Source organism: Hippocampus guttulatus, chromosome 11 (assembly GCF_054856545.1).
Source record: "Hippocampus guttulatus isolate MCC_2025c chromosome 11, RoL_Hgut_1.0, whole genome shotgun sequence".
In the NCBI taxonomy this organism is placed as follows: Eukaryota; Metazoa; Chordata; class Actinopteri; order Syngnathiformes; family Syngnathidae; genus Hippocampus; species Hippocampus guttulatus.
This window is the reverse complement of record NC_141271.1, coordinates 15,308,696-15,379,006: the sequence shown is the minus strand read 5'-3', so window position 1 is coordinate 15,379,006 and position 70,311 is coordinate 15,308,696. Positions and strand designations below refer to the sequence as shown.

The 70,311-nt window shown below is 42.1% G+C and overlaps 5 protein-coding genes across 7 annotated transcripts; 3 read left to right on the top strand and 2 right to left on the bottom strand.

Moving 5' to 3' along the window:
- Positions 1-12,494: 12,494 nt before the first annotated feature.
- dcbld2 (discoidin, CUB and LCCL domain containing 2) lies at positions 12,495-24,656 on the top strand. The gene is made up of 15 exons (XM_086122945.1): positions 12,495-12,844; positions 14,085-14,309; positions 15,166-15,303; positions 16,243-16,294; positions 16,377-16,449; positions 20,006-20,139; positions 20,258-20,298; positions 20,389-20,604; positions 20,727-20,851; positions 21,132-21,279; positions 21,973-22,116; positions 22,199-22,292; positions 22,395-22,444; positions 22,521-22,649; positions 23,697-24,656. The coding sequence occupies exons 1-15, from the start codon at positions 12,739-12,741 to the stop codon at positions 24,047-24,049; spliced, it is 2,028 nt and encodes a 675-aa protein (XP_085979071.1). The 5' UTR covers positions 12,495-12,738; the 3' UTR covers positions 24,050-24,656.
- On the bottom strand, positions 20,344-28,026 carry cdc50c (Cdc50 family member C). Its single transcript, XM_086122947.1, has 8 exons — positions 27,576-28,026; positions 27,309-27,425; positions 26,688-26,795; positions 26,514-26,604; positions 26,156-26,302; positions 25,879-26,091; positions 23,014-25,622; positions 20,344-20,579 (listed from the first exon to the last, which is right to left on the bottom strand). The coding sequence occupies exons 1-7, from the start codon at positions 27,765-27,767 to the stop codon at positions 25,435-25,437; spliced, it is 1,056 nt and encodes a 351-aa protein (XP_085979073.1). The 5' UTR covers positions 27,768-28,026; the 3' UTR covers positions 20,344-20,579; positions 23,014-25,434.
- A 145-nt stretch (positions 28,027-28,171) lies between these two features.
- On the bottom strand, positions 28,172-48,704 carry cmss1 (cms1 ribosomal small subunit homolog). 3 transcript variants are annotated; one of them, XM_086122948.1, is made up of 10 exons: positions 48,619-48,704; positions 31,965-32,113; positions 31,164-31,229; positions 30,959-31,097; positions 30,803-30,862; positions 30,137-30,239; positions 29,981-30,041; positions 29,626-29,713; positions 29,454-29,542; positions 28,172-28,455 (listed from the first exon to the last, which is right to left on the bottom strand). In XM_086122948.1, exons 1-10 carry the CDS (start codon positions 48,665-48,667, stop codon positions 28,372-28,374), a joined length of 888 nt encoding a protein of 295 aa, XP_085979074.1. In that variant the 5' UTR covers positions 48,668-48,704; the 3' UTR covers positions 28,172-28,371. The 3 variants fall into 3 exon arrangements, with proteins under 3 accessions (XP_085979074.1, XP_085979075.1, XP_085979076.1); XM_086122949.1 differs by lacking the exon at positions 48,619-48,704 and adding an exon at positions 43,637-44,064; XM_086122950.1 differs by lacking the exon at positions 48,619-48,704 and adding an exon at positions 43,649-44,064.
- LOC147198301 (filamin A-interacting protein 1-like) lies at positions 37,848-38,742 on the top strand. The gene is made up of 3 exons (XM_086122951.1): positions 37,848-37,958; positions 38,065-38,238; positions 38,560-38,742. Exons 1-3 carry the CDS (start codon positions 37,848-37,850, stop codon positions 38,740-38,742), a joined length of 468 nt encoding a protein of 155 aa, XP_085979077.1.
- On the top strand, positions 44,270-47,194 carry LOC147198300 (filamin A-interacting protein 1-like). The gene has a single exon (XM_086122946.1). The coding sequence runs from the start codon at positions 44,517-44,519 to the stop codon at positions 46,839-46,841; it is 2,325 nt and encodes a 774-aa protein (XP_085979072.1). The 5' UTR covers positions 44,270-44,516; the 3' UTR covers positions 46,842-47,194.
- Positions 48,705-70,311: the final 21,607 nt, after the last annotated feature.

The following is a 70,311-nucleotide window of genomic DNA, read 5'->3' as shown; positions in this document are numbered from 1 at the left end:
TGAATAAATGGCCCCTCCAAGGGACACGGTAACTCAAATGTGGCCCACGAAAAATATGACTTTGACACCCCTGTTTATAGCCTGTTAACACGAGGCCTTTCGGTTATGGAGTGTCTCAGTCTGAACAGTATCGGGCACTATGTCAAAGAAGTACATACAGTAGCAGTCATAAACTCATTGTTTTTTTTCTTTAACATTTAATTGCCCTTTAACCCTTTCATGCACCCTGTATCCTGATAGCATGGTCAGCTGTCCACTGTAGTAACCGTTGTGCCTGAAAGGGTTAAGAATGTTAACATTTGACTTAAAGCATCCGCGAATTAACAAATTGTTATTGAATTTAAATTTGAGTTCACTCCATATGTTGAATTTCATCAAAAAATTCTCGTTTCACCAACAAATGACAATCGTCAGTCAGGCCGTGTCCGTCGTCAGGGGGGATAAAAAACAACATGGCTGCCCTCACACCTGTCAGAGTAAAAGTGTGAAGAGCGTAGTCAGGGGCAGCGTCACTAAAAATAAATCTTCCTTCCTCAGAGCGTCTTTGTGTCGACGAACACTTTTTCCACGGTACTTTCCTCGTTCTGTTTTTTGACACCTGTCATTGACCCGGCCACCCACCGTTGCGATTCATTGTGTGGTATTGACAGCAATGGGGCAGCGCACCTCCCTCATCATCTCATTTGTTGAAGTCCCACGAAACCAGCGTGTCGAGGATGAAATGGAAGTCAGTATGGGTGTGTGCGTGCGCGGTTTTAAAGTGACACACCGGTGCAAAAGGGTGGATGTCCTGTTCCGTCTGCAACAGCCAAGTGTCATGTTAGTCAGTTTACTGGCTTTTAGCGAAGCACTTTGCACTGTCAGCCTTCGCGTCGCACCATTTGCGACGCATCACTCATTCGGTCCACACTACATGTTGTTGGAAGTGTTTTTGTGCCAAACATTTTTCCCCCAGAATATGACAGGTTGTGATGTTTTAGACCACAAAGGCATTTTAGGCATTGTCAGATGTTCATTGTGACGACATCATGTTTTGACAAAACACTTCCTTTTTGTGTCTGTCATTGTTTTTTTTTCTGGGATTTTTATTGAATAACACATTTTTACCTTTTTTTTTTAAATGACCCCAAAAAATAAATAAATAAAAATGAACATATATAAATATAACATAATAAATGAAAAAAAAATTCTCGAGACTTATGCTTTCATTTTTCAGATAAAACATCAACAAATTGTTTTTCTTGGTTTTGTTTTTGGGGGATCCCTGTGATTGAAATACGTTACAGAGATAAATTTATTTTGTTGTTTTCAACCAAAACATTATAAAAATAAAGAATTGTGTTATTTTTTAACATTGTTGTTTATTACCATTGTTATTGTTACCAATTTACAGTGGTCAAATGCTTTTGACTAACTAGAAGCTATTTAATTTTGGGGGGGAAGAAAAGCTCACAAAATTCTGACACCTTCTTTTCATATTTACGAGAAACCCCACAAAAATGTATTTCGAGCATACAACATACTGTATGTAGATATGTTTTTTTGTTTTGTAACAAAACCTGAACATCACATGCAGTTGTTTTTTCCTTACATTAGAAAAAACAGCTAATAAAACGGTGACATAGATGCTTTTATATTTAACTCAACTCCTAAAATATTTTAATTAGAAAAGAATAATGCCCCCCAAATTTGAAAAGACTGGCTTTGACGTGAACCAAACCTGGGAAAAAAAAGCTCACAAAATTAATCGCATGTTTTCAACTTGTACAATAAATCTCCGGAGTCTTGAGCTTTAATGATCTCACACGATATGATGTGATGTCATCTCAGCATTTTCGCACAAATATTGGATTAAAACAGCCAAAGTTCATTCAAGAGTTATGAAATGTAAAATCAGGGAGCAAAGTAACAATCGTTGGGCGAAGGGACCGAATCTTGGCTGTAGCTAGCCATGGGACGGCTCATTAGTTGGTAAATGTAGGTGCACAACAGTAGTTGTGGTCCCAATGATGCTTCCTTAATGGAGCAGGAAGAGAATTGAAGCACAAGGACAAACGCACGCAGCTCATTACTTTCTGCCGATCGTGTACCTTTCACACCGCGACTCCAAGTGTGTGTGTTCTTGGGCTTCTTGGGCCTTTATTGCCTTTCTATGTGTTTGTATGGCAGGATGGGTGGTGCTACAATCACATTCTGGAGATGGAAACTACAAACAGGAACAAGGTTCACGATGAGAAATAAAATTGGAGCTTAGATGTACTAAATGAACGCGTCGTATAAAGGAAGCAGCATCCCAGCAACCGTCGATGCATTTGCATTTGCATTTTACAGACACAAAGTCAGAGACACAATCGCACCATCGTCGTAGCAACAAAATCCGTAATTGGAAGCGCGTCGCCAATTTCAGATGACTTTACGACTTCAGACTTTGTCCCACGCTTCCGCAGTCCTCGCTTAGTTTCCCCCCGTTCGCAGTGAGGCAATGTTGGAATTTGCAGTGCAAACGGGAGTAAACACGACAAGGTGGCCTGCGGGGACAAAGCGCTTTGGAATTTCGCCGATGCAGGAAAGACGCCTCAATTGCATGCAAATTCTTCAGACTGTTCACTGCGCAAACTGCCCTCAACCTGGGCTAACATTGATGATGATGTCACCTCCTGCGTGTAGTAAGTAATGGCATAGCGGGTACATATTTGGGGATTCCGATTCTTGCGAAGTGAAACGTGTCACGTCGCCAGCAGGGCACATGTAGACAAACAACCCTTCACATTCGCATTCACATGTGGAGAAGATGCATGCAAGCACCGGAACCAAACATCGCACAGGATTAGCCTGCTAAGCTAACAATTTGAACCTTCACCTTTAGAACTTCCAGGAGTGTGTCAATGAAACTTCTCGCGACATTGAAATATTCTCCCCCGAAATCTTCACATGGAGACAAAGCCATAACAAATACCACTGGTGTTCAAAAGAATGCAAACCATTCGCGTTGCTCTCTTAAAAAGAAAGTATTTCAGCTTTCGTATAAAATGATCGCGACTTCTTTGTTTCATTGTACACATGATTTGACAATCTTCAATTTACTGCAATTTCGATTGTCATATTTACTCAAAAGAGAAGGAGGTTTTTTTTCCTCGCCGTACCCATTGTGAAAAGAGCACCAATCAACACCCCACAATGATTTTTTTTCCCCGCGAAGAAAATCTGAATTCTCTTTACACTCTGCCTTTCAACAAGCCTGTGTGTGTGTGTGTGTGTGTGTGTGCGTGTGCGTGTGCGTGTGCGTGTGTGTGTGTGTGTGTGTGTGTGTAATCAGCTTGGGACGATATACACTTTTACTATTCTGAACTTTTCCCCCCACCAGCCGCAACAGCGGCCGTCTCTCTCTGACCCCGGGTCACTCTGAACCAACCCGTAGAAACAATGGATGGCACTAAAAGGAAGGATATGCCAAAGCATGACCGGGATAACCAGCGCTTCAGAGTGGGAGTCATCCTCTTTTCCAGACTTTTTGAGAAATGCAAAGTACCAGACCGTAATCCATGAACATTCCAGGATTGGGTCAAAATTGTAGATTGATATACCATTGGAAATTAGAACTGTTCATAAATCTCGACTTTGACTATGGGTCCCCGATATATTTTTTAAAGGCATTAATATTTTGTCCGGCCACGACTTATTTGTAAATACAAAGTAGGATGAGAAAAGTAGGCTTGCCGTGATTATGACTTCAAAATGGCCACAACTGGACCCTGCAACGGACTGGTTCAAATTCCATTTCTTTTGCTTTTTCATGTGTTGAAGTTTGACTCGTTCCACTTGCCAACTTGAACAATAAACATAACTTCAAGGGCGCCTTGTGTCATTGCAAAATGCCCCCCAACCCCACTCCTCGACCCTCTCCCACCGAAAAAACCTGAGGTGTGTTAATGAGTTTTTAACACAAACAACCCCATTATTCTCAAATGGGGATCCCCTTCCCTCTTTTTCTTGGCCCATGTGCTCACGGTAAGGATGAGAAGTCGTCCCATGACCTTTGAGACATTTTGCCATTTTAAAAGCAATATATACACGCAATCAAACTGACGTGAAGGCCAATGAAAATGACTGATTTGGAATTGTTTCACGTAATAAGTGCAATCCTTCATGATCGGCCACTTACTGTAAGTCAACAGCAAACATGGCCTCGAAATGAGTAGTAGTGAGCTCGTCGCTGCCCGCGTTTGCTTTAGGCAAGGCTTCGCACGGCGGCGTCGCCGATGACATGCACACAAGCTTACACATGCCTCTCGCTCTCTCCGTTCACACGTAGCCAATACCCACAATGCTTTGTCTCGATCAACATTGGGAAAACATTCCAGTCTCGCGCCCGCTGACCGGTGACATCACCGCTAATATCGTTTTTGGAGGGAGGAGGTGGGGAGGGGCTTTCTCGAGGTGTGCTATATTATTTTGGTGCATGTCATTCAAGAAGTGGTGTGCGAAAAAAAAGGCTGGCGGGGTGAGTGGGGGGGCTGCGCTGTCCTGGGCGCCACCGGGCATCCACTGTGCTTTGCACGACACTCATGTCAGTGTTATTGCACAACATGATTTATTTGAGTGTCTTCGGGTCCAGGTAGCATCGGTTTCACACACAGCACATAATCCGAAACCCGTCACGCGTCTGTCCAGAACCGCAAATCCACGCTTCCCATCCCCATTCAACTTGTCAACATGGCACCTTCACATGCTGAGACACACTGTCTGTCGACACCTGACATGTTGAACCGCCGCTTGATTTTAGGCATTCGTGTGGGAGAAAAACATGTTGATGTGACACATGTAAGAGGAGTCATGCAAAAGTCAGGAATCTATATCCATGTTCATGCAACTCACATTATGTCCACCAGCCTTATAGTAATGCTAAATCAAGCACATTTGGTGTTGGACAAAAGTCACCATTAGCTTTGGGGAAACGTGGATATGGCGAGCATCATTAGCTAAAAAAATAATGCTAGCTTGACGGATTAAAAACTGGTCTAACAGTAGTCATAAAAAGTGAATACACGCGATGTTTTGTAGTACTGTGTGGAAGTGCATTTAATGACTGCCGGTATACGTCACTTACAGGTGAACAAAGATACACTATTTGTAGTGAATAAAAAATACATTTTTAACCAATTTGGTGAAACTCTGGCATACTTGATGCTCTCTCACATACATATACCTGTATATATATATATATATATATATATATATATATATATATATATATATATATATATATATATATATATATATATATATATATATATATACCTGTATATATATATATATATATACACACACTTAAATATACGTATACGTGTTGAAAATCATGACTGTAGTACAGTACAGTACATGATTTTATTATTTATACCACAGGTGTCAAACACTAGGCTGGGGGGGGGGGGGGGGGTCAGATCCGGCCCGCGACATCATTTAAAGTGGCCCGCCAAAGCAAAATCATGCGCGTCGACTTCCGTGACCCTTGCTAAAGTCTAGACCAAAAATTCCAACCGTCATATGTAATAAAGAACGTCAAGATATAGCAAGCATTTTAGTGACGCTTTTTACATTAATTTGAACTATTGTTTAACAAACCATTCTATTTCTGATTTCTTAACTGGTTATCAATCAATTTGTTGTGTATATGTAAAAAAGATTGTGAGATTATTCAACATTTATTTGGTTTGACAGTCATAATGTGGCCCTCTGGAGCTGTCACTACAAGGTGGCCCGTGACAAAAAATGAGTTTGACAGCCCTGCAGTCCACATCCTAGACTAAATATGCTCCTCTACAATTTTTTTTGTCCTACTGCTGACTTGTTTGAAATGGAAATTTACTGGAGCATGCTCTTGCATGAGATCAGTTATTAATGTCTTGGTCAAGCAGCATGCATCTTATCGTAATGGATGGATTTTATACACTGTGTTCCAAGTAATTATCAATTGTATGTTGGTGGCTCGTGTTTACAACAACAGCAGTCAGAGGACTTTGGAACCTGCATTCCTTGATCTGCACCATGCAACCTCTCTACTTCTCGCAAGCATTGAAACAAGCAGCAGCATCAGGCCTTATTTTATTTATATATATTTTTTAGTACTAGCCACCATGTCACCAGTTGTTTTTCGTACCTTTGTGCCAGCTTTTGCATTTTGATGTGAGGTGAGAGCTGGTGTCTATCAGTCCACCCTGTGATTTAGTATCGACCGTGTAAACCCAAAATGCTCAAGTGATGAGCCTGTTAGGCAACACTGTGGGGAAAAGCCATGCCTTTCAAGTCGCCACATGAGCTCCTCTCCAGAACTCATTCCAATTGACTACTAGTCCCTCTTCTTCCGCTCCTCGAGTACAGACATCGTTTCACTGGGTTAAAGGGTAAAACGTACCGGGTCATAAATGCAGGTGCTTGCAGAACGGCATTGTGGGATGGCTATTCTGCAGGCTAGTGTGAGTAATGCGCGGAATGCTCACAGGAGTCACTGTTGACCCGACACAAACAGCCTGGCATGCAAGGACGCATGCAGCATATGGTCAGCAAGAGAAAAAAAAATCTTTTCTGGTGGGATATATCCCAGCCACAAGCTTTAAGTGGATATATTTTGATGGTTCCTACATGTAAATGTGTGTAGGCAAAAGGAAGATCCTCGATGAAGTTGAAAATTTGAGTGACAGAGGACGTTTACAAGTACAAAATTTCCTGGTTGTCTGAAAAGGCAGCAATATTCTGAATCCCATTTTAGGAAACCATAGAATAGTGTCAGACACTATGGTGCTCTGGGAAATGTCGTGAAACAAACATTTCTACAAACATTTTTAATAAAATATTTTTTCTAACGGACGTGACTGAACTGCCATTTTGAATGAAATTTTCCATGTAAACAGATTACGAAAATGTAATGCAAAATTGGATTTAATCCGAATCTGGTCCAGATTGCACCTTTGGCAATAGTGCAAACCGAACATGGGGGGGGGGGGGGGGGGGTGTCACGTGTTCTCATGATTATTTTATTAAAATCTCATCACATTAGACTTAAATGAGCTTTTCTAATGTATAATATTATTTCTTATTGTTCTATCGGATTCAACAGAAGCTCTGTCCGAATGGTTCAACCTCACTTCGATGCCAGTTTGCTCCCAACACATTCTACGACCTCACTTCCCGTTCTCTTGTTAGTGTTTCCACAGTCAATGAACCATTAGGCTGTTCCTACTTACACTTGATGGTGTGTGAAGCACCTTTGGAAACGTTGTTATTCTTTTTTAAATAGTTGGATAAATAGAGGCTGCTTACTTACAATGAGCTCACCCCATACTCAGAAAGCAGCATCATGTGTTTATTTTTTCATTGCACACAAAAGCAATCGTTATATGTGGACTCTGTGACAGAAGTACCGGCAATGCTTGTAAACCGGTCAGTGTTATTTCATGTCAAACTAACAGCACGACAGTTTAGATATACTGTACATGAAATTAAGGCAGCTCTTAACAAGTTTGTTTCATAGCTCAATTACCATGTTTGCATTCACTACTGGAACTGGTAAAAAATATTTGTGTTCACTCCCATTGCGTTTTAGCAGTGAATGTTTTCAGTATGACGGTGGAGGAAGATAAGACTTCCTCAATCCACCCAAATTTGTTGTCCTTCAGAAATAAAGTGTAGAGTACACTATGTACTCCGAATGTTCATGGGCACATTTCGGGGTGCATATCCCGAAGTCATCGTTGAACTAAAGAAGGTATAGAACACAGCCCTGTGGTACTCCATATTGTGTTTGATCTAGGTAAATGCAAGCGTCAATTAAAAAGTGCTGTGGTGTTTTTGCCGTAGAAAAATAAGGAAAATAAGTAAATGTAGCCTCACTTAAATTAATCCTAACAGGATAGGAATGGGTACTGAGCCCTGGTACAAAACTGGCCCCGGCATTAAACTATTAAAGACTGGATTATCGATAAGATCCACTGTTAATGGCCCTCTTAACAGTCTTGGAGAAATTACTAATATTATTTATTTATGCCATAAGAACATTATTTTGCACATTCAACTTCTCCGATCTTGTTTCTAATTTGCAACAAAATTAAGACAGTCATTTAAGAAGTATTTGCATTCTCTTCCCATGGAAAATAGTCTAAAGTTGTGGCGTCGTCCGTTTAGAATGACGTCTTTAAACATTTCCATCCTGCGCCGCATGCCGAATGAACGAACGGATTGATGAGTTCATGAATCCTCTTGCCAGACACATGGATCTTCTCTCCTTTTGTCTTTGAAAAATAAATGCATCGATCCTCGCTGTGTACATTTGAGGCTCATGCAGAAAAAAGGAAAATACACAGCATCTGGACGAGGAATGTTCGCAGATCGCTGAGTAATGGATGCTGGCCGCTCGAGACTGAGCCGCGAGAAAGCAAGAAGGGGGAAGGACCTTGGATCGAAAATTGTAAGGAAGGACAGAAGATGAGGCCACACTTGGAGGTCTGAAGCCCTCCAACAAGATCAGGAAATAATAGAAATACAAATAATCAGTTCCAAGGTCCTGACCACGTGGTTTGAAAACAAGTCTGGGAAACTGAAGCAAATCTCGCTGTCTGTGAAGACTGAAATCGTCTCTCGGTTTTGAAAGGGCATCTCCTAGAAATCAGCGGCACTGGCAGTTGCCTCTGGCGCGTAACATTTGCTGACTGAATGTTTTCAGAGATGAAGGGTAAGGCTGCAGTTGTTTGTTTCATGCCTTACAAAAGAACTTTTTCTTCATATACACATTTTTGGAATTGACGTGTTTATACTGTATTACACGTTCATGTTTTTACATCTATAAATGTTCATACTGCAGCGTAGTTGGCGGCCATTTTATTGGAAATGGTTTCAACGAACTACCGTTAGAATGTACAGATTCGTTATGTCCCTTGAGATACGTTGTAATGAGGTTTGACCTCAACTCTCAACTCAACTCAGCTTTAAACTCCATAAGCATCACATCAGATGCACGTTTGTTACTGTTTGACTGCATTGTCCATGTCAAATAAACATTTATTATGATTCTTATTGTTGTTGTTATTACAAAACATTCTATTAAAAAAGAAAAATGAAACATTAGTAATAGAAGAGAAAGAAAAGTAGCGTGGAGCCCAGACAGCAAACTGCTGACACGGTGGGAGTCTGTCTGGGAATTATTTAGTCTTCCTGTAAAAAGAGATTATTATTCCTCCTCTGCCAACCTGTGGGGGAACATGCCCCCTTTATAGAGCTTTTGTAAATTGTATATTTGTGCAAGTGCACAGGAAGCTGAGTGTGTGCTGTAGGTACACGTGCCGGCCCAGACCACCGGCCTTGACGCCCCGCCGGGCCGTGGAACCGGATAGCGTAGCTCATCACGTCAGGGAAGAGAGGAAAAATGAGGATGGTCGAAGAGGTAGCACGCCAGCATGGTAGACAGGTGGTAAACATCGGCCATGATGGATGGAGGAGGACGCATAGCTCGCACGCAGTCATATGTACACTGAGACGCGGATACACAAACAGACGTTCTGCTCCAGGAACCAGCAAGGCCTTCTTGATTACCGGTACCTTTTCGCATCGCAAATAAATACTGTAATCGTCTGAGCTGCATGTGCGTGCTGCGAGCATCACCCGGAGGGTTTCTTCAACATCCACTGTCTTTAACTAACTGCTCATGTGTGTGTTTTCTCTCTGACTGGGGCACATGGAGTACAGTCACCCCCCCCCCCTTTAAATTTTTATTATTCTGTACTTATTTTTCAAACTATTATTGAATTAACCATTAACCACTACTTTTTTTTGTTTTACATGTTGCAGCACTCCGAATGTGTGTAAATAAAGTAAATTGAAGAAAAGCACCGTCAACCGTCTATAATATTTATAATTTTGATATATTTAATGAGTTTTCCCCAAGTGTCTTCGCAAATGGTGAACCTGGTGCAAGTTGGTGCCCTTTAGAGCTCCCTCTGGTGGAAACATGTGCTTATGCACATGTACTGCAACACGGATGCTGACATGTGACCGTCACTTAAAAACGGCAACTCCCATTTGATTACTGTACTTCTATTTTATCACAATATATTTTTCCAGTAATTTATCATTTTGATATTCACATTAAATAATAACGTATGAGATTTTTTTTAAGATCAATTCTTAATACAAATGGCTCTTGAAAAAAGCTCGATCAAATGGCACCTTCGTGGATATTGCATCTTTTTCAATAGTTGAATTCCAATTGTAACGATTGTCTTTTTTATGTTGGGACATCAACCTGTCACGTGATGTGGAACTAAATGCCTCCTTCTTACAAACCGTCATCTTCCGAACAGGCCGCACTCTCATCAAGTCATTGATTTGGGTGAACATGTATTAAGTGACCCACTAGTGCAGCAATTACTTTGGACCACCTGCTGCTGTTTTAAATATTTCATGTTACTGCGTCATGATGCATACACAATTTAGCAAATTCATTTGATACTATCCCGATTACTGCTTTTCATTGTTTTTTATTGTCATCATTTTAGTAGATAAGGGTTTACATTGAAATTGTGCCGTTTATGTTTATTGTATTGTATTGTATTTAAATATCTGCAGCAGTTCTATATTCTGACCACTACATGTCGCCCTTTGCTTCATCTTCCAATGCATAAAGTCTAGGGGGAAAAAAGTACAGTATTGCAGTACATCATACAACAACTAACTCCAGATATTATATTACACACACACACACACACACACACACACACACACACACACACACACACACACACACACACACACACACACACAAACGCGCACACACACACACTTAATTAACTTCACATGACGCGAGCCACCCAGTTATCAGTATGGACAGTATCAGTGTGACAAAAACGATTTTTTTTGTTCTTATTTTTATGTACCGGTACTTTATAAATGTACTTAACATATACTGTATATTTTGTTATAAATATGAAATAACATTTTCTAAATTTATAGATTACTTTGTATGTGTATTTTAAATATTATAAAATACAATAAATAATACGTAAGCAATTTAATTACATTACAATTTGTTTTAATGTGTCATGATAAAATGTTTTTATTATTTTAATGACAAAAACAATAGCATGTAGCATTTGCAGTTAGCATGTCTGCCTCACAGAGATTCAGAAGCTTGAATCTGGGCTGCGGCCTTCCTGTGTGGAGTTTTGTATGTTCTCCTCATGCATAAATCTAAATTGTCCATATGTATTTTTTCATGTTTATGATTTTGTGTGTGTGTGTGCTTTTAATGACTGCTAATTTCATTTAGCATGAACTTTTAGTGTGCCAGCAGTTTAATGGAATCCAACCTGGAATATGTCATCAAGAAATAAAAATAATAAACAGGCCATCCTCCCGATGAGTCATGATGCTGAGGAAACACGATTTTGATGGAACGCCTCCATAACACCATAGTGACCGAAACTGCTCGCTCCAGTGACTCTCCAAAACAAATGTTTAGACCGTAACTGCTTTCTTTCACTTGATTTTGTGGTGCTTCAGAAGAGAAAACAAATCACAGAGTCAATGTGGACACGGCAAAACAATAAGGAAGTTGTAATACAGTATATATTTCGCCATGATAGGCTGATGTGACGTTTTGGTGGCGTGATATTGTGATATCCCATCACCGTTGAGACAACATGTCACACGCATGCGCAGAACAGGCAGACACACACAGTCAAACTAAATTTAAAAAACACCCAGCGTGGTGAAATAAAAACGACGTGGGACAAGATTATTGCGGTGTGTGGGGACCGAGAGGTAAACAACACCGCTGGCTTCCTTTCCCTCTCACAATGTTTCTGTCAGGAAGTGCTGTTGACACCCTCGGCATACCTGCTCGACGTCTGTTGCTCAGTACACCAGTAGTTTCTTTCGTTTTCAGGACATTCCAAATTGTTTTATCAGCTATGTCCAATGTTTGTGCACTAGCTCGGATCTATTATCCACTCTTTTTTTCAAATACAAAATGGTTTGCTTTTCTTCCATACACAGCTCTCTGGTCTTCACGTTTGCTTAACAGCAAGTGCGGTTTTCACATGTGAAACCAAAAGCCGAACACAAGCACTATCTAACAACCATCTCAAGCCAACACCTGAGCAACAAGAAAGACACTTCAGTCATATGTTCCACTACTATTGCTCACTTGAACAATGGGTGGCTTTAAATAAAAGGCGCCATGTCCCGAGTTGTTTGACACACCTAAATGTAAATACCAGAAACTAAAAGCTGGGATTCTAAACTTTTATCTCAAACACATTAGTGTTCCGTACACAACAGCAACAAAAAACAAAAAAAAGGAATTGACCTTGCTGTTCCAATACATTTGGAGGAGACTGTATTTCCCCTTAGGCCAAATAAGTCCAAGGTGGATTTGCCCTTTGGACTTGCGGGGGTGTCAAATGTGTGCGAGCGAGTTCCAGGGGGTGGAGCTTGAATGGAGGAAGTCGCCCTTTAGATTGGTTGTGGTGTGTGTGTGTGCTAACTAACTGACCTCCATAGTGAGTGTCGCGAATCACTGGATCATCACAGCAGGACAGAATAACATCCACGGGGGTGGGGTGGACGAGCCACGCTCGGTTCCGCTCGCGTGGACCTGAACGTCGACCCGCTTGGTGCACTTCGATCGGAGCGGTGTGCTGCCGGTGGTCCCGAAGCGAGCAGTATGCATTTGGACTGCAGGCTGCTACTATGGAAGGAGCGGTAATGGTGGGCAGGGGGCCGACAGGGGCCGGGGTTCTCGTCCTGTCGATCCTCGTCATCATCCTCACCGCGGAAGGCTGCAGGGCGCAAAAAGGTGGGTGCCAAAAGTCTGCGATCAGTGCTGTGAACGCTGGCGCGAGATGGGGAGGGGGAACATGCATACTAACACAATGTGTTACAAATGCAATGAAAAGTTGAGCTGTGTCCTAACATGGCCATTTTCGTACGCGGAATTCCGTTTGATTTTTCACCGCCTGCCGCCGCCCGTCGCCATACATTCCTTGCGCTAAAAACCAGGAGAACCGGTTTTGTTCACGTGATATGCTTTCGATACGCGGACGGTTTGGGGGCTCACACGACCGCCGATATAAAGCAAAGTGTCAAAGCAAGAGTACACGATGCAGATTCGTACTCCCTGCCTGTATTAAAATGTGAAATGGAGGAAGGTTCTTTTAAAATCCTTCAAGTTTTAACGGAGCATGGCTGCTGTCTCGCCAATACGAGACAGCAGCACATGTCGGGCATGTTGTGGCCTTTCCCCTCGCACCAATCACGCCAGTTCCTCATGTTTGCACGCTTTTATGGTGTGTTGGGGAATCGAATGGTGTATTTAAATACGCGAGAAGCTACTTTAGGCACAGGTGTGCGAAATGAGTAAAGTTTTAAAAGTAAAACTCAGGTGGGGGTGAAGTTAGGGGATGGGGGAGCTTGACTGTAAACACGTGGACAATTTTGACATAACTTTTAATTACAGCTGAAAATACATGCAATTCAGTCAATATCTATCTAATATATAATGGAATTATACCGAATGTAATGGCATAAGGGGACGGTTAATTTAAAAGTGATGTGTTGTGGTTAGTTATTAGGAAGGTAACATGAGCTGCTGGTGAACATTGCTGTGAGTCAGAGCAGGGAAAGAGGCTTTTGTTTTTGTCCTGTTCAGCTGGATAATGTCCACCGGGAAGCTCTTGCATAACGCAGATAAACACACTTCAGCTCCCCCTTTTAAAAAGAAAAAAAAATCTTTCAGGTCACAAGTTGACTTAAGTTGCACTTTTTGATGTATCGCTTACGATTAGCTAGTTTTTTGCAGCTGCAAAAAGGATTACAGTGGATCCTCGGAGGTTGAAAACAAGCCTTTTGACTTCAAATTTTCCCATAGGAAATAAAGGGAATAGATAAAGCCTGGTCCTCGGGCTAAGCAATGTTGCAAACAGTGTAAGATTAAAGTTAAATTAAAACACCCAGTCAATTTATCGCCAAACTAAGGTCTGGCCCGAACAACTACACAAAAGTCACCTTCTGTTTGTGGTGGTGTTGTTTTTGTGCAGGTGATGGCTGCGGCCCCACAGTGCTGGGCCCCAGTAGCGGGACGCTGTCGTCTCTGGGCTACCCGGGGCCATACCCCAACAACACCGTGTGCGAGTGGGAGATCAGCGTGCCCCCTGGCAACAGGGTCCGCTTCCGTTTCGCCGGGCTGGACATCGACGACAGCGACTGCCAGGTCAACTACCTCCGCCTGTACAACGGCATCGGACCTGCCAGGAGCGAGATCGGTAAGCGCAATGTCGATGCAGTTTGTGCGACTACTTGCGATAACGCCAAAATATAAAACCACCTGTCAACCTGTTGATGTTTACTTAATAGAGGCCGTTTGCCATACGTGGAAGTCTCATGGGATTGACTGGCTTATAGAGTGTCATAAAAATGTATATGTAAAAAAAAAAAAAAAAGGCATCCAAGAGAGGAACTGTTGTCATGTGTTAAGTAAAATTTGGAAAAGTTTACTTTAATCTCTGATTAATAAAGTAGTAAAAATGTGTTGACCCGTGTTATTTGACGTAACTATTTGTACTACTGGTGCAGCTAAATACATCAACTTTTTGATTTGTTTCTTTATAAATTGACTAATTGATAACTCCCTCATAGTTACGAAACAATTGTGCAACCTTTCCTCATTAAAACGAAAAATGACTCAAACTAGCTGCCGGGGAGCGCACAAAAGAAACATTTGTTAGATTTTTACAAAACACACATCATATTTGCATCTTGTACTGTGATAGTGTCAAGCTCGAAAGATTTTAAAGTAGCGCTAAAAGGGCCATAGCATGCTAGCTCAAGATGCTATGAACGCAGTTAGCTTACAAGTGTTTATCACAAGACACTATTCATACAAGCCATTCTATTCTATATGTTTTACCAATTAAATTCTGATCCTGGTGTGTTCGGTGTTCCGGTCACACTTGTCTAGTGCTTCAAGCAGTCACTTTAGATAGCAACCAAAATTTGCCTCTCAGATGTTAAATGTCCAGAGAAGGCAATTGAATGTAGTTATGTTACTGCATAATATGCAGTCTTAAAGTGTTTTATTAAATTAGTTTTCTAACCAACCTGACTTTTGTCATGCTCCAGCGAAGTACTGCGGCTTGAACGTGAATGTGAACATGCTAATAGAGTCCACCGGCAACCAGGTTACTGTTCAGTTCATGAGTGGGAGCCACCACACTGGACGTGGATTCTACCTGTCCTACTCCACCACAGAACACACAGGTAACAAGCTTTGACTTTTTGTCATGCGTACAGATCACGTGGATACAATTTTTTTGCATTCAAATTTAATTTTCTACTCAGCCGGCGTTGCCGTCACTTGCGCTTTTTCATGCCACAGAAAGAGGAAGTGGTGGTGTCTGTTAAGTCAAGTCACGGCAGTTAGCTCTTCCAAATAGCGTTTTATTTTTATTTTTAGAGTGAATTCTTGTTCTGCAAATCATTGCCAATATCTCTCGCTTACAAAGGTGACCCACGCGGCCACTGGCCGGCATATATGTCACCATAGCGACCGTTCGTGGTCGGTAGTTGGGGGAGTATAGTGTTAGTCACTTTGACTCGGTGGCTTTTTTTACCAGATACATTTTACGCCACAGGATTTCTGGAGAATTCCGGTTAAGCTGTGTTGACTCATGAATTTGTTAAAATTTGGGTTGCCAAACTGTTAAAACTTCAACATGTCTCTCATTTTTAAAATTTGGAATATTTTCAATCCTGCGTATGTGACATTCTCTGGTGTATTAAGTCTCACATCTCCAATTTAGGCATAGTAACGAACAAGATGACCTAAAGATGTGTGATTAAAACATTACAAATGAATATAAAAACATTCAATCAGAAACCAATTAATCGGTCAGTTGCTCTTCAAGAAATTGCATTCAGATTGTGAACGGGTATGTGGAAAACCTGTGAAATATGGACCGTATAAAAAAGAAAGAATTTTAATCTCTCTCCCTCTATATTGTTATTACTGTATATTATTATTATTGCTTCTTAGCCACATTGGTGTTTTAGCCAAATAACTAGCAAGTCAGGTTGTAGTACTGTATTGCCACTGGTACAATCACAATTGTGTTCAAGCCACTAATTGCTTGTCAGACAACATCACACTAATTGTTGTTAATTCATGACATAAACCTGTTCTGACATTGTTTACTTTAGATCTCATCACCTGCCTGCACAAAGGCAGTGATTTTCCCGAGGCGGAGTTTAGGTAAGTTCCTTGACGTTTGCGTAATGGCGACATTTGTTTTTTTTTTTCTCCAACATTCATTTCCATTCTCTCTCTTCCCAAGTAAATACTGTCCAGCCGGATGCTTGACTTCGACCCAGGAGGTATCCGGAACAACACCAAATGGATACAGAGAGGTGAGTAAAACCTGATTCGAAGCCGTATTAGGAATCGGGTCATGTTTTCTCAATAGGAGGTAATGGCAATAGAAATCTTATTCTGTCACGGTGGCCATCATATATGATAGCGCATGCCCAAGAACCTAAGACTGCTGGAACCTTTTTTAAAATTGAGTCCCGGGGAAATCTATCAGGGGCAAATAAAGACCCTTAAATGGTTTCGTACTTTGAAGAGGTCCAAGAAGCTTTGGGGAAGGATATGCAGCCGTGAACAGATTGGAACTTTTTAGTCTAAAACAAAGACCTAGAACTAAAGGTTTGGGGAACGGTAGGTGGAAATGCGACTATAAAATCCTTATTCGCTGTAAAAAGACACAGTCAACCTCTATTTAACCCTGTGAGGGACAGCGGTTACTACAGTGGATAGGTTATCATGTTATCAGGTTACGGGTTATCATTATTGGGGCATGAAAGTGTTCAACAATACAACTAAAAGAATATGCAACGATTCATCCTTCGATGGCGTCGATGTGGGTTCTATTGAAGTTGAAAGGGAGACTTGCTGAAGGCAAGTCAACTTCACGCATTATGGTAATACTTTTTAACGCTTCTTAACTGTCATACAAATGTAATAAGAAGTTAACCACACTAAATGTTATTGTAAACACCCCACTTTGGATATATATATATATATATATATATATATATATATTTTTTAACTTGGCGGCTGCAGTCATGTCAACACCCGCTGAAGGTACCAGACTGTATATGTCTCCATATTGGATGCTAAGCTCACTTGGATGACACACTGTTTGCTGCAAATTCTATTCCTATTCCTAAGGTAGTACTCAAATTGATCTGATATCGAGCGCCTCTTGAAATGCTGGCAGTTTGTCTCTTGTTGTTACAAAGTGGTTGTTGCTCCCACGCTAATTAGCTTTCTCTCTGTTCGGATGGCACTGAACTACTTCAATTTGGCCCGCTATCTAGTTAGTCGGCACGCTAACGGAATAAACGGCAACCGATGCGATTCACTTGCAGTCAGCACCTGACACCTGGCTGGTCGGGACATGTTGATACATGTTCTCTCGTGTCTGCGAAGTCACGTTAGAGGAGTAACCGTCGCTATCTGACTTGGGAAGCAAGCTCACTGTATTGAACAATGACTCACAAATTAAATTAGCAGTTCTAAATTACATTCTATCAATATCTTTCTTTCATGAACTAAGTAACTTTATGAACCTTGTTGAATGCTCAGAAAATGAATACGCTCAAGAAATGAATAGAAAACTCTAAATTTGATGACCACATCATAGCACACATCACAGCAACTCCTGCATTCTAAATACGCCGCAATGCTTAGTAGATACTACTGCCAAAATTGAGTATGAATTCTGAGAAATGTCACCGACTCAAAATTCAAAAGAAAGAAATTCATTGAGGACGACAATGTTGGTTACGACATCATAGCATATCATAGCAACACCAAGATAACATACAAGCGAGCACAGTTTTTGATATACGAGAGAACGTGTTGCCATCTTTGAAGGTACAAATTAGGGTTATTGTTTTCCCTTCACTGAGCCTCATTGCAATTTGACCTCGTGGTCCTTTTAAGGCACGTTTGAGGTTTTGCCTCGTCAACTGGCCTCTTCTTTTTGGTATCTGAGTCCGCGGGGGCGCAATGATGTCATCACTGCATGATTCGACCGAGGGAGGAGGTTTGCTGCCGGGCGACGGGAGGATGACGGACGGAGGAGGTGGTGGGCTGGGCTATGAGGGAATGGGGCGTCCCTCAGGAACAGAGGAGGGGTCCGGGTCAGAGGGGTGAAACGGAGGTGAGATAATACTTTGGCCCAGAAGAAAAGAGCTCCTAATCCAGTGCAGCTGCAGCGTGTTCTCAGAGAGTGACTCAGTGCAGCTGACATGCCGGACAACACCTCACTGTGTCTGCATGTCATATATAGGGTATGTAAGAGTGTGCGTGCGTGCACATCCCAGCAGCATCATATTATCGTGAGTATGGAGGAATGACACATTGACACTGCGTCGGCGGCAGGGTTGAAGCTCTCCATTTCACTTTCAAGGTCTACATTTATATTGAATTCACTACGGTGCAGTTTTTCAATTTTCCATTGTCAACAGATTTAAAAATTACTATTAAGGTGCCATACTTTTAATAGCTTGTGTACAACTAGTTCGGTCTCTGGAGTGCCCGGCCACCCGATCAGGTGTGAAATTAAACATCTGTCAATTTTCTGTAACACTTGTCCTGATTAGGAACCCATTTTTGCTAATTTTGGGTGTGATTTGGGAAACATCACGGACTTGTCGTAAGCTAATCGCGAAGCAGATATCGACAAACATTCACGCTCACATCCGCACCTGGGGACAATTCAGTCTTCGATAAAACATGTCTGGTGCATGCGTCACATGCACGACACTAATTGACAATGTATAATCTGATGAAGTGATGCTTCCACCACTGAAAATAATACTGCATGACATGTTTTTTACGGTTTGGGTTGTGTTACAGTTGGAATTTGGAAGTGTTCTTTTAATCGCAACATATTGCTGTGTGCTTGGCTCGCGAATGGTGTCGCACTTAAATCAGTACAGTGCAATTGTGTGGTGTTGCTAAGATGTCACACACTGTTTATATAGCTAACGCAGTTCTGGCCATCCCGCCTACACAAACCAGGGCTTGGTGGAAACATAGCCCGAGTGGTTTGCTCGGAAGTGGAGTGTGTGTGTGTGTGTTCATACGAAATTCGAAGCAGTCATTGGAGGAGTGTTGATTGCCTGCAGCGTGCCTGTGAATAAATACATGCATGTCAACACCATCGTCACTCGGCATGTTGCCCCACAACTCGTTAGTGCCAAATTCCTCTGGTAGACCTTTTCCAGTCATTTAGGGAAAAAAAAATCCCAGCTGTTTGCGGGAAGGCTCTCTTTTGTGTTGAGTGTAGCACATTTAGATTGGAATGCAGCCGGCAGCGTGATTCACTACCTGAGACACTCGCGCGGATCTGGCCAAATAGAGGTGACATCACGGCAACTCATGGGCATCCCATCTGCCGTAGCGCGAACGATAGCATGTACATCTTGATTTTTTGATCTGAAAATCTTTTACATTTTCTCATCAAAGATTTATTTTACACATGTTCATTTTTATGTATTATATAAAATTGAGATTGTTAAATGTGATATTATTTCTCATAATTTTACTATCACTTTATGCATTTTAACAATAAAAAAAAAAGTATGTTCACAATATATAGCCTATACTTTAAATAAAGTGATCAATGGCCAAAACCCTTGCAATTAAAAAAAAAATTCTAATCAGTTTAGATTGAAAGCTGCAATGTCTATGGAGAAGCAGTTTTTTTTGAGCAGTGTAAATGTAAACTAGAAAATGCCATTTAAAATCAAATGTCCGTGTATTCAGGTTGCAGGTACTGCATTTCTTCAATTGATTTCATATTCTACGATACTGCAGAGGGTATGAGGTTGATGGTGTGGGAATCCCTGACGTGTGACTAACAACCTTTAAAAAAAAATTCCACCCATCTAGTCATCTCCACTATGTTTGGCCGCCGTCCACGCTGGCGTGGTGTCCAACGCCGTTGGGGGCAGAATCCATGTGGTGAGCAGTAAAGGCATCCCACACTACAAGGGCACACTGGCCAACAACGTCACGTCCACTGGGTAAGAAAAAAAAAAGAACTGCTCATGGACAAATGTATTAGGAAGCCTGGGCAAACAGAAAATAGAAGAAAATGTTGATTTGTCACCTTCCCCTAATGTACTTTTTACTGCCCCGTAGAGGAACCCTGTCAAACAGTCTCTTCACCTTCAGGACAAATGGTAGGTGTCACGTCACTTCAACAAGTGTAAAAGGACACACCAAAAGGCATGTGGTTGACTTTTTTTTTTTTTTTAAATGACTGCTGAAAGGCTGCTATGGAACCTTGGGATTGGAGTCCGGCGGCGTGGCGGATATTCAGATCTCCGCCTCGTCCGTGTGGGAGTGGAACGACGTGGCGGGCCAGCTCAGCGTGTGGGCGCCGTCAGGAGCTCGGCTAAAAAAGGCGGGCCTTCCCTGGGCGCCCTCCCAGAATGACCAGCACCAGTGGTTACAGGTGGACCTGAAACGACAGAAGAGAATCACAGGTATTGACCAGGTTACCAATATATTAGGTGCACCACTTAGATGTTGTCATAAATCCTGTGAAAGCAATCATTTTTTTCAATAAAATTATTCTCCTTATTATGATTATTTTTGTTCCATGAAGGCATCACCAGCACAGGCTCTACGCTGAGGGAGTACCCATACTACGTGGCAGCATACCGAGTCCTCTACAGTCACGACGGCCAGCGGTGGCTCTGCTACAAAGAAGCAAACTCCACACAAGACATGGTAACGCAAGCGGCGAATCAGTTTATTAATCACGTCGCCGGCATCCATGCTGGGCGAATTGATAGGAAAAAATATGACTCTTCGGATGGCTGAGGGGTCGCATATGTTGCGGTGTTTCCATAGCAACAGGTATTGACTCAGGGTTTCCAAGGAAATTAGTGGTTTGTGTAGAGTGCTCGGATGGGCACGTTGCTTTAATAATGGATGGATATGGATTAAGTGGCCTGTTTTGGGAATGCCACCATTGGGATTCTGGCGACTTTTTTTGTTGTGGTTTCAGGTTTTCCAAGGCAACATCAACTACCTGGACGAGGTGAGGAATAATTTCATACCCCCCATCGAGGCACGCTACGTGAGGATAAATCCAACCTGGTGGCAGCAGAGGATCGCTATCAAGCTGGAGCTGCTTGGATGCCAAGTGTCTACAGGTGAGAGCGCAATGCTCATTGGTTGGTTGTTTGATTTTGATGCCAGTTCCGATTCACGTGTCTACGGTTCTCTTTTGAAAAGGTTTCTCTCCGGAGTGCAGACACGTATTAATTTGCCAGTTTTTTTGCTGTTCAAAGTTGGATGGTCTCCACTTTAATGCGGTTCCGTCTGTGAAAAGTGGTCTTGATCACCCCAAGCAATTAATTCCGGTGTTAAACGCGCTAGCCGTGTCAGTCCTTTGCATCTATCCTGGCTTCTTTGGCTTTCCTCGTCATCCCTTTTGTGAGAACAAGACTTGTCATACCAGAAGTATAGTTCATTTGCCCCGCGGTGGTGATGATTACTAACTTAGGAGGGACACCATAGCAGTAAGCAGCCAAACATTGTTGCTAGCTAGCTGGCGCGGCGTAAGTAGCACAGAGCTACTCAAGCCTCAACCTCCGACTGGCATGTTGTTTCACGTGTGTTCGCGCCAGCAAAGCTCTTAAGACAGTCAAGCTGGTTGATTCTCATCTTTGCAATTCAGTATGCTTTGATGAGGCCAAAATGCTAATTTTAACCTGTAAACTGCAATGTGAAACCCCTTATTTTGAGCCTCAGGGTTGGATATTTTGGGACACTTGATCAAACTTTTACAAACGGAACCGTAACGCCTGTATATAAGGTAGCTAAAGTGGTGTTGTTCTCCACAGCGAGGCGGGGTATGGCGCCCAGGATGTTTCCGCCTCCCGGTTTCACCCCTCGCCAAGCAGCCACGAAACGTCCACGTACATTCGGCAAGACCACACCACCTCCAGACATCAGAAACACCACCATGCCGCCTCTCACTGGCAAAGGTTTGTTTAATAAAAATTACCAAATTTAAAGCAAATGGTTGGTCTGGGGATGGGTTCATTCTTATTCTATTTGTTTGCTCAGAAGTGGCGCTGGCTGCCGTTCTGGTGCCTGTCTTGGTCATGGTGTTGACAGTACTGATCTTGCTGGTGGTTTGCGCTTGGCACTGGAGGAGTCGGTATGTATTTGCTCATCATGACTTGACAACCCCCCCCCCCCCCCCTTAAAAAAAAAACCCAGCAGCAACATTGCTTTTATGACTCGACATCTCCGTTTACAGGAAGCAGAGCTCCGAAGGAGCATATGACCTTCCTCACTGGAATCGAACCGGTGTGTCATTGTTTTTTCTTTTTCGCGTCCCCCTTTGACAACTTCCCTTTTGGAATTAGTCACATTTTCCTTGTAGATTGGTGGAAAAGTATGAAACAGCTGCTGCCGTCCAAAATGGTGGACGCGGAGGTCCGCTACACCAGCAGCGAGGTGGGCCGGCTCACGACGAGGGGCGCCGTTCCTAGACTGTACGCTGAACCTGCAGGTACAATTTGTGATGCCGGATATAAGCTGCCGCTTGCTGTACTGACCATTAGATTTAAAGCATCGCTAAGGGTAATTCTTGCTCCCAGATCTTCTTTCCCCATTGAAATAAATGGAAAATGTCATTAATCCATTCCAGCCCAACATTGTGCTCTTTCTGGTGTGTGTGCGCCTCGATCATCAGGGTCCAATATAATACAGACATAATACACACAAAGAAGAGGTTCACAACTAACTCTGATACAAAATATGTCAGATTTTTTTAGGCGGATGCAGAATGATATATTTGGCAGAATAAAATTCCTATAAAAGAGTAAACCTCTAATTAAAATGATAATATATAGGCATAAATGTTTTTTACTTACATTTCCCTCAAGCATCTTCATTACTCCTTACTGAAAAACAAAATCACAAGAAATTGTTCATCATACCTAACTGCAAAGTGCAACACAACCTATTTACACCACTCAAGTCAACCAATGAAATATAATAAATTCTAACCACTCGTTTTTTGTTTATTCAAATTGTATCCAACAGCCATTCTGATATGTACTTTTGTAAAGCAAATGACAGATGCTTGAAGACCTTTATTCCAGTAACATTCTACAAAGTGACTAACTTGTTGGAAAGTCAATTTTTTGTTGTTTCAGGCAAGACTGCTTAAAACACCCCAAAAACATTTCAATATTAACAGGCTCCTCCCAAAACATCTGAACAGCATTTGAGGTGTCCTGGCTGGGACACCACTGTTCTTGCCCACTTGAATACAGTATTGTTGCAAAATTCTTTCATGTGAAAGGGGTCTTGTTGAGAGTGACACAGTACTAGTGGTGGACAAGCTGGTAGTAAAGAAACCCGCCAGCAGGTTGCAGCATTCTGCATTTGTCTTTTTTGGTAACAGTTGAGACCCCTTTTAAATATGGTTATAATGTGCTGTCCAGTTAAAAAACAACAACATCTTCACACTAAATATTGACATCTGTGGAGATGCTTACTACAACAGTGTTGATGTTCTTGTCATATATTTACATCACGTGTATCTGTACAGAATACGCACAGCCCCTGGTGAGCGGCGTAACAACGTTGGGTGCCCGGTCCACCTTTAAACCAGACGAGGGTCCTGACCCGGGTTACAGCGACCCCGACCTGTACGACGCCCCCATCTCCCCGGACGTCTACCATGCATACGCCGAGCCCTTGCCCGCCTCCGGGACCGAGTACGCCACCCCCATTGTGGTGGACATGGGCTGCCACCCGTCGGGGGCCGCGCCCACCACTTTGCAGCTGGCACGGACAGACGGCAGCCAGTCGGCCTATGACACACCCAAAACCGCCACTGGACACGACCCCACCTACCAGGTGCCCCAGTGCGGTGCCACCAGGGTCGAAGGGGGCGCGTGATTAGCCAACGACCTGAGCTTTGTATCATGTACACATGGCGAGTTGGACCCGCTTGCGATGGCGCCATTCCAGTCGGAACACTGAAAGCGCAGAAATGAATGTTTGTTTGCGCGCCACATGCGGATCACAAGACGAGCGCGCCGACTACTGTTTTTCAAAATCTGTGATTCTTGCTCTTGTGAAACTGTGATTTCTCCCCCTCTGTTACAAAGGTGATGATGGGAAAACAAAGAATTCCTCCTTAGCTTCATTGTCCACGGTACGTGTCGTCTTAGAAAGTGTGACTTGAACTTGTGTTACTGCTCGTGTGATTCCGTCGCCGCAAACCTCGTAGAATTCCCAAGTGATTTTTTTACTGATATTTATTTTTGAATCCTGCTGATGAGAAGCCCACCCGCTGCCCACCCCACGCTGCTTGCGCAGACCAAATGTTGCCTATTCTTGTGTTTGTGTCGTTCCTCAGCAGAATAAACGTTTCAAAGTCTTAATGTGAGAAATAAAGCAAACTTAATAGAGGTATAGCATTACTCTGTTTTTGTTTATTTTGGGAAGTGATTATCAGCCCATTGATTGTCTGGTGGCAGTAATTAAAGATTCACTTTCATTACGTTGACTTATTACGTGATTTTTTTAAATGTTTTTTTTTTGCTCCTCAGAAATTTAAAACATTTATCTTGACCATATTGCTTTTAAAAAAAAAAATTTTTTTATGAGATTCGGCCGACAAGCACGTGTCAGACTTGATTTTGGATATACAGTGAAGTTATGTGCAGAGTAACACATTTATTAGTGAATAAGGCCAAATGAGGGTAAACGGGAAAAATAGGTTTTAAAATTATTTACTGCCATTGACGGCACAAGATCATTTCCTGAATGACAACTTCAATGTTTTCTACTGCAAGTTCATATCACAATCTACATGGTGCGTTCAATCTGCCAATAACGTTGTATGTTCCAGCCTTCAAGTGCCAAAAGATGTCAGGCAACAACAAAATAAATACATTTGATATCTTTTAGTATAAAATGAAAAGTAAACATGTACACATTTTGACATTAAATTAGTTTCTATTCACGTTAATGTAACGTTATGTCAACCTACGCAATCTATTCAGTGCCAATCCTTGTATTGACCAATATTTTCTGGTCTTAATTTCATTTGTTTTTTGTTTTACATCATCCCTGCTCGTGATGGACAAACGAAGCTTCGAATTTGGTTCATGAACCAATTGTATTTTTTTCACTCCTCTTGATGGAGACTTGCTATTTCTTAAACCCCTTTCTTTAAGCCAACATTGCCATCTAGGGGAGCAAATTTTTTTTACAATTGGTTCATGAAACAAATCTGAAGCTTCATTTTCCCATCACTCGTCCCTGCTACGTATTTATTACTCATCCATGTTTTTCCCGTCCTTCCCAAACTTCCACCACACAACGGTGAGGCCGATGGCCGCCAGCAGAACCAGGCAGCTGGTGATCAGGTAAGCAATGGGCAGGAACTTATTGGGGCCACCGAACCAGTTCAGCGTGGTCAGGACCACCTGCTTTCTGCCTCGGAAATACTGCACAGGGAAGTCTGGAGGGAAAAGTCAAGAGTCAAGGCAGCAAATAAAGGTAAAAGGTTCATGTGGAAAGTTTCAATGGATTGTTAAAAAAAAAAAACAGGTTGATTTATTAAGTGCCTGCTCACCCACCAAGTGTGAAATTAAACAACCCATGTAAACATTTTGTCTTGCCTATTTCTGAAAATGTGAGCGGGACATTTATTAAGAGACCTGAAAACGTTATAAAAATGTGATAAAAATAGATAATGTCTTCTCCAAGAAAGATACTGTAGGTGATCTCCACGCTGTAGTTGCCTTTCGGGAGGCCACTTTCAAAAGGTTTGTTGGTGCGTTGCAAAATGCCGTAGAGCTTCTTAAAATTGGGGAAGGCAGCCTCCCGCATCCACACTATGAGGTCCTCGTTGATGAAGCCATTGTTGATGGCGTCGTGCGTCTGCAGTTCGTACACGGGCTTATGCCAGTAGGGAGGCGGCGCCGTGCCTGTCGGGTTCACACACTAGTTAGCCACCATCATGTGCAATTGCACACAAAAAAAAAAGACTACCTTGGAAGACTTCAGCCAAGGTGAGGTTGTCCATCTGTGGGTTGCGGTACTTAATGTTTTTATCCGTGTACCAGCTGATGCCTTTGCGCCATAAAGGCACCGGGTCATCTGAACTACCAGAGCCCAGATATTGGAACTTGAATGAATCTGTGAGGAAGTAAGGGATGTCATAAATTAAAACAAACACATAGTGACCAATGCTGTACCATATGCCGCTTCACCAAGACATTACTATGGATCACATGTTGCATACGTAATGGGCATCCAGTTAGTAACCCCCCCACACACACACGCGCACGCCCTATCCCATCTATAATTCCTCAAAGGACATTGGTGATATCCAATGGTGTGTGTTTACCATTAAAGAGGCTGTTGGCCACAGCACCACAGGGAGCGATAGGCAGCCCTTTGTCATTGGTGGCGAATGGCTTGCAGTATGAGCTGGGTGTCTGTATCAGCGCAATAAAGATGAACTCATTCACACGAGGTCAACTTGTATTTTAAAAACAAGGCGCAATATTGTGCAAAACACCTTCAAATTGGTCTTCCTGCCAACCATCTGCGCGTCGTCCCTGGAGTCCATGTATCTCCGCAGGTTCTGGTGGAAGTTTTGGAGGCCATAGTAGAAGAAGACGTCCCCCTTACAAAGTAGAAGACTAAACTTCAGTTTGGCTTCAACTCCATTTCGAAAGCATCAAAGATGTTTGTGGCCAAGTGCACAGCCAAACTGGTCCACCACCGATACAAAGCAGAGACCACCTACCATGCGCTACAAACATAACATACAAGTGATGTGAAATAGTATTTGCCCCCTTCCTGATTCCTGTGTCCTTTGCATATTTATCACATCCAAAGGTCTCAGTTCATCAAAACAATTTTGTCACACAGAGACTACCCAGGGAAACACAAAATGAAAATTCTAAATGCCTATTTAATTTATTAAGGCGGAGGAGGCATTTTTAAATTTTGTGATTCCTGCTATTCTTTTCAGCCGCAATTAGTGAGGGATTCTAACGGTCTCTTTTGGCCATTCGAGTTAATGGTTTACATCATTTACGACATCGGCAAAGTACGACAGATGAGATAAAAGAAAGTGAGCTGGACTAAGACTGCGTCGAGCGCTCAAGGAGACGACTTCCTTGGTCCACCTTACCTTCAGGGGTCTGTCCACATGAAAGTACAGTTTACAAGTGCAGATCAACGCTGCGTTGCTCACATTCTTTCGCAAGTCGTGACAACGTGCACACGCGCCACTGTCTGTGTAGTCCATCTAAGATGACAAGAAAGATTGATGAAGAGAACACACACCATGAACTTTGCCCTTTTCCTTCCTCGACGCTCACGCTTTTCAGGCACGTGAAAACATTGAGCTCGCCACCATCCAGTTTTATCAATCGAAAACAATACGAGAGAGACTTACCCGGATTTCCTGTACACTCTGAACAGTAAGCAGAAGCCAAATTCCTAGAAGCAAGCAGATGACAGCCATGAAGTAGAAGAAAGGCAGCACGGTGTTAGCCGTCAGCATGGGCGACCAGGCGGGCAGACGCTGCTGCTTGAAGGCCGAGTTGTCGGGCCTCCGGGCCAGGGGTCCGCTCTTTCCTTTGGCCATGGCGGCGACGGCGCGGGGAACTTTGCTTCAGTTTTTTTGTCAAAGGGGCTTAGCTCGCTTCCTGTTCCAGTTCCTGTGGTATCACTACGCAAAGACGCACAGACATCTGATGACAGGCCTCTCGCTGTGGCGAGAGACGGTGGAGCTCTGTTAATAATTAACCACAAACAACCGCCTCTTCCTGATTTCTACTGCTCTGGCCTTTTTGGCTTTTGTTTTGGACAACACAGAGTCAATTTGTCCTGATTGTAATTCCTCATGTGGGCATTTATTTGGAGTTCCATTTCTGTTTGTACACACCAGAGATGTTGCCATTATAAGTATTTGTCGCAAATCAATGACATGAGGATCTCGGCAGGAGACACTCTGCTTTTAAAATCGTTGCAAACAAACAATATCATCACTTTCATTTGCCGGTCAATTTATTGAAAACATCCCGTCAAGATATTTTGTCGAACAAACAGCGTTGCACATTTTTACACCCCACCTGACAATAGTAAAAAGCATCGTGTGGGCAGACAAGGCGCAAGATGCCGCAGCACAAAGCTTTGAACCAGTGAGCTTGTGTAAATCATTAGCTAAGAGTTAAGTTGACAATCTTGAGTTAAAACAGTCCAATTTTGACTTTATCTGCTTTGCATCTGTCGAGGACCCAGTTTTCCAGCAGCTTAAAAACATCCAGTTTGATCTGAAAGAAAAGCAGAAACACATTTGAAAGAAAAGCAGAAACACTTGGAAAAGATGTAAACATGTCTGAATCAAAAGTTCAAGAAATTAGACTATTACTTGTTAGTACAAAGCTGCATTCCAGACAATTTGGCAGGATTTCCTTGGTCGGACTTGGGAAATGTTCTTGAGAGCGGCAATCGATTAAAGGTTTCGCCATCAGTCCATCCATTTTTTTTTTTTTTGTGCTTGTCCCGTTTATGGTCATGGCTGAGCTGGAGCCGATCCCAGCTGACTTGGGGCAAGAGGCGGGGTGCACCGCGGACTGACCGCCAACACTCATATTCACAACTATGGATAGCTCAGAGCCGGGCGATGGACTATATAAACAGTAGCTCATTATAATTTTTCGGGCAAAGGTGTCTTTGCTTGTTTCGAGCTACCGAGACACACTCTGGAGGGAAAAAAAACAACCTTATTCTTTAAATATGGGTTTGCGTAATAGCTATCGTAAATAGTTTCGAGCTGTTGCTTTTCAAGGCAGAAATGTCATCCAAAATTGTGACTTTTTAAAGACATTGGGATAGTTCCACTCGTCATCTCTGTGGTTTTGCCGGCGATTCAACTCTACGTTTTATTTGAACACATGTACCAGTGAGCCAAAGAAGATGTGACGTTTATATCAGCAATCAGGAATGGTTGTCTGGTTGTCTGTCTCTCGCCGCAAATTTCCTGTTTGACTTTAGACTTCATGGTGACTGTGGGCGGGCCGAATATGGCCCCCATGCTGTATTTTCCCGTAGTTTGGCTTTGAGCTCTTCAAAAAAATGTGTGGATCTATCAATACATTGAACTATCACACAAAAATGACTAATGATAATAAATAAGTAATCAAATCATAAGAGAAAAATAACACAAGACTCCCAAAAGCATTAGTTCAATCTGCTCTAAAAGTCCACAGAACAATGTCATGTGGTGTAGTGTAGTGTCATTTTGCGGCAACAGGGGGCGGTAGCTCACCTCAGGAATGTCGATCATCCTCCTGCACTTCTGGTCTCTCCAGTTCCAGTCCAGAACCAGAAAGCGCAATGCCTGCAAGCTTAATCCATCTCGAGAGGGAGAGAGAAGATTAATTACAATAATGGTGAATATTCATTTCAAAAATGATCAAAGGTGCGACATGTGCAGTTACCTCTTTGAATAAGGGCGCTGATCCTACAAGGTGTACCCACTCCTATGTGAACGACTCCCTTCTGCAGCAGCTTCATCTGCTCCTCAATCTTCACATAAACACCAAAATGCACACGCACGACTGTTACTTCTCACACTGAAATCATTCTAGAACAAGGGTGGGAAACCTATGGCCCATGGGCCACACACAGCCCGCTACAGTATTGGACTTGCAAGCAATTCTAAAACAAGAAAAGGACTGATAAACGATAACGACATTTAACCTATAAATGTTGGCTGCTGAAATGAAAATGGTTCCCACCCCTGTTCCAGAACATTCGCTGGCACTGAAGCGAAAGCCAGTCTTTGTGTACAACCTTGATGTGTTTTGCAAAAAGCTTTACAGCCTTGGCTTCACCCCTGAATGTTGTCAGTTGCCTGGGAGAGAAATAAAAACAAATTAAGCGGTGCTGTGATTCATCATACTTAAGAGCTGGCTCCATTATGGGAGTCCGACAAATGAAACAACTTACTTTATGAGCTCGATGGCACGGAGGGCAGAGCTGCAGACGATAAGCAGAACCACCGATTTTTTTTCTGTGTGCTGTCGCTGAACTTTTGCCCATTTGGGACTAACTGATCAAAAAAAAGAATCAAACAATATATTCAGGGACACAAGCCACGGCGTGAATAGCAAAGTGGGAAAAAGGGAATAATTGAGGTTCATCCTCTCTCATGCTTAAAAATAAGTGCTTTCAAATAATTTCATTAAAATAATCTGGGAAGAAAAATAAACACCTCCCTCAAATAGACCACTTCATTTTACCAACAAGAAACGAACATCTTATGTATTGATACTTCACAAAGTGACAGAGATTTAACTGCTGAACCAATTACTAATACAGCAAAGATGTAGACAGTTATAGATTAAAAAATAATAATACTAATTAAAAGAAAAAAGTCTTCCCACATGCTGTAAACAAGTTCCCTCCACAGTAATAAAGATGTCACATTATGTCGCGCATGAACATTTGTTTGAATATAGAACTCATTTTTTACTCGACATATATTGGAATATAAAAGTTTATTATGATTTCAAAAATGCGTATAACTGAAGGCCTCCGCTCTAATCGATCACATGGACAATATTTGGGGAAACGACGATGACCATGAGAAATGTCATGACAATTCACGCTCACTTTGCTTCAGATAGGATGAGAGGCTATGCGTCAGGTCATTGCAGGTCAGGAAACACGAGTCTGGAACAATGCGGGGGGGGGGGGGGGGGGGGGGGAGATAATCAGGCGGCAAAGGAACGAAATTTGACGTTGGAATGCGGATTTGTGAGGACTCACCGTGCAGCTTGAGCTCCTCCTGCTCGATCACCGAACGCTTGTCTGAGAAGTAAAGTGTGAGGGAGTTCTGAAGGTCTGCCGGACAGCCTGGTTTTGGCTCGGAGGCGGCCAACACATCTGTAATGGTCTTCTTCCTCCTCTGGAAATACAGTTGAAAGATGACGAGCCACTGACGGCGGACATGAGCCATCCTGGTTGGGCCTACCTTTCTGTTTTTGGCTGAATCGCTCGATGTGTCCTTCTTGTTCTTCTGCTTTGGAAACTTTGACGCCTGAGACAACACAGGAGTGATGCACGTGACAGCTAATATGGAACATTTTCTTACTCAATTGCAGAAAGATTTGGAAATCCCCCCCAATTTTTAAAAATCTGATTTATGATACACACATTTTTGGGTCGTTGGGCTTTCGCTAAAATGAAGGCAGATGAAGCATAAATTAAAATGACAAAAAGATTGTTTACGGCACACTTGGTGTTGTTAACTTCCGAAACATTTCGACTTGCAGTCTAAGCAATCATCGCGACAGGTTTCCTCACTGAATGCCACCAAACAAGTGTGGCGTATACTTAGATCAGAGTACGACAATAATGCAAAGAAATCTGAAATCATGACACAAGTGGACTCAATTTCTTAAGCACTGAACAGACACGATATACATCAACAAACTATAGATATAAAATAAAGCATACCGAGCGTGAGGCAGCCCCTCCTCCGCCAAAATTGCAGGTTTTGCGATTTGAAAATGTCATAATCTACACACACCAATTTGATTTCGATTAAATGTCCTCCCCCAAAAGAAAGAGTTTGTGAAGCGGCGTAAGAACACGTCGTCACACGGTACAAGAAGGCAAACTACGTGGCCACCGCTCTTGCCATTTTTCCATGTGATGGTTTTATGTTTATGGCCTAAAAGTGTTTTTCAGTGCAGGCTCCTCTACCAATAGAGACCAAACCAAAAGCACTCCATGTCGCTCCAAGCGTTTAAAACCTTTTACGTTGGAATACCTCTTCATTCTTTTTCTTCTTCTTTGCTGTCACCGTGTTTTCCATTAGCTTCGTCCTCTTCTCTGCTTTCTTTGGTACATTTGACTTTCCTTTTATTGGCTTGTTCTGGCTTTTCTTTTTTTCGGCCTCCGCCTCCGCCTCGGACCCATCTATCATAGACAGATATTTTTAAAAAAAGGGGTGGGGGGTGGGCAAAAGGTGTGAAATTTAAATCTGGATCAATAAGTTATATGCAACAACATGATGAATCTCCATCAGAGGGTGAACATTAAAAACATCTGTCATGGTGACACAGTGCAACTCTACAGTCACAACAGAAAACATATTGTTGAAGAAATCCCGCTCAACCAAAAACTGCGCTTTATTAATCTTGTAAATGCCAATTCTTATCACATTGTGCAAAAGAGATCGAAGAAGACATGAATGAAAGAACAGTGGGAGAGAAGAAGTCAAGCCTCATGCAGAATTCAGATCACACTCATTCTGACCACAATTATAACCAGGCAAAAAAACCCCCATCCATGTCTCTTAATTGGAAGTCAGACAAACACAATTCCATGAATAACAACAACAACAATGAAAACAACAGGAAACAGAACTTATTGTGAGGCACAAACGTAGTCCAGTCATCTCACCTCACCTCCCAAGTACTCGCCGAAATCTTGGTATCATTAACACTTAATATTGAAAAGTTGGAATCAATAAAAATTTGATGTTGGCGACAATTTTCTGTTCCACTCCATTTCGTGTTAAACCGATGCCTCCCTGGCAACATCAATCTAAAGAGAGTATGACTGCCTCTTGCAGAATTCTTGTTTGGGATCTCGTTCAATTGTGCAAGTGTACCGAATGGTGTGGCTGGGCGAGTGAATATAAACAATCAACGCACATCTGACTCCCATCTTTGTCCTCGTATTTCTCCATCCCACCCCTAATGGATTCGTACCATCTCATCCATCATCATCACCGCCTGCTTGTGTGTGTTTTTTTTCCTTCTTCGCCGGGCCTCATTACTGTCAGAGGGAAAATGACAAAAGATGAGCACAGGATTGTAGTTCACAATCACTTTTGGCTTCCCTGGTTGCTTTCCGTTGAGACGCAGCTCCACCCCTTTTCCACTCCTTTACAGCCAGACTGCTTGAGTGTCATTAGTTCAGAAGTGCACTACATCAAGTGAACTGACACCCCCCTCCCCCCCTGATTCCCAATCCTGTTCCATTGACGGAGAAAGCCAACTATTTCCCTTACGACAGCGAGGTTGACGTGAGGACATTCAGATGCCAGACCCTTAGGAGCGTGAAGGATCACCAATAAAACCAATGTAATATAGATTGGCAACAAATGGTACGCCTGCCGTGCACGTAAGTCTTTTTTCCTTGATCGTATTGCATTTAAAAAAAAGCATTATTATGGGATTAATTATTTCGTGACATTCTGCTTGCATTTCTGGTCATTGTTGTGCATTGACATTTAGGAGTTGAAGCTAAAAAATAATAAAAAGTCCGAACAAATGTGTAGGTTTCAAATTTTGTGTTCCTGGAGAAAATTTGGGAAACAAAAGCACATTTATGTTAAAATTTCAACAATTGAAACCATTGTGTGAATCAAAATTGAGACTTCAAACTAGGCAGGGGTGTCAAACTCATTGCAGTTATAGTTTCCTTCGGAGAGCCATGACGACGGTGAACACAAATGTCTGATGCCTCGTATTACATATACACACAAAAAACTGATTAATAACCAGTTTTGAAATCAGATGCCGGTGAAAACTGTTTGAATTACATTTTAAAGGGGGATTCGTAACAAAAAAAAAGTTAAAAAGTCAATTCCCACTTTTGATATTTTACCTCAACCAATCGATGCACATAATTTCCTTTCGTGGGCCACATAAAATGATGTTGCGGACCAGAGTTCGACACCCAGGCCTTGACTTTAACACCTGTGATCTAGTGCATTTAACAACATTTCCTTGATCGGCAATCCACAAATTAACGATCGATTATTTGAAAATTTGGAGGGGGGGGGGATGCCCTTTGTTGACACCGGTGAAGATGAATGAGTAACGGATGTTATTTATATCCGTATCATCCGTTATTTATTCACCTGTTCCGCAATGCTTTTAATACCTTTTAATCTCTTTTACCCATTTTGCTTTTTGTTCATTTAAATGTGCTTTTTCTAAATTATGTATGCTTGTTTTAAGTGCACATTTTTATCCTGTGCTTTAAGCTCTTGTAAAGTGTCTTTGAGTGTGATGAAAAGCGCTTTCAAATAAAATGTATTATTATTATTATGATTATTTATGGAAAAATATTTAGTCTAGAGGCGCAATTTCCCAAAAATGAATAACTGAGAATGCTGACAATTGGCCATTGTGACAGCGATCAATGTGAGATCACTGCAGTTATCTACAGCCACGCCTACTTAGGTTCTATCAAAAATTCACCTGGAACGTGAACGATTACACATCTAAAACTACTACAGGAAATTAAAGCGCAACCCCCCCAAGAACAAGACGCTCGGTCTCCAACAACCCAAGCCATGGGGTCAGATAACAGAAAATCAATGGGAGGAGTGGAAGACGGCAAGATCGAAAAAGGCTCATGCCTCGTCATTTTTAACCGGCCAGTCAATAATGGCAACTGGTTTTAATGGGCAGTCAATGGCGCCAAATGGATACAATGACAATCGACTGTTTGCAGGAAATGAGCTTTTTCTGGCGGGAGGAGTGCGGGTATTCCAGACAAATTGCTTTCAGGCTTCAAGTGGTTTCATTGTACCTGCGCAATTAGTGGTGATTACATGGGTTAGCACGTTGTAAGAGCAATAAGTACACACTCCACGTCATCATCCATTAACCATTACTGACGCGACGAATAATGCTTGCAGGCTTTGCGCTGTGCATTCCACATTCAGAGACTTTATACCAAGACTCTGCTAAAACGGACCAGCTGTCATGGCGACCACCACAACATTATATCTCTTCCAAGGCATTAGGGGAAAGCACTGAGAATTCTGGGAATACAGATGGCTGCTGATGACAAACAATGACAGATTTAACACTGCAAGTTGCTTCTGTTGCAAATGTTTGTTTGACATACGGAAGGCATAGGAGGGATCGTCAAGACCCTTTTCAATAATAAATGGCGACTTTGGTTTGTTCACCATCCGCATTAAAGCACTGGTATTCTGTCGCTGCTGTTGCTTGTCTTGCGAGATGATTCGTGAAGGGATGCACTGACAAAGATTTGGGGTTATACTTGGTTTGTATGAAGAAAAATAAACAAAAACAAAGATTATTGCTGTTGACTTAGCCATATTGCACTGCAGCCAGGACAGAGGCTTGTGTTAATGGTTTCCGTATATTGCCGTTACCGCATTTTCCGCACTATAAAGCAATTCGGAGTATAAGGCACACGTTGGCCTATTTTAAAACTGTTCTCATATATAGGGCACACCACATTATAAGGTGCATAGAACAGAAGGTACAATGGTGGCTGCGGTTACGTTATGCATCCACTAGATGGCGCTATGCTAAAGAGAATACAATACAATAGAGCTTTATTTAACAGGCGCTTTCACAACTGCTGCAGCTTTAACAAAGCGCTTTACAGAACATTTAAAATACTACGCCCAAGAAATCTAAATATTTATCCATATATAAGGTGCATCGGAAAATACGGCGCATTGTCGGCTTTTGACGAAACTGAATGCTTTTGTATGGCCTCAGGCCAGTTCAAATTTTGATCATTTTTAGAGGTCCCTTGCATTCATAATCCATTTCCCCACTGTTTAAAACATAAGGCAGGTCAAAATGAGACTTGGTAAATGTCCGGCATCTATACGCTTTGTCAATTGTGTGCAATCGCCGTTTGAAACTGGAAAGGGAACAAGTTGGGTATTTTTGGACAGTTAAAATATAAAGGCCCCCAAATGTTTTAAAAAAAAAAAAAATCCAATTTTATCGTACCATCTGAACAGCTCAGTTGAGAAAAGACTTTGGTATTGTTTGATTTCATATATATTTGTTATTAGTTTGTTTGAGCAACCATACTTGAGATAATTTAAGGACCTACTTTGTATTTGAAGAAACTCCCATTAAAGTTCATCCCAGGCTTTTTATCTCCTGATGAACTAATCTTTATTTGCACATGGTACATTGCTGTCACTTGAGGGTTTAGCAATCATATGAATCACACTTCCAACAGTGATGCAATTATTGTGGAATCTAGCATCTTATTAGTGAGTGCAGGGAATGTGTGTGTGTGTGTGTGTGTGCGGAGAGAGAAAGACACAAAATAGCAAACAGTAGAATTTCACAACCGTCTGTCAAAGCACTCTTATTGGGGGTGGATGGGACTCCTCAGAGGACAGTTTACATCAGAGCCCAAAAATGTTGAGCATATTTATTACATTATGGAACAGCCAAGCAGCCATTGTTTGCCTTTCCAACTCCATGCCTGCCATGTGATTTATGGACCTAGGCAAATACAATCATGCCTAGACCTACGGCAGGCAAAAAACAAACAAACAGAAAACAACAAAAACAACCCACAAAAATCCTCATCTGGTTTTATTTGTTTTGCAAGAGTCAACTAGAAACCTTTTAAGAAATTCTGATTTCGTCTGAATGATTATGACAAAAGGAAAAATCCGCTACTACAAACCAATGTGAGATCCTCCATCTTTTCTGACTGGTCGCATGAACGTGAACAGGAAGAGGGTATGGTTCAGGGACTAGAGATAGAAAAAGCGCTAAACACAACTTTAATGATATGGACAAAGTGGTACAGCTGTTAAAATACACAAATAAATAAATAAATAGGGTGCGATCTTGAGCAAATTATCTTCATTTACGGTACACAGTGAAAAGACAACATTTCACTGACAAATGCCATATAGCGGATGCCAAAGACGTTTGTGGCAACGTAAGTGGGCGCCATCTTTGTGGAAATTTTCTGAAAGTCATCGAATGAGCACTTCAAATGCTGCTAAAATCTTCCACCCGCCGTTTTTTGATCTCATTTTCTATAGGCCATACCACACAAACACATTCCCCCAAAACACATTTTTCCCAACCCACACAGACCAAATCAGTTGGTTGGTCCCTTCTTGGTTTATTTGTGAACACAATGCAGATTCAATCATTGGCTAATTGGATCGACCCACAATTAGGTTAACCAAACCAGAGTTAATTTGAGAGATAGTTGGAATCCACTTGGATCTCGGTTCAGCCCATTTTGCGCTAAACCCGTCCAATCGATCCAACTAGTACACCCACCCACCCCCCCCCCCCCCCCCCCCCACACACACACACACACACAACTGGGTTTGCACCTGACCAGAGAGAGTTCACAAAAACAAAAACGATAACAGGGTTTCTCGTCACATTAGGAGGTGGAGAGAAAACATACTGATTGATAACCTGAGATCCCAAACCCTGAGATGGAGCCATATTAAGCAAAATTATGGTTCTTTTAGTCCAAGCAATTAATTTTAGTCCAGACGTCATCTGCTTGGAACTGTAGATCATTAGGTATGTGATGGCCAGAAAATACGTTTTCTCTGGGACCATCTTTCATTGTATTATCTGCAAAACTGATAACGCAGTTTCTATGCAAGTGTTGTGCCAAGAGCACTGCTGATGCTGTTTCATCAGGTTCTTGGACTTACTGTAAGTAAAAATGTTACAAAAACAAAACTAAACAACAGATTTCTAGTTCCCATTTAAATTATTTATCAACTCCTCTCTTCATTCTAGAACTGCATCCCATTTGTGAAAGTCGTCTGCGCATTCACTGGAATCAAGTGAAAACACGACTTTGGAGTCTTGCATTAGCCCAATCCCTAACATCTCCAAAACATCCCAATATCCCAGTTGCCATGAAAAACAGGCGGGACAAGAGACGTGAGCGCGAGAGAAGACGTTTGAGAGGAGACCTTTCCCGTGATGACATGTTGTTCCTACTCAGTGTTCTGGAGGGAGAGCTTCAGGTGGGGTAAAACTTTTGGATTTCGTCAAATGTAGACCACGACTCCGGAGCTCCAGAAGGCTCACAGAAACTGTGTAACCTTGTTTTTGTGCTGCTCATTACGCCAGGCGAGGGAGGAAGTCATTGCCGTGCTGAAAACAGAGAGGACGGACTGGGCTCTACTGAAGGCCCACTACGGTTTTTGTGGACTGCACGGGGCGCTGCGGTCCCTGCGTGGAGACTCACTGCGATGGCAACAACAGGACCATTTCGAGGATGTGTGCAAAACAGCGAATGCCGAGGTACTAATAATAAGAAACCAGACACCATAGGGAGTCTGTAATCAAATGTAATGAGGTGAACATAGTGCCATCTGACAAAAGCGGATTAATTACTGCTGCTTCACTGCACGTTGAGTAATTCTGTGCTGCCGGTGAAGTAATTATACCGTAATGATTTTGCAACCCTGATGGATTGTTTTGGTTTCACTTGATTGAGAGTACTTTCCAACCACAATCTCACTGAGAAGATTGAAAACAAATCCCCAAACCAACCCGAAATCGATTTGTATTCCAATCCTGATGTGTGAACTGTATCGTGCTTGGCTTTGATTCTTTTTGCAGCTTATTAATTTCATAGGGGTCCAGAAAAGGTCAAACAAGAGGATGGAGGATCAGCTTCTTGAGGTATCAAATGCTCACAAAGATGCCGTTAGGAGAAATGAGGAGCAGCAGAGAAGCCACCGGGATTTCTTTCAAAAGTATACGTGCGTTACGGCGCTACTGGAGGAGGACCGAGAGCGGTAAGTCGGTGCATCACATTTTGTGGGGGGTTGCATAAAACAAATGATTTTCCTCAAACTCTGGATAATAACCCATGACATTATGTTAAGGTAAATGAATGGCAATAATAATCAATTGATTTCGCTTGAGGAATTTGATTGTGTGGGAATTGATTGTCGATTCAACACATCATGAAGCAACTGAGACAAAATAGGGCGCGCTCCTGACTGCAGCCAGCACTGTATCAGTCATTGTTGTCAACAACACTTCTACATTTACGCAGACCTTTGCTAAGGCACAATACTGGCATGGAAACCAAAAAATAATTCAGAACAGGATCCTCGCACCGTATTAAAAATAGTTATAAAACAACAGTAAATGAATGAGTTACTTTTCCCCAATGGACATCGAACCTGCTGGACAGATCACATTATGACGACACGTCACGTGTTTTTTTTTTCCCCTTCCCGGTTTTGTTAACAGTTGGACCTTGGTAGCTGTCTTGTAGTACAGCACTGCTTTAAAATAAAAAGGGGGGGGGGACAGACACACACACACACACAAAGAAATAACAGCGGCATAACATTGTTGCACAGTACTGTATACCGTAAGAAAAACAGCTACAGACTGCAGCCCAAATGAATGTGACGTACTTGCATTCTTGAGCTGAGTAAATATCCATCCAGTCCCTCTTGGAATGAAAGATGTACAGTGATTTAAGTGTTTCAGCACACCGTAGAAAAAAAAACAAAAAACATCTGGACTTTCTGACATACACGTGAACCCTTTTAGCCCCAAGTTCATCCATAACACTCAGTTCAGCTTCCTCCATTTGGACAGTCCACTGCAGTCCGGACTTGGTCGGAGCCTATCGTACGTCCAAGTTCGACTTGCGCTTGTAAACAGCTCAACATGTAATTACACATTCCATGTACGGTTGGCACCTGCCTGCCGCTTGGTCAGCCAGTACCTCTTCTGAAGCAAATGGAATAAAAATTGATGGTGGCTAGAACGTTTCCCTTTCCAAATGGCGACGACGTTCAGATGTGGCATGTGGCTATGGCGAGGTCCGTTGGCAGGGCAAGACCGGCGGGTATGGCTACGTCTGGTGCAGCTATGCTATTTGAGACCCATTCTGTCTTTCGTAGCACCAGAGTCCACTCTGTAATCTAATTATGGAGACTGTTTGGAAGAATAGCCTACATTTGTTGGTAAGAGTGCCAACCTTTAAAGTGAGCCGCCACAGAAGCACATGGCAATTTCAGACCAAAAATAATCGCGCCACATAAAACACTTTGCTCATTACAAATACAAAGCGGCCGAGATAGCCTAAACAAACAAAAAATAATTACTCTGCTTTCATCGAAGGCTACAGAAATAAGAGAATAATTGCCGCTGATGGGCTGAACTCAGAGGATTTGGACAATTTTAGGTTAAAAAACAGCTTTAAACGATTACTCAAGTTTAATAAAATAGTTGTCGATTAATTTGACAATCGATTAGTAGAGTCATTTTGACACCTCTAGCCGATGATGGACCCCCCACCGCCCAAATGGTGGAACAACACTTTAACTTATGACCAGTATATGTTGACGAAGAGGATATTGATGATTAATTTCCCACCTATCTGACTCTGCACGTGAAAAGAACAAATACATCCTGAAAATGCATTGACATGTGATAAAATTTGTAAATACGTAACAAAGGGTGACTGCCTGTATCCACTTTCTTGCTTTTGTAACCGATTGCACAAGCCTCTTCCAAATATGCAGCACCACTGCTGCCAGTGTCAGTGATTAAATAAAAAAGGAGATTGGGCAATACATTAATAGCGCCAGATGTTAGGAATCGGGTGCATTTAAAGTCGCACAAAGAGTACGAAGTTGGGGGACATTAATTCACTGAGATTGCAAGGTGGACTGACTGTCTTGAATTCATTTTCAAAATCTGTTCTGTGCTAGTTTGTGCGCAGACCTGTTCTCACATCAACCCTGACAAAAATCTTTCAATCTACGCCTGTTTCTTCTCAAAGGGCTTCTTCGAAACAAAGAAACAATCATCACAGCTTTTGTTTTTGCCTTTTCTGAAGTTCTACAAGCACCCATGTGCAAAACAGATGACCCATGCTAGACGCAAAACTACACCGTGACTTCCAGTTTTTACGTATCATCTATTACGCCGCACTGTGATCCCCGTTGCATGTCATGTGCGCGTCGCGATGAAACAACGCGGTTGTTCCGGCCTCTTGCCATTAGATTACACACGTTTCAGATGGTCTGTCACTGGGTGACGCCTTCTCGACATTAAACACTCTCATGTGTGCGCGACTCACAAAAGTCATTCTGGGGTGTACTTCGTGGGTTAGGGTTTTCATCTTTTTTTTTTCTTGATACTCATGGATTCTGGATGTTAAAGGGGAAAAATCTGTAAGAAGGATTTTATATATATTTTTTGGGGGGGGGGGTTCTTGTTTGGTGCTTTGTTAAATTCACCAGCATTACAGCAGAGGTAACAATTTGAGGAGACAGCACATACATTTGGCTGTGCCTCATTTTTGAAAAGCAGATGCTAAAAAAAGCAGCATTTTGGTGAAATTACAACCTTGGATGAAAATAGGACGTTCGGTCGTCCTGGTACATGGGGCCGTATTACATATCGTTCAATGCTTGAAGGCTTTCTTGGAAAGGTCTTTGCGGGATGGACTCATGCTTGTAATTGAGGACGAGGGTTGCAGATGTCAGCGCTGCGATGGGAACGAGGACTTTGTGAACTCTGCAGCAAGAGTCAGAGGCGTGGATCAGAAGGTGGAGGACGCTTACCTTTCACAGCATGAGCAATGTTTAACCTCCAGCCTTTATTTTCCCGAGGGGGGGGGGTGATTGAGGCGGAAGATTCGAGTGAGTTAAAAACGAAATACCGCATACCGGTAATGTGCATTCCTTAAGTGAAGAAGGGGAAAATGAACGATTTTTTTTTTTTTATGGATGGAGCTCAACATTCCATAAACTAACATCATGTTGCCTCTTTTAAACAGCAAACTAGCTCAGTGTGAAACAAAAACACTTCGACTGGGCAGAGCCAAGGGCTGCACTCCCATTTTGCATTGACTATTTCAAAACGCAATTAATCAACAACCAATTACACACAAAGAACAGAGTTCTTTGTGTGTAATTGATTGCTGCAAAAACATACAACTAAACAAGAGTGAGGTTTTATTTTAGAAACGTTCTGCTTGCCATGCCGAGTCATCTATGGAGCACATTCAATGTCAAGCTTAAATTGCTACATTTTTATTTTCGCAGCTGGTTGAGAATGGATTTAATGGCAAACATTCACAGGTGAAAGAGTGGCTGTCGCACATTTTTCACCCCTTTGAAGTGGCATTGGAAGTTGTTCCCCAGCTTGTTCATCTGTTACTATTAGGAGTGTTCGGTGACTTAGCAAAACCAAAATTTCCGTTTCTGGTTGTCTTCAGACGTGACCAATACAGGAAATTATGAAAGCATCACTGGTTATCATCAATTCCCTCTGCGCGTAAACACACAGATGCACCAAACGCTCGACGAACAACAGGACGCCCATGACGCCGCCAAGCGAAATTGCGGTTGAACATTTTATCATTTCATCCAATAAAAAGCTTAGACTGGATGAAATAGAGATGTATTATGGGGTTTGGGGAAGAGAGAGAGAGAGAAAACATATGGATATAATTGTGAACCAATGAAGTGATGATGTCATCTCACAGTCAGGTTATCAGGCCCCAAGCAAAAATGGCTAGGGCATTAAAAAAAAGAAAAGAAAAAAAAAGTGCCTCTTAAAACATGTGAGAAACACATACACTTAGATGAACTACAGCTTTTGGACATGCCAACACATTCTGTCCTTCCCATTAGCCTCTTTGGCATGGCTACACAATGAGCTCATGTGGAATGGGCTCAACTCCAGTAAAAACACACTAGCGCGAACGCACACAAGAACACAGATCAACACACACACACACACACACACACACACACACACACACACACACACACACACACACACACACACACACACACACACACACACACACACACACACACACACACACACACACACACACACGGTCATATTTCCATCACTTCAGACGACATTACAAACTTTCCTGGAGACTTAACACTAACTATAACCACGACATGCCATTGCCACAAATCTCAACCCGACAATTTTTCGCCAAAATGATAGCGTGCACAGTGTGTTAACAGATTTATGGTCCCACAGCAGGAGGAAGACCTGACACTGAAACTGACACACACACACACACACACACACACACACACACACACACACACACACACACACACACACACACACACACACACACACACACACACACACACACACACACACACACACAAACCAGTCTAGGCTATAACCATATAAGGATTGGCCGATGATGTAATGGGTGCCACTGGCTGAGAGAAAGAGTCCATGCGCAGAGCACTTCTCATAATGTTTGGTTTTGTGCGTGGAATGTCCACATCAGTGGGATCTTCGGGAAGAGAGAAGTGAAAGAGTTGAGGCCAACTAATCTCTGAGGATTTGTAAGGAAAGGGACACATGACGGCAGGTAGGACTATGTGAAAGATGTGATTTAAGGAATGTGCGCTTGCGCTTTAAAAGTTGGATTGTCACAACGAGGAGAGCTGCGGCTGATTGAACAGACTTTTTTCCATTTTTTCCATTCCATTCCATTGCAGACCACAAATATTAAGAAATGCAAAAGAAAAAATATTAAGACGCAGGGGGAATGTTTTACAATGAAACTGGATTTGGGGAAAGGAGACCTAACATGAAATAATATTTAATAGTATTTATTTAATCATACTTTTAGAATTCTTTTACTATAATTCTAAAATACAAGTCAGACAAGTCCTACCTGGACACACACCGTTAATAAAAAATAAGATTGATATCCGTTTCACAGTAGGTGAACAAAAGATCCTGCCCGGATTGAGCACATTAAAAGTCGCAGTTGGGCTGTAATCGTCTGTGACTCAACTGGAATGTCTTTCTGAGCCGCGCGTCTATTCATGATGTACTTGTACAGCACATACGGGGGAAATAATGGGATGTGGTGTTAGGGGAACTGGAGGGTAAAGAAAATTCTTAATTAACAAACGCTAACACGCTAAGGAAGCCATCTGCCGCGCTTGTGAAAACTTGCTAAATCGCTGCGCCAAAGAGACCACATGGACGACAATACTTACAGGCATGACACAGGCGACATGTGTTACGGTTTACAGGTTGACACAGGGGAGAACAAAATGTTCTATGTTCTCAAATAAGGAGAGGAAAGTGATTCAGTTCTCCTTACGATTTAAATAAATGTTTATGTTGGAAACAAACCACATAGGGAAATCATTTGTGTTTATCAGCCATGGCCAAAAAGTGAGTAACTTTAAACATTACCTCATGTCCTTGGTGAATGAAATACAGTTACCCTGTAAACCCATTCAAAGGCATTCTTTGGACATAACTAATGCACCCCCCCCCCCACTCTCCACAGACTGAAGCTCCTGATTGCAAAGGAACGACAATACCAGGAATTAAAGGAGACTATCAGAGAAAGAGATTTATCACTTCTTAAAAAGGAGCTGAACCGACTGAAGTCGTTGGCGCTGCTGCTCGTAAAGGAGTATCAGAGCTTGGAGAAGCTGTTAAAGGAGCACGGGCGTCATGTCAAACAACTGAGTGCCATCGCTCAAAGTATTGACCAGGAGGCCACTACAGCTAAAGAGAGACAACAGCCAAATTCGATGCATCCTGAGGTGGAGCGACCCAATTCATACAACAACGTCCACCGCTCCCGTCACGTTATGACAGCTCAACTCGCAGAGGGGGCAGCTCAAAATCAGCCACTGAGACAGCAGCATTCAAGCCTTGGCCGTCAGACAGACGAGAAACGAGAAAGTTCTGCAACAGAGAAGGAGAAGGAATTGCAGGAGACTGGTGATCGGGAAGCTAGACAGCCAGGCTCGCTGTCAGAAGTGGAGGTACTGCGGAGAAGGGTGGTGGAGATGGAAGGGAAGGATGAGGAACTTATCCGCATGAGGGACCAGTGCCGGGATCTGGACTGTAGACTGGTTATGGAGACGAAAAACTGCTCGAGTCTAAAGGTTGAGGTGAATAGGCTCAATGGAAGAATCAGTGAATTAGACCGCATCGAGGAGACTTTGGGCAAAAGCAAACAAGAGTGCTGCAATCTGCGGGACAGCTTGGAAAAAGAGAAAAATGGCAGCAAGATGCTCTCAGGTGAGGTGGACTCCCTGAAGATCAAACTGAGAGAGCTGGAGGCGAGTGAGAGCCAACTGGAGAAGAGCGAGGTGGCAATCAGACATGACCTGGCCACGCTTAGGTCCCTGACAGCCGCCTTGGTAGAGGACAGAAAGACCATGTCGGAGAGGCTGCAGGAAGCCGAGAAAAAATTCTGCGGGCGAGGCAGTTATAGAGAAGGGGCACAGAGCTCAAAGTCAGACGTGGAAGAAAAGACAACATGCATGGCAAAGGAAAGGGACGAGCTACATGGCAGGCTCGCAATGGAGCAGCAGAGAAACATGGAGCTCGAGAGTAAAATGGTCATTATGAGAAAGAGGCTACAGGTTTTGGAAAACAGGAGAGAAAAGGAAGAGAAGTACATGCAAGGCTCCAGCAACACCAGTCCGCGCTGCCAAATGGAAGAGAACAAAGCCAAACAACTCACATGGGAGCTGGAGAGGCTACAAAAAAGACTGCAGGACAAAGAGATGATGGAGAAGGAACTTATTAAAGTAGAGGACGACTACGAGTCTCTGGAAAAGAGATTCAATGATGAGCAGATTAAGTCCAAGTCTCTACTCAAGGAACTAGAGGTGGCCAAAAAGGAGCTTTCCGGATACAAGCAGGCGGAAAAACAGGACATCAACCAGGAACACGTCCTCCTTTGTCGTCTACAGAAGGAGCAAGTCAAGTCCAGGCTGCTTGCACGAGAGGTCAGTGCGCTCAAAGAGCAACTCCAGCAGCTGATGGGCACAGAGGAATCCATCAGCAGGGTCCAGACGGATCACTCTGCGTTGCAGGGTAAGCTGATGCAACAAGAAACCAGGAACCGGGAACTGGCTCAGGAGATGAGGGACTTGAGCAGCGAACTCGACAGATACAGATGTCTAAAGAATCTTGCGCCGGGTGGAAATGACGAGCATTACCGCCCCACCAAGGAGGTGCAAACCGAGCCAACAGGCAACTTGCCGACTGACTGCCAACTGCCCCCTATAATTAACACAACATTTGGCGAGAAGCATGACGAGGAGGATCCGAATCACAACGTTGAAGTCGGAGGCAGCCGGGGCTCAACTCTCATCAGCAACCTGAACAGCTTGAACAGTGCCAACAACATCGTGAGCCAAAACAGAGGCCACGCAGCCAACGGGGTAAATGTGCACCAAGCGGCTAATGGGGACGTGATGATGCTAACTCACACGCCAGGGCAGCCGCTACAAATCAAGGTAACGCCGCATCACATTCTCAACACGGCCACCCTTGAGATCAGCAGCCCCACCGCCGATGCCTCCGCCTCCTACACCAGCACGGCCTTCATCCCATCTGGCGGAAACACGCCAAACCAAAAAATCACCATCATCCAGAATAAGACGCCACCGTCGAGTCCCGACCGCACCATCTCCCTGCTGAACGGGACCCCCGTCTCTCGAATGATGAGTCCCAATTCATCCCGATCGGCGACTCCGGACCTCCCGATCCAGATTTTGACGGTCAGGACTTGTTCTCCGGAGCCGACCGACATCGGGAGCCAGGGCGCCTTCTGCAAGACTCCTGAGCGGCAGAACAGCTGGCACCACGTGTGTTCCAGCAGCTCCGAGTCCAGCCCCAGCATCATCACCACAGAGGACAATAAGATCCACATCCACCTCGGGAACCCGTATCTCCCATCTCACAGCATGCCGCCACCTGTCGGGCCGTACTACCTTCGACATGAGCAGAGGACTCAAGTACTTGCAAATGGCTGCCATGTCAAAGGTGTTGGCAAGATTACCAGTAGTATTACCATATCTCCCGCTACATCTCCCGCCTCACACTCCCCTATGTAGCAGTGACCATTTTAATGAGGTCAACGTGTGAATGTCTCTTTCCAAATAGATACTGTATTATGCCACCTTCCTGCAAGACTATGAAATTAAATCAATGCCGCCCATGTTTTTGTAATGACACGCCATAGTTTGCTACAATACACTTCACCGAGTATTTCTTATCCAAATAATGATTTGTACAACTATTTCTGCTGCCTGTATAAGAACGACATGAAGCAACTGCAATACAATCTCCTATCTTTAAAGATGTGGACATTTCTTTCACTTGCTAGCCAGGCTAATTTGTCAGCATGCACTGTTACATAAATGGCGACCTATTTTGTGGAGCTGATAATAAAAAACGGAAAAGCCGAGACATTTTTTTGTCAGATTTGATTGTCAATGGATGGCAAAAAAAGTGATATTTTTGAGACAAATGATAAACAAGTAGCATTACAGTATACAGGTATATGTTTGAGACTGAGAATTTATGTGGATTTTAATGTTTAGCGAAAAGCATTTTTCTCAAAAACAATACTTTGCACAAAGACATTTGACAGTTCACAAGACTCTGGATAGTTGCAGCACAATCAATTAGTCAAACATTGAAACTTTTATTCCATAAACTCAAGACACACAGAGCGAATTATTCATTACATTAAAAAAAAAACATTTTGATGATTACAGCTTACTGCGAACAGAAACTCCAAATCCCAAAAATTACAATGTCACATATGAAAAAAATTAAAATTACTTTTAATCTAGGAATTACTTTTCAGGAGGCCAATAGCTCTGTTTAGTGGATCTTTAAAAGTATATTAGTTTTACTTTTTGAATTTAATTACTGAAATAAACAAAGTACTCTATGGTGTTCTAATTTGGTGGCATAAACCTGTAGTTTTAAGGTTAGATACCACAAATGTGGCATTCCGTTCATCAACTTTTAAGTATGTAGTTTGGAAGTGACACAGTTAGGCGTAAACTATTGATGACCGTGGCTTAACTTGTTTGTGTGACAAAATATATATATATATTTTGCGTTTTTTTTTCATATGGTAGGGTAAAGGGAGGGTCTGGAAATCGCTGGCAGTGATAAAAGATACAGGTCTAATTTAATTTTAAAACATCTTTTCTGATACATTCATTAAACTAATGACATTATAAATCTTGTTTTTATTCATCCATCAATTTGCCTGCACTAGAATGCTTGTTCTACTACACTGAACATTTTTAAAAACCACCAGAGTGCATTGCTACCCTCTGTCGGCTAGGGTGGTGAACTGCGCTTGAAAAGCAACAGACACTGAAAGGTCCCGCAATCCATCATAAGATTAAAAAGAAATCGTTAACGTTACGGACTGTTTGGGGGGACGCTAAATGTGTGAAATGCGCAAAAGGTAAGTTAAAGTTTGATTTTTGAGTCTAGCTTTTCAAACGCGTTACACTGGAACACGCACGTGTGTTTACGTCTCTCACGTGTTTTACGTCTCCGAATCACAGCGAAGCGTTTCACGCGTGTGGCTTCGTCTTCTCATCTACGGTGAGTAGGCTGTAATAATGTGTTCTTATTAACAAGAACTTTACATGTTAAAAGTACTTCTTATTGACATGATGTAAACAACAACTACTTTGACCATTACAAGCAAGTGTTGAACGGCTAAAGCTAGCTTACAGTGAGCACCAACATGCTTCGCGGCAGCTACATACAGGGCGTCTACACGCAAACGCACAAAAACATGTAAACGCATAAGTCTTCACCACTTAAGACATTGTTACATTAAAAAAATAGATATTTCACCTGATTCACAGTCATGCTGCCACCACTCGTCACCCAAGTCGTCCCCCATTTTGCCGGATTACGCTTTTGGGCAGTGTTATCCAATCAAATGAACCGCTGCCCGAGCAAACTGGGGTGCGTTCACGAGCAGCACGTTACAAAAGTTGTAATGTGGTTGAGAAACTATAAGAACACACCAACTGCAGCGAGCTCGACAACAACTCGATTCATATTCATAATTATTTTCAAACATGCAGCTAAAAAACGATGAAACTTGGACGTCAGAAGTGTGTTCACAAGTAGTGCGTTGCAAAGACACATTACGTGGTCTTAAACGAGAACGACATACCATAACAAGATGTTTCAGTTTATTTCAATTTACATAAAAGCATCTGGAATAGGTCGATGATGAGGCAACATTTTATTGACAATATTAGTTTTTAACTGCCGTAATATTATTATTTTTTAATCTGTAATAGATTTTTTAAACTGCATTTTGGGGTTAAAATAGGAAGACAAGAATCACCCGTATGTGCAAATATTTTTGACACTCTGTCCTCTAGTTGATTTTGGGACAATTTCCAACTTCGAGATGAGAAGAGGATGCTGAGGACATACAGTATTTGGAACAGTGCCCATTTGCTGCAGCTGTAGAGCAGAGCAGGGACAGATCCTCAGTAATTACAACTTGCATGCATTTGGTGTTTAAATTACACGTTTTTGTTTTTGGGTTTTGTTTTATTTCTTTTTTGCTATGGATGCGAGTTTTATTAAATCATCCTCTGCCCCCCTTGGAAAAAACAAATTCTGATAATATATACAGTAACGTTATGATGTGCGTTAACTTTGCAAATTGGCAGGATAAAATCTCATCAAGAACAAAGCAAGGATAAAATATGCAAAAATTAACTGAACAATCCGAATGTGAGTAAAATGAACGGGCATTATTTCTGGCAGCAGGGGGCGACATCACTAGTCAAACTTGGTTCTGAGCTGATCTAGATGTCTGAGTGCAGGGGTTCTTAACCTTTTTGACCGTGGGGCCCAACCTTTACTCTACAAAGTGGCCTGTGGGCCTATTCACCCTGAATTCATGTAGACTTGTATTATGTTTGTATTCAATAAATAAATCAAATCCACTTAATGTTTTGAAATGTAAAATTAAATCAAATAATAACCTTCTATGAAGCGATCATCAAAAAAATATTTGATTGATGTGTAAACCTTGATACTCAGCAAGAGGCCAAACAGGCAAACCACTCCTGAAATAAATTATGCTGAGAGGGTCAGGTCAAGTTAATCACCACAAAATTAAATAATTTGATTTTACCTCAGCAAAAAAGATGAAAAATTGCAACAACAGCTCTGATGTACTGAATAGTTAACATATGCTGTCCAGACGCCTGGTACTGTTTTTACCGCTACTTGATCACATTTCCTGTAGTCATGACATTTTTTTGACTCTCTGTGGTTCTAGATCAAACACAAAAATCCATAGAATAAGCAAAACGCCTGTGGCGTTTGTTCTTTAGATGCTCACTGAGCTGAAGACACACGAGATTTGGTTTGGGGGTTTACGATCTCTTTCATTGTCTGCCTGTTCTGTCAGAGGGGCCGCACCAGATAAGTAAGGTAACAATGCTGTATACAATCTGATTCGATAAGAGGTTATTAATCCCTGGTAAGAAATTTTAGCCGTACTAGAGTAGCAGTAATCTTATTTACGATAACAACAGGAACAAAAAATACACAGCATGGCTGCCAATGATGTGTATTAAACGTACCTACTTAGTGTGTGTGTGGGGCGGGGGGCGGGGGGGAGCCGTGATAATAGAATACAAATGGTTCTTAAAGGTCGACAGATGTTTGGTTGCGCCTTAAATTGCACACTGCAGTATCACATTTAATGTGTTTATTTTCTTGTAAGCAGCTGTTGCTCCTCACTCCCATCACAAAGAGGTATTTTTAGACAACAGAGTGGTTTTTGTGTTGTAAAAAAAAACGACGACAATGAAAGCGAGAAAGAGCAGAATCCATTTGAAAAGCTCCCAAACTATGAATTCACGCCGCAGGCCATACTAAATTTATGAGGAAATATCATGGCTTATTATAGCAGCAGGGAGTGCTTATTTACTCACCTACAGATAGGGAGAGGAGTATAAACTATTAGTGGCTTATTATGACAAACATTGAGTGAGATTTGAGTTAGGAAACAAAATAAAAAGGCCTATTATGTAGAACTGCAATAAAATGGCAAGAACTGAGGCTTACTGAACAGGCCGAATAGGTCGTTGAACGCGTCATAAACACAACATTGTAAAAGGACCATGTTAGAGTACGGTAATCCAAACGCTAATAGTCGTTAAAGATGCCCTACCTGCAAAAGTGAAAATCATCTTTTAAATTGGACTGTACTTTTGTCTACCATCTTTTAAATCTGCCAATTGATAGACTTGATGGATATCTGGACTCTGCACTATGGCTGCAGCTTTCAGTGGCAGCCCAAAAATGTTCAATCACTCTCCTACAAAGTGAATAAAAAGGAAGCTAGCCCACTCTCATTCGCAGTGGCTCAGTTAACTCGATAATGTTTGCGTCGGAACCAGAATGTCTCTGGCCTGTTTGTATTCCTGTCAGAAAAAAAAGGTATGGTCTATTTGAGGGAGGTTTTTATTTGTTGAAAGTAGATTACGCAGCCAGCGACTAATTGGGGCATCTAATAGAGTCAATGGAAGTATTAAGACTCGCTAAAAGAATGTGAGAGATTGGGCTCAACAGTAATGTTTTTCATGTCCAACTATGAATAATGATTACTTAACTCCTCATTTTTTTCCGACTGTGTGAAAGGACCCTCACCCCACACTTGAATTTATCTTTAAGACTGTGGCCACTCAGTTGGTGCAGCTCTTTTGGTTTGCAACAGTTTATTTTTTTCTGATGTCAAAAAGAAGGCGGTCTATCTGAGGGATGCCTTTATTTGACTTCAGTGGATGATACATCCTGCAACTAATTTGATCATGGCATATATTGAAGGGAAGGAGAGTATAAATGGCAATATATTCGCTCTATTGTAAGTATTTTGAATATAGATCCTCTTATCGACACTTGGCGATTTGAGGTACTATGGTGCATGGGTTGAATGTTGTACAAGCTTTTGATGTTTCACTTTTTTTAGTTTTTAGAACTCCATGGCAGGTTGCATTATTTGCTCACATGGCCCATCTTTTGCCACAATTGCACAGCAGTAACAGAGCCCCTCCATTGCATGATAATAAGCTTTCAAATTCTTTTTTTTTTTTTGTGTGCCTTCAGTTAGTGAAGAGCACACATTAAAGTAGAGGTGCACTGACATTAACAAGCGTTTCCCCAAAGAGATTATTTTTGTGCCTAATTAAATAATAATTGCTTTTTATAGTCTTTAAGGCCTAAATTATGTATTGGGTAGACTATAACTTGCCTCGGTGCACGGTGACCCTGTCTTAAAAATAAAGCAAACTCCATCCATAATTTGATGATAAAATAACATTAAAATCATCAGCAGAAGTTTACAACAATAGTTTTTAAAAGGCAAGAAAAAAGAAGAGATAAATTGTAGCTGTCATGTTGCCTTGCCACAACGAGAGCAGATGGGTGGGCGAACTCGCCGGAGCATTGGAATAAACAGGAAGTGACCTTGAGCTTTTCAAAACTTCACCCCACATAACGTCCTGCGTCTCCGCAACTTAACTGTATTCATGAGCATCTGGCCCATCCTGACCTGCACGGAGATTCGCTGCATTTCAAACACTTGGCAAATATTCGCTTCTTCTTTGCGCCTTCTGTAGCTGCAGATTTGGTTTTTGTTTAGTTTTTTTCTGTCTCACGGGCTGACATTTATTTGAGCTTCAAGTACATAAAGCAACATTACGGCCATTGATTTAAATATGTCACAAATGGAGAGTGATGTCTTCAGTGTCGTGACAGTATCAGCTCATTAAGACACAACAGCAGCGCTAAAATGTAATAATATCCAATGGAAGATGTATATACAGGATTTCGCATAAGGCACGATGCACTTTACGTATCACTCAGACGGACATGAGGTACCAAAAAATGGTCCGGTCAGCCTAGGCAGGGCTCGACATGGCGTACCAAACCACCGGCTTTGGAGGGTCTCGCTCTTACTCAAGAATTTCTGCTGGATTTGAACATTTGCACAAGCGACAGCCGAGAGAGATGAAATACGAACCACCAGTTTTCCAAGAGCAGAGGTTTGTTTTGGTAATGGTGGAGGAGTGATTCCCACATTTCCGCATGAGCATTCTTAATCTGCTTGAAGCCTTAAAAAAGCAGCAAACCGTTCCGGTGTGAAGCGTTCTCACTCTCTGAATCATCCGCTAAATGGAGCTTTTGTTGATGCAGAGTTCCAGTGCAGTCCTCCGGATAGACTTTCCTCGGCTTTGTGTGAACGCCTGCGCCGGGAATTCAATGTCTTCATCAGGCTCACAAAAACTTCAAAGCCTCAGCTGTTAAATGTCGATGACCTCACCTTTGTGATACATGAAATGAAACAGGGCACACACCCACCCACACACACACACACACACACACGCACACGCACACGCACACACACACACAAAGAAGTATAACAGAATGGAGATTTTTGGGACACCTTGTAGATATTTGTGTCAAACCAGACTATACATTGTCAAGTCACTGTGACCGTGTCATACAATTACGACCATTTTATTCATAATAAAAATATCTATTTGCCCATGGACTATTTGGGGAGTCTATTCGGGCATGGCCTGCATTTGTAATATTTATGGGCAGCCTGGTGGTCCAGTGGTCAGCGCATCGACCTCCCAGTGCAGAGGTAGCGGGTTCGATTTCAGCTCCGGCCTCCCTGTGTGGAGTTTGCATGTTCTCCCTGTGCCCGCGTGGGTTTTTTCTGGGTACTCTGGTTTCCTCCCACATTCCAAAAACATGCATGGCAGGCTGATTGAACACTCAGAATTGTCCCTCGGTGTGAGTGTGAGCGCAGATGGTTGTTCATCTCTGTGTGACCTGTGATTGGCTGGCAACCGGTTCAGGGTGTCCCCCGCCGACTGCCCGAAAGCTGGGATAGGCTCCAGCACGCCCTGCGACCCTTGTGAGGATAAAGCGGATGGATGGATGTGCATGTACAAACAAAGCTCCTGAGTGAAAAAAAAAAAAAAAGAACATCATGAATAAAACAACCCACTATGAGAGCGCCTGGTACTCTCTGTAGTTTAATAAATAAACAGCCACTTTATAAATGAGTAAACGGGGGATTGTAATTACAAATATTTTAAAAGTATGGCATATCGGTGTGCATCCAGATGAGCAGTTATACAAGGCTCTGTGTACATGCTGGAGGCCGGGGGGTGGGGTGGCGGGTAGAGAGGTAAGCTCTGAGGCATTTCAGGGCAGGCATTGTTACGGCGTAGGTCCCACTTAATGTCAACCCCGCCAACTGTCGAGACACATGGGTCAGGCTCCACCTGATGGACGCTTTAAGGCCACGCTGCAAAGTGCTGGAAATGCGCATTGACAGTGTAGAGGTTAGAACCCCGTGTCTAAATGGGCGTCCTCAAATGATTTGCTTGCGCTTCAAAACAGCATCGGGTCACGCAAAGTTACCTTAGACAGAAGCTGCATCTCAATTTGGGACGGTGACCCTGAGAGAAGAAGAGTTTACAGCTGCTCTTTATTTCTTTATTTTTTTTCTTCCACACTCAACTTCCTGCTGATGCAGGCATCTTCTAGCCGAGAAAACAGCTTAACTGGCTTTAAAAGCAATGCATTTGGAATAACTTCGGATAATGGGAACGGGTTGGGATAATATAAGGGGTAACTATTTGAATACAAATCAGTGCTAGACAACATCAATACGTAGTGATTCAGTCACGTGATAACAAAAAGATGATTTATCAGACTGACATTTAGTGATAGGCGCAGTACTTGATTGATTGGTCAACTTCTTCAACACCAAGCGTAGCTCTGCAGGGTCTATCTCAACCCTGACAGGTACAGTATGTCCAAGGACCTTTGTCCATGTAGAGTTGCCCAAGGATATCAAAGTACATGTATTTTAAAAGTAAACTAACGAGTTGTTTTCCAGCTCGTCTGTTGCCAGGCAACAGACGGAAAGCGCATATCTGACAGTTCATGACATCTTCTCTTGTCAAATCGATACTTCTCAATCGTACATAAGTTATTAATTTATATTTTAAGGCTCAAGCCACGTGAGAGCTTGTTGAGGGATACGTGGGATGTCATGTGACATCATGTGCCCCCTGTTCATACACACTGAAAAAAACGGTTTGTTGAATTTGCTCAACTTTATTTCATCAAGCGGTTGCATGAAATAAAATCATCTGGATCAGGATACGTTTTAAAATTTATTTTAATTTTTATTTTAAGGAGACTATCCACTTACTTTGAAAAAAGTCTAACTCTAGATGATTCTATGACAAAATCAAATTGAGCATAACTAAATGAAGGAACCAGCCAACCAACTTACTGACTGACTGATTAACCAAAATTATTATCTTGAAACGAGAACAAACTCTGCACAATTAATATCTAGTTGGTGCATTTCAATTCCAACCTATCGCCAGGAATAATTATACAAACGTAACAACAGTAATTGCAATTAATAGTGCAGGGCGAGACCTACCGACAGGCAGTATTTAACCAATCAACCAGTTGTAAACTTCTGAACTTAACTGTAAAGCGCTTTGTTCCAGCTGCAGCTGTTGTGAAAGCGTGACATAAATAACGATGTATTGTATCGTAGCTCACTAACAAACGGCAATATCAAATAATGCAAAAAATATTCAGACTAATTGCCAGACATACTTCAGTGTCAGTTATTTGCTGTATTGTATCTTAATGGTTGTGAAAGATCTTAAATCTTCAATGTAGTCTTTCATTTTTTGTTTTGTTCTGTTTTTTTTGTCCTCAACATAAGTCGGCGTCTGTTGCGAGTGCTCATGAGATCAGTCTGAATTTTACCGAACTGAAGTCAGGCTGTGTGTAGTGTAAAGGCCTCAAAGGTCGGCACCCATTGATTGCTGCTCAGCGGTTGGCATTTTCACCAATCACATTTTCATGTTCCGAACCGCCAACGCTGTGTTCTCCGATGTTACGCAGGTGAATTTATGCAGAACAAATGGGTGACATGACAGCAGGCGAGACGGACATCACGATAGATTATGTGAGATTCTGCAATTGATCCTAGCATCTTGAAATATTGGAGACAATGCTGTGGATTTACTCTGAACAGTTTGCTGAAGTGAGCTCAGGCTTACATGCTATGGCACGACGCCTCTGGGCAACATAATTCTGTTTTGTCTTCCATCTTGTAAACAAGTGTTCAGTACATTCTTAGAGATATTTTAGCATGCCATTTAAAATCAAGTTTAAAAGAATATTAAACAATGAATTTATTCACGGTTAATATTCATATCACTTACATTGAGCCGGAACTTCACACTTTGGTAAATGTCATATTTGATCATAAGTCGATATTAATGGTCAATCCACATATGTAGGTGTTGTTTTGGCTAATTATTGATCAATGACTTGCTCTCTTTAACGATGCTATGTTTTTGAGGGGCTCCTGAAAAGTGGTGATATTTTGAAGGCACAAGGATTTCCTCCCAACACTTCGCTATGTACATCTTAAAACTATTTTGCCCTGTTGTGGTGTTCAAGAAGGTGCCCAAAATATTGGAAACGGCCCTTAATACAATTGTGTGCAATTCACATGCATTCATACACCTTGGCAAAAATAAAACAGACTCCTCCAAATACAAAAATTAAGTGACTGCATATTTGAACAGCAACAACAACAACAACTAAAGGCCTGGCACATAGTTGAGAAAATAAATGCACCCCTTGGGCACTATTTGACGTAATATGGCACTTATTTGTGTCATGATTCAGTTTGGGACCAACAGGTGGCACTGTAGGACTCTCCCTGCAGCTGCACACCTGTTGCTCATTATGTAATTAGTGCTTTAAAAGGACTCCCAGCCCGAACACTCGGTGTCGGGTCATTGTTTGCTCTTGGCTACTGTCATGTTTGTTTGTTGCGGTTTGTCTGCTGCTGTCAAGTTTGTTTCGGTCATGTTTTGGTCACGGTTCTGTTTTGGCTTCAGTTGTGATTTTTGTTTGCTACTTTGGACTATGTTTGTTTTGGATTTAGTTTTCTCTGTTTTCATACAATTCTTTCAAGTACACTGGGCTCCTTCCTCCTCCCTGCTTTTTGGGGTCCACCACCACCACGCAACGTGACAATTTGAGCGTAAGTGTGCACCAAGGTGGGATGAACAGTACTTAATCGACAATAAACATATTGCTAAAAATACTACTATACTTCCTTTCTGACACTTTAAATAAAAATTAGGGGCTATCTAACTTCTGGATCTGAAGGCCAAAGTTATGATCGAGTATTCTTTTGGAACCCATAAGGTGTACCTAATGAAGTGTCTGGCGCATGTATTGCCGAGTTTGGCCTTTTCCTCATTGATTTCAGTCACGGTTATTTTTAAAAATGTGACTCTGGCCGCTGTGCCCTTTCATGTTGCCTCGCGATTCCCAAAATACGAATCATTGCAGTCTGTCTTTCCTTCCAGAGTTGGAGTCTCAAAGGGCATCCGGCAGTTAAGCAGCCTGTTGATTATCAACACTATAGTTCTTGTAAAGCCGTTACAGGCATAATCATCTATTCATCTTCCTCCGGCATTAGCATATCAATGCCGAGCGTCTTTTTTGATAACTTTCCTCATCAGTCGGTGCCGTGGCCGTGTGATATCTGCGTGCCTGTGCAGCATATCTGCGGTGATGTGCAGCTGCAAATGTGTTGTGGTTCAAAATGATTTATTCCGCCCGGCGTCGCATGCGCAGCGCGGCTTAACAGCCATGCTCCCGTAGTTTTGATAACGCCAGATAAACACAGCCCAGACAATTGTAATCTTCAATGTGAGTTGGGCATATTTCACCCAGAGTAACCCGTGATCACCTTAAAAAATGATTGGAAATCCGGTGCTTTGTATATGAGGTGGTAAGTGGGTCATGTACAGCCTCAGCAAGAGCATTTGATTTGGTCCTAAAACAAATGAAACGGAGAGTTGCTAAAATAGTCGCTGTGTCTAAATTTGTGCCAAGTGGAACACTAGGTGTCCTTGGGTGTCTTGAAAGGCGCTTATAAATAAAATCTATTATTATTATTATTATTACTATTTAAAACAAAAAAAACAAGAGAGAGAAAAAGAAAGCGTCCTTTTTTCCTGTCTTAATAAAAAAAAAAAAGGACTTGGTCTAATAATCTCAGTTCATAGATGCCGTTTTTTTTACATGTCAAACAATTCATACAACTTCACACACTGACATTAAAGTCACTGCTGAACTCGGTGGCTCACCAAAACAACAGCACCTAAACGTATGACAATTTGAGATTTTGATACAGATTTAAGCAAAGATCATGGAAGTTGACGCACATGATTTGCTTTCGCGGGCCACATAAAATGACGTGGCGGGCCGGATCTGGCCCCCGGGCCTTGACTTTGTCACCTGTAATTTATGGCATGTTATAAATGCCACAAAGTTTTAAAGATGATCTGCAATTATGTGGACGGCACGTTAGCCTTCCAGCGGACCTAATCTAAATGCATTATATACAAATTAAAAAAAAAAATCTGAAACATTCTGCAAGGGCAAAAATACAATCCATAGAATAAACCAATGGCATTCAATAGATAGCTGTTTGGCCATTAATATTCTAAATAGCTGTCCATGAAATAAATGTGGTTCCCGTCTCCAAATACAATCATTTCAAAGGGGGACATCTTTTTCTATCTCTTTAATGACCAATAATGATAAAAGATGCGCTCGCTAATCCTTTTAGGGTTGCCTCTTTACTCACTGAGTGCACTGAGACATCATTGGGGGAATGATAAGATGGCAGCAGAATGAGGAGCATGCAGATAAAGAGGAGAGAGATTGAGTTTGACTTGGAGCAAAGCAGCAAGAGGCTGAAAAAAGAAAATCACTGTGTCCCGGAGGTCATGAATAAAAGACCAAAAAGGGAATAATTTGGAGCATTAAAAAAAAAAAAAGAAAGCGGGTACAGAATGTAACATTTTGGATGTGAACAAGATAGGAAGCGAGAGTCTGTTTTTTCTATTTTCCACAGCTCTTATTACACATGCTGTTATCGCCTATATGACTTTTTAAAATTGGCTTAATATAAGCAAGCCAAGGTTGAACTCTCACCAATTTCAAATAAAATATAATGCAACATATTTGCGCTTTATATTAGCGAGTGACTACTTTCTGTAATCATTTGCTCGGGAGAGTTCATGGGGCTCAGTCGTCATTGCTCTAAAGGGCAAGAAACAATTAGCATACAAAAGCCACACCCACTCGGCGACAATAATGAGGAAGTCAAACAGTCACTCTAAAGACATGATACGTTAATTTTATATCACAACCACTCCTCTGTATTAAATATATAATATAGGTTAAGAAATGGTCCAGTGATTAGCGCGTCGACCTCACAGTGCAGAGGTCGTGGGTTCGATCCTGGCTTCGGCCTTCCTGTGTGGAGTTTACATACTGGGCCTACGTGGGTTTTCCCCCCCGGTACTTCGGTTTCCTCCAACGTTCCAAAAACATGCATGGCAGGCTGATTGCAAACTCTAAATTGTGAGTGTGAGCGCGGATGGTTGTTCGTCTCTGTGTGCCCTGCGATTGGCTGGCAACCGGTTCAGGGTGTCCCCCGCCTACTGCCTGAAGACAGCTGGGATAGGCTCCAGCACCCCCCGCGACCCTTGTGAGGATAAAGTGGATCGGAAAATGGATGGATGGAGGTTAAGAAATGAAAAAAAAAACCCCATACCATCTGATGCAATCACCACAGGGAATTTGCATGCTACAAATGAGCAATTAGCTTCACGCTAGCCCCCTTTCTAATTTTGCTCCCTCATGCGTTGTTTTCCTGAGACACTCGGTTTTAGCGGCACTTCATAACTGTCTGTCATCCGCCTGCTAATTGGCCCACGCGGTTGTTGTTGTTGATGTCGAACAAACGCCCCGTGCCTTCTTACTTGCCCGTTGCACTCTAAGCGAATGATTTCCTGAGGTAATACAGAATCCCTTTTAACAACCGTATACCATTTTCAGATCTCGGTGACGGTATGGACATTTGTTTATGTGTGTGTTTTAAAGATGTTTCTCCCAGGGAAGATTTATCTTGTCACCGCTTGAGCAGGCTTTGCTTATTAGCATTTTACAATCAGCAGTGAGCAGCTGTTTGCATTGATAACAAATGGACGGTAATTGCATCAAGATCTGCGCAGCTAAACCACGACGACATCCGCGGAATCATGTCGTCAGTTTTTTGTTTGTTTTTTACCTGCATGCTCCCTCTAACAGCGAGCTAGCTGGATACCATAATGTGTTTTGTGTCTTTCTTTCCCCCAACTTAATCTCGGGGAAGTGTTCTCGCTCGCTCTAGCTGATGGGAAGAGAGTTTTTACAAGTGGCTACACAAAAGATTTTATTATTGGCTGCTCGTTCTGCTGTCAGCGCTGATAAGAACGGGGAGGGAAAGCTTGCCGCCAGCAGAATCGAGCGGGCAAATAAGTTCTACATCCACCCAGCGGAATCCAAATAATTGAGATTCTAGCTTCCCTCACCCTACAACAGTGGACCTTATACAACATTGTCACAATGGATCTTCCGATGTACATCCAGACATTGTATACGTTGGTTATTGCTTGTGATGGCCTCTGTTGACAGACACATATACATGTCATCAATATCGTTCAACAATTAATAAAAATACTAATTCCAATCAATTGAAGTAAGTATCGAATCTCAGTTGCATTTACCCACACTTCCATTCTAATGCCCAATATGAAAAGAGAAAATTCACTTCTCACAAAATGCAAACAAATGTTGGAGTTCTGGATTTTTTGTTGTTGGCTTTTACTACGATTCTCTACTCAAGTGTTGCCAGGAGTGTCCAGGGCCCCCATTTGTCACTCAGTGGCCATCCTCATTGAGGGGAAAATTTTGCCATCTGTGATTTTTTTTCTCTCTGCCATTTTCACATTGATGCAGTATTCTTAGACCCCTTGATACTCTGCCACAAGTTGTTGTTTTTATAATAGCCACATCTCTAAAGAATAAATGTACAATTTATCTGAATGGAAACTGAAAAAGAATCCGGTTTTAAGTAAATCAAAATCAGTGCTGCTACACGCATGCTGCCGAGAAGGCGCAACCATCAAGCACAGATTCATCTCTTTCGACGAATGTCATGGCCAAAACGCTAAAAACAGTCCACAACGGGACCACACGAAGGATAACAAACACCATATGACAAAACAAAACACAAAAAATGACAGCGGCTGCTAACTATGGCGCCATCTTTGTTGATCTTCTGGTAGAACACACACAAGTAAAACGCACTATTTAAAATTGTAAAGAATTTAGATATTTTTGTGATATTCTTTTTATACATGCTTTGAATGAATGAGCCATTGATTATTGCTTGCAAAATAGCATCGCCTTGTCTGTGACAATTGATACTCTGATTGGCTGCTATGGTCGCAAGCAAATGCGTGCGTCGCGGCATTATCTCGTAAATTAAGCTTGCTTAGATTTGTTCCTGCTTGATGTTGTGCATGATGGGCATTGTTCTGGATATGTGTGCATTTGACTGTATTTCATGAAACCCTGACTGTGGATGGTATCATAAAGAATCGCGCACGCACACATGGACACCCCTCTCTGAGGTGTTTTGTCACCTCACTGAACATTTTCTCGCGACGCCAGCTGTATTCACATTGCTACTTTTTGGTCCAAGGGGATTTACGTTAAATGTTAGAATTACAGTAGGTGGACAGAACTCTACCATTTGCAGGGACACATCCCATCTTTTCCAGCAGAGGGCGCTCAGTTCCTCTCGGTCTTGGGACAGTGCACAAGCTGGTGTCAACATAAATGTGTACGCATTGATTTTTAAGGTCAATTAGCCCACGTGCGGCATCTTCTTGAATTGCAGCATGGTCACTTGCGCACTTGAAGAGATTCGACTCCGTTTTGGAGGTCAGAGAAGGACAGGAAGCTCACGTCTGCATACCGACTTGGCAGGGTGGATGCTGCCACAGTGGCACCAGTGTGGACTCTTTAAGCGGCATCTCTTTGCCTTCTCCTTACTCACACCTCCCTCTTTGTCTGGCCCAGTGCACCCCCCCCCCCCCACACCCCCCAGTCTCCCCTCCATTATTTTGTCCGCCAGTCCCCGTGGCCCTCAGAGCATCTGCGCCCCCTCCGTGCTTACCATATGCCCCCCGCGCCTTTAGGCCAGAACCAATAACTTATTTATCCCCCCAAAACATGAATTATCAATTTTCTTATTTTCCATTTCTACTCTTGACCTGCTTCCGCATTTTCTCTCTCTCTCTCTTTTTTGCATCACACAAATACACAGATGGCCTGTGAAGAGCTATTCAACTCCCCGCCCCCCCCAAAAAACAGCCAAGCGTTTACTTTTAACATGTTTGTTCTGAAAGTATTTCAATTTGATTACCATATAAGTATCTTTGTCAGAACAAAAAAACACTTCACATTTTCGAGACTACCTGTCATAAAGAGGCCAGGCAGCATCGGTGCTTTTATGCACATTCAAACTTATTGAACTTTAGTTGCCATTAGTACTGAATCACGGAAACTTGTTTTTAATGTTCAGAAATGGGAAAAAAAATTTCTTAATTAAGAAATTGTACTATACTTTGCTTTAATAGTTTCAGGGTTGCTTAGGGTAAAGCAGTTCATTTGAAAAAGCATGGATCACAATCATTCATTCAGCATCAAAAAGAGCTTCTCTATACACTGGTGTGTTATTTAGCCATTACAGATAACTCACCGTTAATTTGATAATCAGTGCTGTTCATTCAGGGCGTCTGTGGCATAAAACGGATGAGCCATGATTGCATTTAACAAGCACTGTACATACGTTACAAAAATCACAAAAGGTCACATCAGGGTAGCATTTTTCAAGTTCCTGATGATGCCAGGATTTCAATACTCATCCTTTTCTTCTCCAGCTACCCTTGAGCTGGGTGAAGGCATGGGGGAGGGGGGGGGGGGGGCTTCAAAGAGCCCAGGTAGGCGCTTTCAGCCACATGTGAGCTTTGACTGTCATATGCAAAGACAGATTGTCCCTTTAAAGAGCCGAAGACGAACTTCATGCAAAGAGACAAACGCAAGCCACGCCGTCTTAACATCTCTGCACTGTCTCATGGGTTGTACCTTGCAAAGGCCAAGCTCTGCAATGAGCCTAACATGAGTGTAACAGTGTGAGTCACTTAAACGAGAACACTTTTTTTTAAACAATTAAACAGTTGCCTGATGTCTTACCAACATAACTTTTTTAACTGGTTCTATTAATTAGCCCAAGTATTAAGCAAATTAAGTTTTGAGGGGTCGGCCCTGTGTCTTTGGGGGGCTGGAGAACTGCTGTTGGTGTCGTTGCTAGGGCACCTTTCGGCCAGGTCCCCACAAGGTGGGCGCACTGGCTCGCCCTTCCTCTTTTGGGATGGGTGAGGCCGAGTCCGCCTCTCCGTATTAAGCTAGCACAAATCCCTACACCAGGGGCCTTGTTTGTACAAAAGATGCGTTTGGGCAAAAACGTGGCGTAAGCACCTTTCCACCTTCAAGTTCAGATGTATTGAGAGTGAAATGACCGTGTTCCTGTTTTAGAACAAGTGTGTACGCCTGCAGCTTTTTTGTATGTTTAAGCAAAAACTCAACCAAAAGTACTCATTAAATACCAAAACTCACAAAATCTGGATCCTTGTTTTCTTGTTTCTAAAGTTCTAATTACCCTTCAGACATCTTCCAAACTGCCTTTTTCCGAGTTAAAACTTGAAGAACCGCTCCCTTGATCTAAAATATACCACCCCTTGTATTATAGCAGATCCCCTTCCTAATACCCTTAAAATCGAAAGATACATTTTGTGTTCTCCCTGTCCAATTCCACATTTTTGGTTGATTGACATTATGATGAGCTGGAAATATTTGGTTCACTCTTTTCAAAATGTTTCTGATAATTTATAGATCTGAACAAGTTGAGCTGTCCCCTCGCCAAAGAAAAGTATGGTTTTAAAAATACTGCAATTTTTCCAAAAAACTCAACAAAACATTTTTTTGGGGGGGCGGGGGTGTTGAAAACCTAATTTAATCGTTATGTCCTTTTTTTTCTTTTTTTCTAGTCACTTTTGAGAATCCCTTCACCATTACAACTGTTCTTCAATATTCCACAATATTACAATCCCCCCTTGCATTACACAAAGTACCCCTTTATTTTTGTTATTTTGACTTCAAAATGGCGCCGCGAGAGTGGCTGCCTTTCCAGCAGCTCCTATATTTTGTTGTTCTACTTCTTTCTTTCATAACTTTGCTGCTGTGAATTGGGAATTTCTCCATTGCGAGGTTTTCTTAAAGGTTTTCTTATCTTATGCCCTCCAAACACCATCCAGTTAAGCATCCAAAAGCCCAACCACCCACATATTATATCACAATTTTTTAAGGGCAAGGTAACACGCAGAGATCCACGTTAGCATGGCAGAATCAGTGCGACACCAGCCCTTGTTGCCCTTATAATAGAGCGAATATGCTGCTCTTAATGGGGGGAAAAGAGCAGCCCTCTCCAAAGTGTGTTACCACAAAGCCCCGAGTGATGCTGGAGGCTAGGGATGGCAAGGAGACAGGAGGGTACAATGTACGGGAAGGGAGGGAGGCTCCGCATCACGGATGGGCTTAATTCACAGTTCAAAGCGGAACGTGACCGCGAGCCGAGCGACGCCGGAATAAGTGGGCCGTCGGCAGGCTTGACAGTCGCTCTGCGGCCGGGCAGAGAGCAAAAGGGAGAGCGACAGTGCCGTGCTTATCGGGGGCGACAAGAGGGAAAACCACAATCAGTTGCTCGCCTTGCTGTGAGGATGGAAAGTGTTAGGAGAGGGCGTGGGCATATGGAGGCCTTCACGAGTGTTTCACAATGAGTGTACTGTATGTCCTCGTCCTTCTGTACTCTGGACAGCATTAAAAGTCGTCTTGTCACATGACTACTCAACACACATTATTTTCTTGTGAACTCTATGCCCAAAGCTCGCTCGTTGGAAAATAATGGTGTTCACACAAAATATACTGTATTGACACTTGGGGCACAATTTGGACATTTTACTTGGGTCAACTCACTTTTGTTGCTGGATAGGTTTAGACATGATTTATTATTATTATTTTTAAAAGGGCAGTAACTTTATATTATAGCCAAGTAATATTTCTTTACGTTTGTCCATAGAATATTTACAGTGCAAAAGTGAAGTGTGTCATAAACAGTAAATTATATCAAATAAAAATGAATAAGAATAATGTATTTATATATATATATATATATATATACAGTATATATTATGTAATATGTGGTAGGTATGTCCCTTCCACATGATGGCATGTGAGGGAGGTTCTCAGATAACTGTGGGATTTGGGGAGGAACAAAATATGGTGCTCATGGTTGGAGCTAACACAGACGTGTCCTAACACATTAGCTTAACAGTGGTGGGCACACACACGACACAACAGGACCAAGTTGGAGTCAATACGCCCGAATCGATGACAACATTGTCTGACTCAGCTGACAAATATACAATTAATTCAAGCAATCAGTTCACTTTTAGTTTTTTCAAATGTTGTTTTTAATTGGATAGGGGATCTTTTTGATCGTTGTTTATGTGAGGTTCGTCGGTAACCAACAGTCACAAAACCCCTCATTTTCTTCCAAATCCGCCGGCGAGTTTGCGCATTAAATAAGCTGTATTTAAATTCTTTTCAATCAGATTGAGGTTCTAAGCGAAACATGACGGCAGAAAGAGCACCTGCCTCTTTTAATGCGATACTGCAGCTGCGCTTTCCGCTTTTTATTTTATGTATTTATTTATTTATTTATTTTCCTTCTAAATAAATAGATGAATGAATACCTCCCCTCGCTCAAATTGATTAGAGCGTTTATTAAACGTGTCTCCCCCCCCCCCCCCCAACCCCCACATTGGTGAAAAGATGTAATTTCCCACACCTCTCCATGGCAGAACAACACAATTACACAGCAGAGTTATAAGTAAGTCGAATGAATGCAGCCACTCATTTGTTTTTCCTTCAAGAACCAGAAACGTGTTTTAAGTGCCGTGTGATAGATTAAGCTAATGGTTAACATGTGCCAAAAAGGCTAGGTAATCGGTAACAGCAAATGTGGAACAAGTGCTCTTTCAAGTGAATAAGAAATGTAAGCTAGCATATCATGCAAACCGCTGTGAGTCAAAAGAATCTGTTGGCTATATTGTAGAATCCAAAAGGGCTGAAGCAACACATTTGCTTCAGACTCTGGGCTGCTTGAGTAGCCACTTGCCTACTTGCAACATCTTAGCTCCGCTTTCGTCATGCTAATGACAATTGTATTTTTTTATTTTTATTGTATTTTTATTTGGCCCCCCACAGTGTAGGAAGGTGGGGTGTGCAGTGACTCATTTGCATGAGTCCCTACGTAAAATTGATTTCAAAACTGATTTCAGCCAGAATGTGGCAAGGTGATGTTAAGTGTACTGTAAAATCTATATCCTTTGTTTTTGACCAAATATCAGAGACCTTTTTCTGAAAACAACTTGGAATTGTTTAAATGATCACAAAGAGCAGTCTTCTTTCATAATTCAAGATGCTGTTTCCACCAATTTTGTCTAAATCAGGCTGTGTAATGTGAATTTATTTTTTATTTTTATCAATGTGTCAGTAAAGACCACTTTTCTTTGACTTCTGTCTGCTATCTAGAAACTTAGGAGACATTAAAAGATATAGTATCTACATTTTTTTTTAAAAAAGTAACCGTGGTCGCAGTGTGGGATATTAAATTTCAAATACATGCTTCTCCATCTGACATCTCAATTCTCCACTTGAAGGTTTTAAGGAATGCATCGGGCTAGTCAACACTTCTAGCCAGTGGGCTTGAAAATGTAATTTGTCTTTTTCTTCTCTGCCTTACTACTTACTGTCTTTCAAATCTAGAGAGAAATAAAAAAATCTGACTACAATCTGAGTTAAATCACACCACATTGCTGGAATGTCACCAATGCGTGATTTGACTCTCTTTCGAAGTCGCGCGCAAGCCTGCAAAATTGCCTCGAAGGGATTTATTAACATGTTGGATGGTGTGTCATTGAGCATGGATTTCATCATTCATTTGGAATACCGCAAGAAAGTTGACAATGGTGAGCAGGTGATGATGTTCATTATAAACTAAGATTAAAAGCAGCAATGAACTCTTGGATTTTGAGTGTCCTATATTATGAGAGTTCAGGATTAGTATTATCATAAATTAGCATTGTTTTTGTTGCTCTTGGGCCTTTGTGTGATTCTAGTTCATACCTGGTACTACAACAAATCTGTTCTCAACAAAAATGTGTAAGAAAAAAAATCAGGCAAGTGTGACACATTCATTTCATGGCAGTTTTATTTCATTGTTTGTTTTGATCTTATCATTTCAAATGTAGGCAGATAAATTCTGTTGAACTTTGCGGAAGTATGGCGCAAATGAGAAAACAACCTGTATGTCTGTACGCATGAACCGGGAAGTAGCCTATAAGCTTGTAAACCGACAAACAAAATGAAGGACTGAGCAACCTTTTTTTTTTTGTAAATTTTTTTTTTGAGTCACGTTGGTTGTGTTTTCCCCTTTCCAGATTGCAAATATTAAAACTATGAGGCTCTGTCATTCTGAACCTGTATTGAGAATATGCGGTTGGAACACTTTCTTCTGTAAATATGGAGATCTACACGCCAATTAAAAAAAAAAATCACTCTTCCCCATTAGTTTTAGGGAGACCGTTAATGATCCTGATCAATTGAAACAGGTGTGTGGGAGGAGCAAAACATCGGAATCATGCTCGAGGACCGGAATTTGACACCTGTGGTTTAGGCCAATTAAAAGCTCCAATATCATTGTGACGTATCATCCCTTGAAGTTTAACCCTTTCAGGGACAGCAGCGACTACAGTGGACAGCTTCTCATGTTATCAGCTTACAACTTATCATTATTGGTGCATGAAAAGGTTAAGATCAGATTTGCTTTTGCACATTATTTCTTCCGAGTTATAACAAGTTAAAACAACTTCTATGGAATTCAGGGGTGCACAAGGTGGTCACGTTGAAATGACAAAAGCATTATGAGTAGGACCTTTGTCAAAGCCAAACTGGTTTGGTTTCTGTGACATTCAGATCTAAGTATTTGTATCAAGAATGAAATTACCAAAATGTTTTCAAATTTTATCACAAATGTGACAATTATTGTGGTTGTGAAGGCAGGCTTCTTCTCGTATTGGATCTTATTGCAGAGGCGAACCAAATAAAATGTCCAGTGTGTGTGTTTTCTTGGTGCCACGATTTCTGAGGTCTGTTTTTTCTTTTCTTTTTACTATCAGTAACAACTGCTGTATCTTTACACCACTGTCATCACTTTGCACTTGACTCTGCTGCTGACCAGGCAATTTTGAAGAGCCATTAACTCGCTAATGCAAATGAAGGAAATATGTTGTGTCACCCTTAGTGGGTCGCATTAAGCCCGTCAACTTTGACGTAGAATTAGTTTATTATCATAGACGTCCAGAACATTTGTGTCCAACTGGAGCTAATATTGGAGCGTTGGTAAAGCAAATTGGAAATCAAAAAAACCCTTTTGAATGTGAAATTTGGCAGGCATGTCTATCATGAGTAAAACTACAAAAAAAAAAGGTCTCACTAACCTATACCTGAAAAGACACAGGAAGTCTGCTGTTTTTGAGTCTGCTGTTTTTGAAGCAGCCATTTAAGGAAATTGGGGGGGGGGGGGGACATTTCCAGCTGTCCTTAAAAAGCAGTCCTCACATTTTTCCTCTGACTTTTACCAAATTTGAACCACGAACACCCCATAAATCCGCAATGCTAAATTGCTAATAATTGGAGCGTACGTCTCTGAGTGTGGATAAGGCATGGCAGCTAATTTAGATTTTTATAAGAGTTAATAAATCTTTTTCAACAATATTGATGGCATGATTGAATTATATTTTGTCTGGTTGTTTCAGTTTGATGACTTGCCCTAAAACACAAATCCCTAAATAAGGTGCCCCTTGCTGGTTGATATCGGTGTTATAACTCTCCTGAAACATTAATTTCCTCTGTCCAAATTCACAGAATGGCTCCTCCGAAGGCCGCATTTTCCGCCGCATCACTTCATTTCTGGCGTGACTCGACCGCACGTGGTCTTTAAATTCACATTAATCTGGTCCAAATTCGCCACGGTCTATGCGGTCCACGGAGGCTACATGAGAAGGAGCCTTTGAATGGCGTCAAAGGACCCACGCTGCGAATTGTCTTTCTAGAATTTGGAAACAACCTGCGGTCGAGTTGCGCCGGAAGCGATGTCATGTGCCAGAAAAATGCGGCAGAAAATGTTGCCTTCGGAAGATGCAGCCTGTGAATTTGGAAACCTCCTCTGTGTACTCACATCTAGGCCACGGTCTGGCTCACCTCCCAACTTCCACGCATATAAACATTGGGGGGGAAAAAAAGCTGGCACATGTCTCTTCTCACAAATCAAACCTTCTCATTGTGTCCTCTCAGAAACTTCACAGATGTCTGCAGAGCCACTTTGCAGGATGGAAGCTACGTCCATTATATTCAGCCCGCTCTCGGCTGTCACGTCGGCTGCATTTCTCTTTGTGCAAGACGACGACCGTGAGGGCGACGGGCAGAACAGCCGTCACCTCAATGTCTCCCTGCCTGATCATGAATGAGACACTCGTAAAGAGCCACCATCTCACCCACAAGTAGGCCAATCTCTGTTGCACACACACACACACACACACACACACACACACACACACACACACACACGCTCACACAAGGAAAGTGCCACAACATGTTCATCCAACCAACTAAAGCCTCTATCCCTCTTTAGTTTTCATTTGTAAAACAACAAAAGTAATTTTTCTTTGATTTTTGGTAAAAAAAAAACATCTGTTGAGAGAAATTAATGAAAAATGAATAATCTGTCCGTTTCAAAGCCTTCATCTCCAGGCGTGTTGTAAAAAAAAAAAAAGACGAAAGAAAACAAAAAAATGATAAGAATTTCCTAGAGGTTATGAGCATCGGCAAACAACATAAAAAAGTGTTAGTAGACGTAGCTGTGACTGCTGCATCACATTACAGAAAAAGGAAAAGGAAACATGGCAGGGTTATGAGAATTGATTAACAATGATAGACCCTTATACACACAAATGGTTCAATTATTTACTTTTAGTTTAAATATCTCAGTGCTATCTATTTTTTGGGAGACTGAAACGAATTCATGGTATTTCCATTCATTTTAATGGGCAAAGGTGATTTGAGATATATGAGTGATTTACGAGTTACGAGTCTACGTAAACTCGTACTGTATGTCAAGGCACCACAGTATGTGAATTCACAAATGCCGACCCGCATGGAAAGTGGCACAGACTGATGGTGAAATGAAAATAAGACCCGAGAGACTCCAATAAAATAAAGTAATGCTAAATGGGGGAGCATTCAACCATTGTGGGCGTCACTGATTAACGGCGCGTGCATTTCTGGGTT

What these genes read in the sequence shown, in the direction of transcription:
- dcbld2 (XM_086122945.1), top strand. Translation starts at nt 12,739, where the DNA reads ATGGAAGGAGCGGTAATGGTGGGCAGGGGGCCGACAGGGGCCGGGGTT. An exon ending in TTTCCCGAGGCGGAGTTTAG is followed by an intron (nt 16,295 to 16,376) that starts GTAAGTTCCTTG and finishes TCTCTTCCCAAG; the next exon opens with TAAATACTGTCCAGCCGGAT. An exon ending in CACCAAATGGATACAGAGAG is followed by an intron (nt 16,450 to 20,005) that starts GTGAGTAAAACC and finishes CCACCCATCTAG; the next exon opens with TCATCTCCACTATGTTTGGC.
- cdc50c (XM_086122947.1), bottom strand. Translation starts at nt 27,767, where the DNA reads ATGGCCAAAGGAAAGAGCGGACCCCTGGCCCGGAGGCCCGACAACTCG. An exon ending in ATGTGGACAGACCCCTGAAG is followed by an intron (nt 26,796 to 27,308) that starts GTAAGGTGGACC and finishes CTACTTTGTAAG; the next exon opens with GGGGACGTCTTCTTCTACTA. An exon ending in GGCCAACAGCCTCTTTAATG is followed by an intron (nt 26,303 to 26,513) that starts GTAAACACACAC and finishes ACTTCCTCACAG; the next exon opens with ATTCATTCAAGTTCCAATAT.
- LOC147198301 (XM_086122951.1), top strand. Translation starts at nt 37,848, where the DNA reads ATGAAAAACAGGCGGGACAAGAGACGTGAGCGCGAGAGAAGACGTTTG. An exon ending in TTCTGGAGGGAGAGCTTCAG is followed by an intron (nt 37,959 to 38,064) that starts GTGGGGTAAAAC and finishes TCATTACGCCAG; the next exon opens with GCGAGGGAGGAAGTCATTGC. An exon ending in GCAAAACAGCGAATGCCGAG is followed by an intron (nt 38,239 to 38,559) that starts GTACTAATAATA and finishes TTCTTTTTGCAG; the next exon opens with CTTATTAATTTCATAGGGGT.
- LOC147198300 (XM_086122946.1), top strand. Translation starts at nt 44,517, where the DNA reads ATGCATCCTGAGGTGGAGCGACCCAATTCATACAACAACGTCCACCGC.
- cmss1 (XM_086122948.1), bottom strand. Translation starts at nt 48,667, where the DNA reads ATGGGGGACGACTTGGGTGACGAGTGGTGGCAGCATGACTGTGAATCA. An exon ending in GCAGCATGACTGTGAATCAG is followed by an intron (nt 32,114 to 48,618) that starts GTGAAATATCTA and finishes TGTCTATGATAG; the next exon opens with ATGGGTCCGAGGCGGAGGCG. An exon ending in ATTCAGCCAAAAACAGAAAG is followed by an intron (nt 31,098 to 31,163) that starts GTAGGCCCAACC and finishes CTGTATTTCCAG; the next exon opens with AGGAGGAAGAAGACCATTAC.